The sequence below is a fragment of the Amblyomma maculatum genome, chromosome 4, assembly GCF_055883805.1.
Source record: "Amblyomma maculatum isolate TAMU_Amacu chromosome 4, ASM5588380v1, whole genome shotgun sequence".
Taxonomy (NCBI): domain Eukaryota; kingdom Metazoa; phylum Arthropoda; class Arachnida; order Ixodida; family Ixodidae; genus Amblyomma; species Amblyomma maculatum.
In genome coordinates this window covers 177,767,986-177,840,074 of record NC_139347.1, presented here as the reverse complement: position 1 = coordinate 177,840,074, position 72,089 = coordinate 177,767,986, and the positions used below count along the sequence as shown (strand labels likewise).

Below are 72,089 nucleotides of genomic sequence, written 5' to 3'. Positions count from 1 at the left end.
ATATTTGACTGATGAGTTGGTAGTGTTGGTGTGTATTCTAGTCAATCATAGATGCTGAACCTGCTTACAGCTGCTGCATTGCAGTTGAAAACAGTTTTAGCAACATATTCGTTAAAAGACACCTGGTCTTGTACTGCTATTTTACTGTGACAAGAAATCTAAGAGGTGTTGTTGACCAAACAATTGTCAGTATAAGAAAGTATAGAACATCCCATTGTTTTAGTGTTTCTTACTGGCGTTACAACCAAGCTGCCTCAGTATTAAATTAATCTCGCAGTCTCAGCACTCACATTTACATTATGTTGTTGCTTCACTTCATTATGGGTTTCTTTCTTGGCTATGTCTTGCTGTAATGTGCGGATGTGTAAAAAGTTTTTTCCGTGAAGTTCTATTTGCATTACCTATCTCTTAAATTTATCATTGGTTGACAAATGCCACAAGTGTGAGCCGTGCACCTTCCAAACAACATCAAAGTGAAAAACTTTAGAAAAAAACCTATACAAAACAGATTACCTCTGCTCATCCATTGCCTGTTTGCAAGGAGCTAATGCAGGCATTTGCTGTATGGTCTATCATGGCCATCACGCTTATCGCATATGTGGTTCAACAGGCTGCACTACATGCTGATGATCAGGTCACCATTACCCTGGCCCAGGGCCGCAACATAGACTTGTGATTTTCTGGATCCATGGTTCTATTGCTTCACAGCCCTTTGACCTGCTCACAGCTTTTAACTTAGTAAATGCAGTATATAATAATGTTATTACCATGTATTCGCCCTAATTATTAAAGCAAGCAACTGCATGCATCTTTACTAATGCGCCAAGCATCAAAGTAGTGCTGTATGGGCGATTTGCTGCTCTTGCAGTATGTCCAGATAGCTGGGTGGCAGTTTGTAGATAGATGAAATTAAAACCTCATTACATAATAATATATGTCAGCAAATGTACCTCTTCCCCAATGGCTTGCAACGATGAAACATTTCGTAATTCAATTGTTTGTATTATATAATGATTAATTTGATTCTTTTTATATATAGACATGCAAGCAGCACTTGCCAAGGGCACTCTTGGTGAGGCTGAAATAAATTTCTCCTAATAATATGCAGAAATTGGCGCCTTTTGTTAAAGACTGCACTGAGACTCGTTAGTTGAGGCGAGGCCCCATGCTCGCACTATTGGGCACTGCAGCTGACTTCACACAGTTAATAGGAATTGCAGCTTGCCAATTTTCGTATCGCAGCATTGCCTTACCTCTCCTATTCTTACCTGTTCCCATTGTAGAATACGGTCAGTCTGAATGATAACAACGTTGTACGTGCAGTACTTGGCGCTGTAGCCCGGGGAGTCGCAGCGCCCATCTCCTGCGAGGTCCACTTCCATTCCATCCAGCTGGCTGATGATCTGTACCCGCTGTTCCTGGAAAATCTGGGACAAAAATAAATGTGCATTTGTGAGCCACTTGTAACATTGTGCCGAACTGTGTCACTCGATCGTTGCACTACTGCATGCGCGCGCTGTTTTTTCTTTTTTTATTACGCAAGCTTGCCATAAGACATATTATAAGAACCCGTGGAAATTATTTTCCGTTAGGAACCGGAGAAGGCTCCTGCTCTTATTGCTGTCGGTGAGCCATTTGGAGAAGTCCTCTTCCCTTGTTGCGGTTTATCTCCCCCCCCCCCCCCGCTTTTTCCGCAGAAAAAATCTAGTTGTGTATAACTCCTGTCTATGCTCCTGTCAAAACCAACTCTTACACTTCCGATCGGCAGCTGATCGCTTAGGGATAAAGAGGCACAACTTTGAGCGACTAAGCCAGTTCACGCCCAGTTCATGCGAGTGATAACGTTTATTTTGCGATCCCCCCCCTCCCCCCTTTTTGCTGAAGGGTAAAGCCTCTAGGCACTTTTTTTTTCTGTTTCCATCTCTTCCTTCCTGACAGTGTCCCTCCTTTCTTCTCTTTCTTCTTATCAACGCCTATCTCGGTTTCACGTGTTTCTTTCCTGGCTGCCTCGGTTGGTGAATTTGGACGCGGCTCTATTCGCGCGACATTTCAAAGTGCGCTCTGTACAAACACCACATGGCGTAAAAAAAAAGAAAAAAATGCTACAGGGCGGGAGTCATGCTGCGATAATAATCGGGCACCGAACAGCGTTTGTTTACTTCCTGTCGGCGCGCGCGTTCTCCGTTGCAGTCAGCTGACGCCGAACCGCGGCTGACAAACTACACCACAGCGCACAACTACGCAGTCCCCTTCTCCTCATCCCCTTCCTTTTTTTTTTCTTTACAATCGATCGTTATCTTTCACGAAGGGGCATCGTATAGTTCCGCAACGCCCGGAAGACCGCTCTCTGCGATCTCGATTCTGAATTTCTAGTCTTTCGCTAACATTTCATGCCCTTGCTGCGGTACGGATATTATGGACCCCGAGCTCGAAAAGCGACTTCGGCGAATGAGTACCGAGATGGGACTCGACCCCCATAAGTACACGCCATTGAAGAATCCGCTGCTGAACCCCGACGATGATAGTATACGGCTTATATGGGTGTATTGGTGCGTGGGGTCGACTAGCGTAACATTAAAAAATAAAATCCCATCGTAAGCTCGCCACTGGTTTATTTTGAGCAGTGTAGTTCACAGTGATCATGACAAATCTTGCTATATGCATGCCACAACGCCGAGCAAGATCGCCTGAGTTTTAAAAAAAATCCACACTACTGTGATAACGCGTCTTAAGCTAATATCACAATCTTTTCATTTTACACTTACCGGCAGGGCTGGAAGAAACAGCGTTGGTACCGCTCCTTCACGCAGACTCAGTCTTGTTGGGATCCCCCAATCGCGAACCACATATCCTGGTAAAGTAAACGTAGATAAACGCTTTGTTCACCGATGCTGGCTATCCGATGAGCTGTAGCCACTGTTTCCGGAGGTTGGCGTTTTGAAGCACTTGATGCAGAATTTTTTTCCTCCCGTCACTAGCAATACCTTCGCAGCCAGGGACTGCACACTGTAACAACCTCCCGCTCATGTCCCGTCAACAACAATTCAGCGCTTCGATAACTGCCTTCGCGAATTCAAGAGAGCGACCAGGCTAGCCCAAAACTGTCCTGCACCCGTCGCGCACACGACGTAACACAAAATCAAAGGTGAGGTCAACGCCAGGGATGTATAGCGTGGCAACAAAACTTGCGAGTTCGTGCCGAAGGGCGATCGGGCGATGACGATGAAGCAGACGACAAGAGGCCCCCGGAGGCGCGTCGACAAGCAAGCGCGACAAAACGGAAGTTGCGGCGTGCGGCGCTAAGCAAAAAAAAGTAAAAGCGCAGATGCGTCAATTCTGACGTGTCAGTGGGCGAGGCCTTGGAGGAGGGCCACCCTTTGCGCGCGCTAAAAAGTTGAACAGAGGAGGAAAGCCGCGAAGGCGCAGATTTTCAAAATTTGATTGCAAATAACTCTGCTTCCAAATGCCGCATTTAAAAAATTTTTGCGGGAAGGTTATCTTACATCGACATTCTTTCACATACTAGGCATGGGGAAACTATTGCTATGGCTGTTATGGGCCCCTTTAAAGTTCACATGGGAATCGCCTACAGATGGCCTCATTGAGTTGTTAGATATTGAGCTGGATTTTAACGGCCACACGGTGTGCTGGATGTACCGTCCGCGTACGAAAAAGCGCCTGTTATGTTTTGATATCCAAAGAAAGGTAGTGCCAAAGATTGTTCCAACTACCGCACGATCGCGCTTATTTCGCATGCTAGCAAGGTGATGTTGAAAATCCTGCACGGTAGGCTGCAGCAGTATGTGGAGCGGGAGCTTCCGGACGTGCAAGCTGGGTTTCGCAAGGGCAGAGGAACTAGAGACCAAATTGCCAACCTTCGCTGGATCATGGAAAAAGCAAAAGAGTTCCAGAAACCCATTTACTTCTGCTTTATTAATTATGCGAAAGCGTTTGACTGCTTAGATCACAGCAGATTGTGGCAAGCTCTCCAAGAGATGGGAGTTCCAATTCACCTCATCTGCCTCCTCAGGAACCTGTATGAGGGGCCAGAGGCCACAGTCAGAACTGGGCATGGTTTTACTGATTGGTTTCCGATTGAGAAAGGAGTGAGGCAAGGCTGCATACTGTCGCCCTGCCTATTTAACCTATATGCAGAGTGCGTAATGAGGAAGGCCGGTCTGGACGAGTCTTCAGCTGGAGTGAAGATTGCTGGAAAACGTATCAACAACCTTAGATATGCGGATGATACCACTTTAATGGCAGAAAGTGAAGCGGAACTCAAGAGACTTCTGATGCACGTACAAGAAGAGAGTGAGAAGTTTTGGCTTAAACTGAACATTAAAAAGACAAAGATCATGGCGTCTTGCCCTATCAAGTCCTGGAGCATCAAGGGACAAGAAGTGGAAGCTGTGACAGATTTTCTCTTCTTGGGCTCCAAGATTGCCTCGGAAGAAGACTGCAGCCATGAAATTAGGAGACGCCTGTTTCTGGGAAAGAGAGCAATGGTTAGCCTTGACCGCCTAGTAAAGAGCAGAGACATTAGTCTGCCAACCAAGATCCGTATAACTCGTGCTATGGTCTTTCCAGTTGTGATGTATGGATGCGAGAGTTGGACTGTGAAAAAGGCTGACCGCCGAAGAATTGACGCGTTTGAATTGTGTTGCTGGCGAAGACTCTTGAGAGTTCCTTGGACTGCCAGAAGGTCAAATCAGTCAATATTGTCGACTATAAACCCTGACTGCTCATTGGAGGGTCAAATTCTAAAGTTAAAGCTCAGCTACTTTGGTCATCTGATGAGAAGAGAGGAGTCGCTGGAGAAAGATTTGATGTTGGGAAAGGTTGAGGGTCGCCGGAGAAGGGGTAGGCAGCGAACGCGATGCTTAGATGGCATCCTCGAGGCACTGCAGATGAAGTTATGTGATGTTAGGAAGATAGTGAGAGACCGGAAAGCGTGGCGTGACATGGTCCATAGGGTCACGAAGAGTCGGACACGACTGAACGACTGAACTGAACTGAACTGATGTTTTGATAGTGCACACTCCAAGGTTGTGAAGCGTGGCATCGTGTTTTCCTGCCTTCACGGTGCCACAACAAAATCATGTACCCACCGCATGGCTACTAGCATGAATGAGCAATTCAAACGTCTACAAGACGCAGGTTTCCCCCCTGACGTTATTGCAGCAGTGTGTGAAAGCCTTCTGCAAAACCTAAAAGCCTCAAACAGTCAACATAGTAAGCAGGGAAACGAAGAAAGCAAGAGTAAGATGCCAGTTTTCACATAACTTCAAAAAGCTGGCAGCGCGTTATAATGTCAAAATTATTTTCTCTGCACCATGCAAACTATCGAAAGTATGCACTAGAAAGATGAAAGAGCAAGCAGCACGCACGAAGAAACATCAAACTAAGTTCACCGAATGCAAGGAAAGTGTGTACAGGATTCCAATCAGTTGCGGGCTCCAGTACATCGGACAAACTGGAAGATGTTTTAATGAGAGGACGAGAGCACATAGACTATGCGTACGCAACAAATCGGGTACTAACCTCGCCGAAAATTGTTAAGCTTGTAAAACAGATCCAAATAACGCATGTTATCCGCTCTTAGATAGCACAGATTTTTTGAGATCAGCCAAAGAATGAACTGAGCGCGAAGTCATGGAGACATACTTCATTAGAAAGGCCGGTCAGGATTGCGTCAGCGTACCTTCTATCAACCTTCTTGAAAGCGAATTTGAATTCCTTGATGGCCACATGTAGGTGTTTTAACCCTTTTTGCTTTTTACCACTAGCAACCGGCTGCTCACTGATATCAAACGAGTTATCGTCTATGGAATTTCTTTTATTCCTTCCCGGTTTCTGGTGTGTTTCTCCCTTAATTTTCTCATTCTTCATAATTGTTCTTGCACTCGCCCATCCTGATTATTCTTGTTTAGCACTTGAATGTTTTAGCGGGAAGCCTTCTACACTCCTAAGTCTGATTTTAGTTTTGACTCTGCTTTTGCTTCCCACGGATTGTCTGATTTAGCTTATGACTCCGCTTTTGCTTCGCACGTTTCATACGTCTTTAGTTTTTTTACTCTGCGCTTGCTTCGCGCGTTTGGTCTGTTTGTAGTTCATGACTCTGCTTTCGCTTCGCACAGACAGTCCGCTTTTAGATTTGACTCCGCTTTTGCTTCGCACGTTTCGTCTGTCTTTAGTTTTTGACTCTGCTTTTGCTTCGCACGTTTTATCTGTTTTTAGTTGTGACTGCTTTTGCCTCGCACGTTTTTTCTGATTTTGACCTATACCTCTGCTTTTACTTCCCTTGTTTTGGTCCCTTTAGGCTCGCTTGTTGCTGTGGTTAAGTTCTTTGGCACCGTCCCTTGGCCACGATGTCGTTCGCGCCCCCTCTGTTGTAATAAGTTCACAATGAGTTTTGTATAATTTGTTGATAATGCTTACCGCCCCCCCCCCTTGTTTCTTTTATGGTTTTTCCGGGTCAAGATTGTCGGCCGCCCTTTGTTAAACTGTATTTGGTCGTAGTATAAGGCCCCTTGATTGTCACGTGAGTTTTGGCATACATTGTGCTGCGGTTTTCCTCGAAAATAAAGTTGTCAGTTAGCGCCTGTCCTGTCTACATCTGTGTTAGTTGTCCCCGTCTTTTTTGCGCTATGTCTTCAAATTAGTGTAACATTTATGAATCGCGACCGCCTTTGGCAGCACCATAATTATGGGCATTGCAGTTTTCGCTACGCTTCATTTCGATGCATGGATGACGTTCGCGCACTTGAAACGATTGTTATTGACTGGAGAAACGTTCCTTTATAGACCTGTACTCGACCTTCTGTCTTCAGGAGCGCCGGAGTGGGGTACCTCCTCCCTACAGGGCTCTTGTACATGGCTCCAGTAACGGAGAAATCAGTTAATTATTTACAGTGAGCTTATAGTTAGGTTGCTTTTGCTGTGACCAAATTCACAAAATATTCAAAACAAATGGTAAGCGCCGCGACGAAACTTTCTGTTGCAGGCGACTGCATTTTGTCGCTGATTCCGCAAAATTCAGGCAAACTCTAATGTTAAATTATTTCGGCGTCTGTGCTCAAAGCGTCCAGTAGATTGCATATGATGCGTTTTAAAACTGGGAACAATACATAGCATGTGCCCTGTGTAAGTTCAAAAATTCACGTTCATAGACCGTCGACAATTCGTAGACATGCCACAGAGACTCAAAAGACGTTTTCATCTTTGACAGCTGCTCGAAATCAAAGATTGTCTTTAATTATGCCTTCATATCTTTAAAACGTCCTATATCGAGAGGAATCTTGAATGGCAGCCTAAACTGCACTCTGCAAACTACCTGTTGCAGAGAAGACCTATGTGTACACGAGACAGATGCTTTAGTTGTTTTTGAAACTGCGGCCGCGATAGCTAGGAGCACGCTAAATTTTAGCAAGTAAAACGGTACGCTCAAACATGTGTACTGATATACACTTTGTGGGGCCCCATAGCCCCTTTTTGCGTTTCGAACCGCGCGCGCTTTTTTCTGTTTGTGTTGATGTCCGCCCGGGCAGCGCGAGTACGCATGAGCGAGCTGCCCGGAGCGGGGGCGGCATGTTATCGGCGCGAGACAGGGTAGATAAGCGCGTCGGAAGCAGGGCTCGGGGCTTTTTCGCCGGGAGGCCAGCCACAGAAGGGCGGCGTGGCAGCGTCCCAAGCCGGCGGGATGTACACGGACGACGGAGCGGAGTGCTGCGAGGCAAAGACGGAAGCGGCGCCTACAAGAAAGCCTTAGGAGTGTTAGCGTGAGTGCTGCCACGCGAGTAGCAATGCTTTTGTACCGTAATCAACGCTTTGTACTCGCCCTATCCGCGCCGCAGTGTGTTTTGTGTTGTCGCGGTGAAGCCCTGACCAATGTTCCGTTTTATTCCGCATAGTCCATTGTCGCGCACTTCGATGACATGTTTCCAGCGAAGTTTTGACCAATGCTGTTTCTTTTCTATTTTATGCTTTCCTGTTGATCCGGAATGAACCGGTGTTTTTAAGAAAGACTTGGTTTTTCACTCGTCGGGCGAACCATCGCTCGCGGACCCGTATTCTAGAAGGCGGAGCCTCCATTTGGCGCCCAACATGATTTCTGCTCGAGCTTTGTCTTGCCCCGCGAGTGTAGCAATTTGAGGTTCATGCCGTTTCGTGCGTAGCGATGTCGGACTTACCGGGTGCAAGCGCCCAGTTAACAGAGACAGTTCGGCCTCCCACACAAGCGGGTTCCGGGAATGAGCAATCAAAAGACAGGAAAAGCGAACCGTCGGACATTTGTAGCGGAATTCTCGGCCTCCTGTTCGAGCTACTTGAATCAAAGGCACATTTCAGAGAAATGGTAGGAAGCGAGGCAGTTTCGTTACCGCCCACTCCCTTGTATCGCGATAATCAGCTGCGGCTGAGTTTGGCCGTGCCAAGGTTTGAAGGATACGCCGACAAGAAATCTGTTTGCGATTTTCTTTATGAAATCGACGATTATCAGATGGCAATGGCAATTTCGGACAGCGCTCTGGTCACGCGTGTGCTTCCCGTAGCTTTGGTAGGTTCCGCAGCAACCTGGAGGCGTAGACAGCGGCCGTTCACAACAAAGCAGGATTTCATAGACCATTTTCGAGAAGAGTTTTTGCCGCCTGACTATGACATCTGTATGAAAGACGAGCTTTGCACCAGGACGCAAGGCGAAAACGAGGGTTTGCTGGAGTTTTTGCGCAGTTTTCAAGAGCTGCATGAGCGGGCAGATCCTGCAGTTCCGGAACCAGAGAAGGTGGCTAATGCTATACATCGGTGCCATCCAAGGTACCAGCCATATCTCCGGCGTCGCCAGTTCGCGGACTTCGGTGACATGGCTAGAGAAGCATCCCGCATCGAGGTATCTTTCCTGGCGGAGCTCCAGTACAAACCACCTCCCCCTGCAGAGACTTGCCTTGAGCCGTCCTGTGCGTGGCCTGGATCATCGGCAGCACGCAGCCTGGAGACGCCAGGCTGCCGTACGGGGGCTGGCGACTTGCACGGAGTCACAAGCCCTGATGCGTCTACTCAGGTGACGAGCCGATTTCATGGGGCGACAGGTCAGCCGGGGCCCCGTGACTTCTTGCCATACGCAGGCGCTGGTACCCCTTGTGTGGCAGCAGTTGGGACACCCCACGTCAGAGCGCGCAAATCCCGGAGATCTCCTACAGCGGCTGCCGGCTACCATTCACCTACGGGTGCAGCGTGGGTGTCACCATCGGGTGCAACCTGGACGTCACCTACGGGTGCAGCGTGGGTGTCACCATCGGGTGCAACGTGGACGTCACCTACGGGTGCAGCGTGGGTGTCACCACCGGGTGTAACGTGGACGTCACCTACTGGTGCAGCGTGGGTGTCACCACCGGGTGCAACGCGGACGTCTCCTACAAGTGCAGCGTGGGTGTCACCGCCGTGTGCAACGTGGGTGTCACCACCGGGTGCAACGGTGTCGCCATCAGGCACAACTTGTTCTCCGATTCGCAGATCCAGGACAACACAGGGGAGGGTGTTTTGGTCATCGCATCATCCAGCGGCCAGGCCGCACAGACGTGGCCAACCACCGGGAGAGCTGATCCAGTCGCTACTTTTCCTGCCTGAATCGAACCAGGTGCCACAGACCCAGGTGTCTTCGACACAGGTACCATTGCCACCACCTGCTATGCATGAGGCAGACCCCGAGAAGCCCTACAAACACTCGGTGAGTGCAGTCCCGTCAACTTCTTTTGAGGAAAGCCAACCAGACAAGACCCTGCTGGTCTTGGTCAAAATGGCCGGACTGGAGCTTCCAGCCCTTTTAGACACAGGGTCTACAGTGTCAGTCTTCGGCGATCAGGTGAAAAATTCCTGCGAGACAAAATGTGTCCGGTTGCGGAGTGTAAACACTAACCTTCGTATGGCGTCGACTCACATAGTACCCGTAACCTCAGCAGCCCGCCTAACAGTTGCTATAAATGGTCGAAAGATTAGACAGCGTTTCTTACACCTCCCCGGACTATCCTGGCCAGTCATACTAGGCCGTAACTTCATAGTGAAGGCAGGGATCGTGATAGATCTCAGTAAGGGAACCTACCGGTATGGCACCGGTACAGAAGCATTTCAGTTCAAGACTAAGGCCGCTGAGCCACAGTCACAGTTGCTTGCCACGAACGGCCATTCGGCCAATATCGCAGGCTGTGGTATTCTAACCGTTTAGAATTCCTTCACGGGGTCACCAGCGGAAAAAAAGCAGAATCGAGACAATGCTCAGGCCCTTTGCAGCAATGTTCACGGAGGCTCCGGGGAAGGCCAACGTACTAACCCACAGGATTGACACCGGCGATGCTCGTCCTATCAGATTCAATCCAAGGCCCTTGAGTGTCCACAAGCGAGCGCTGCTGGATGGGGCCCTCGACGAAATGGTGGCTACCGGCGCGGTCAGACCATCAAAAAGCCCCTGGGCGTTTCCTGTTGTTCTCGCGCCTAAGAAGGATGGAACAGCACGGTTGTGTGTCGATTATCGACGTCTGAATGCTGTGACAGTGCGAGACTCTTACCCTTTTCCGTCTGTTGACTCTGTCATGTACTCACTTGGGTCAGCAAAATTTTTTACAACTCTTGACTGCAGTAGGGGATTTCTGCAAATCCCGATTGACCACTGCGAGATTGAGAAAACGGCTTTCACTTGCCATCGGGGACTGTTCGAATTTGTGCGCTTGCCTTTCGGGTTGTGCAATTCACCTGCTACTTTTCAACGGGTAATGGATATTGTGCTCGGAGACGCTAAATTTAACTACGCTATGGCCTACATGGATGACGTAGTAGTGTTCTCAGAAAGCTTAGAAGAGCACCTTCGTCATCTAACGAATGTCCTTCAACGAATGCAGAAGGCGGGCATCACCATTAACCCCGGCAAGGTTCAGTTGGTGACAAGCACAATCAATCTTCTTGGGTTCATTGTTGAACAGGGCAGAGTTCGCCCGGATGAAGAGAAGCTTCAAGCCATTCTGCAGCTCCCCCCACCAAACAACATAAAGAGCCTCCAGCGTTTCTTGGGCATGGTGGGATTCTACCGCTACTTCATCCCGAACTGCGCTGGCCTGGCGTGATCCCTCCATCAGCTCCTCCGGAAGGGTGCCCGCTGGTCATGGACAGAAGCCGAGCAGGGATCATTCGGTTCACTGTCTGCAGCCATCGCGGATATTGCACGCCTGCGGCTTCCAGACCTTAACCGGCCATTTACGGTACAAACGGATGCAAGTGAGTACGGAATTGGGGCGGTATTGCTTCAAGAACATCAAGGAAAGCTTTGCCCATTGGCGTTTGCTGGTCATACACTGACGGCACCCGAAAGGAACTATACTGTGACAGAGAAAGAGTGTCACGCGATTGTGTTTGCCCTCAAGAAATTTGACATGTATTTGGATGGTGCAGAATTCACTATTCAGACCGACCACCAGGCCCTATCGTGGCTTTCGAGGTTGCAAAATCCAGCTGGCCGTCTGGCCCGCTGGTCACTCGCTCTCCAAAAGTATAATTACAGGGTAGAATACAGAAGAGGCACTTTCAACAAAGTGGCCGATGCCCTGTCACGAGCTCCACTTCCGGGCGAGGGAGAGCGAGCACCCGCGGTCCATGCTGTGACAGCTCCTGCCGACACCTGGGGCACACTGGTGTCCCGTCAACAGCTCCTTGACGCTCAGCTTTCAGACGACCAGTGCAACCAGATACGCCAAAGCCTGAACAGCGCCAGCCCTGCAGGGAGCCGGGCGCTTAACGGAAGCTATGACTGCTACGTGGAAGCAGAAGATGGTTTGATCCTGCGGTATATACCTGCTGCGGACACCGACAGTGGTGAGTCCGCATTTCGTGTGGTCGTTCCTAAGGGCCTACGTAAGCATTTTCTAGAGTACTTCCACGATACACGCCTCGCAGATCACAGCGATGGCAAGAAAACATATGACAAATTGTGTCGCGTTGCAACATGGCCCCGCATGAGAAGGGCTGTCCTGACATTCGTCCGCACTTGTCATACCTGCCAGACCGCCAAACCAAGGGGAGGAAAACCACCGGGCCTCATGCAACCTGTAGAGAACCGATACCCATGGGAAATTGTAGCTTGCGACATAATGGGTCCCTATCCCAGATCAGTGAAAGGGAATCGCTACTTGTTAGTAATTACTAATCATTTCTCGAAATTGGTAGAATTGTATCCCCTGAGTAGGCTAGACTCGAAAATAATTTGGGATAAGCTACTAGAAACATTCACTCGCTTTGGTTTCCCAGCTCAGCTTATCACTGATAATGCCACGTATTTCACCGGTAGGATATTCACTGCCACTTGCAAAGTTCTTGGCGTGCAGCACAAAAAGACTACGCCCTACCATCCTCAAGCAAACATTACAGAGCGAGTGAATCGAAATTTCAAGACTATGATGGTGGCATTCACGGAGCGGCACAAGGACTGGGACGCTCGTATCCAGGAGATGGCCTTCGCCACAAGAACCACGGTAAACCGGTCAACAGGTTTTACGCCAGCGGCCATTCTCCTTGGTCGTGAGCTCAGGTTCCCTATTGAGCATGCTCTGAATGGCTCTGATTTACCAGGTCTTAGCCATTCTAAATTTGCTCATGATCTTTCCAGCCGCTTGGCCGAGACTCTGAAGGAGGCAAGGGGAAACCTGGACCTTGCCCGCCTGGAACACTGTAACCAGTACAACAAGGGAAGGCGACCTTTGGAATTCACAGTCGGCGACAAAGTCCTTCGCCGCACGCACCCACTAAGTGATGCAGCAAAAGGGTTTGCTGCTTCTCTCGCTCCACGATGGACTGGCCCTTACACGATAACAAAGCGCGCGTCTCGGCTTTCTTACTTTATTCGCTATGTGCAGGGTGGTCGAGAAGCCGGACCAGTCAACGTGGCCGATCTCCGAGCTTACCACGGCCGTCCACTAGCCACATAGAACCGCTTGACCTACCAGGCACTACGGCTACCCACGCTCGGCGGATACCTGTAAGCATGCGCCCTGCCAGCAGCAGTACCAGTTCCGTCCTTATCCCGCGTTATTGTTGTTTTACACGTCGGGAGGTGTTCCGTCTTGAGAGGGGGGGAGTGTGGGGCCCCACAGCCCCTTTTAGCGTTTCGAACAACGCGCGCTTTTTTCTGTGTTGGTGTCCGCCCGGGCAGCGCGAGTACGCATGAGCGAGCTGCCCGGAGCGGGGGCGGCATGTTATCGGCGCGAGACAGAGGGTAGATAAGCGCGTTGGAAGCAGGGCTCGAGGCTTTTTTCGTCGGGCGGCCGGCCAGAGAAGGGCGGCGTGGCAGCGTCCCAAGCCGGCGGGATGTACACGGACGACAGAGCGGAGTCCTGCGAGGCGAAGACGGAAGCGGCGCCTTCAAGGAAGCCTTAGGAGTGTTAGCGTGAGTGCTGCCACGCGAGTAGCAATGTTTTTGTACCGTGATCAACGTTTTGACCCTATTACTCGCCCTATCCGCGCCGCAGTGTGTTTTGTGTTGTCGCGGTGAAGCCCTGACCCATGTTCCGTTTTATTCTGCATTGTCCATTGTCGCGAACTTCGACGGCATGTTTCCAGCGCAGTTTTGACCAATGCTGTTTCTTTTCTATTTTATACTTTTCTGTTGATCCGGAATAAACCGGTGTTTTTAAGAAAGACTTGGTTTTTACTTGTCGGGCGAGACCATCGTTCGCGGACCCGTATTCTAGAAGGCGGAGCCTTCAATATATATATATATATATATATATATATATATATATATATATATATATATATATATATATAATAGAGAGAGAGAGAGAGAATTAAAAAGAAAACCAGACAGATTTCGCAGCGGGAGCGGGTACAGCATGACAGCTCCCTGACTTCGTCTTCGACTCGAACGGCAGACGCAGTGTGTGTGTGGCAGTCTGATGCATACTCGAGGCCTGAACCTTTCGCAGCGGTCTCTGCTTCGACGTCCTGTGTGCTCTCTACTTGGCCATTGCGCTGTGAGAGTGCATACGTGTTTTACTTGCTGTGGACGCTTCCTGCTGCCTACTATCTTGGTGGAGGTGCCGACTTTGCCACTCTCCGTGTCCCAGAATATTGCATTACGGTGCTTCACAGATGTGCTACACCAGAACTGCCACCATGACGCGACTGGCGCAACCTCACTGCCCCTACATTTATGATCAGGGCTCATCCCCATGACCCCGACACCATTTTCGTCGCCTCAGGTGAAAACGTCGACAAATGGATATCCATGTACTGTGTCAGCAGTATTAAAGGGGGACTTAGCGTGCTGCTGAAAAACGCCATTTGCTATTAGCCCTGCGCAGCGATCCTATGGCACCACACCGAGGAGGAAGAATAATTCAGTTGGGATATCTTCAAAGAAAAGCTTCGCGCTCTCTTTGAACAAACAGTTGTTCTGATGCTCGCGGTCAAAATGCCTTCAGTCGCGTGCGCCGTCCTGACCTGAAATGCACGTGACCTACATTTAAGACGGGCTAGCCTTATGCCACCAAGTTGATACCGCCATTTCGGGGTAAGAAAAGACGAGCAACATCTTGAATACCGTGGACGCCCTTATCAAGGGTAGTCTCTTCTAGGAATTAAAGAGCTGGCGCATACTACAGTGCTTTGACAATTCTGCCATGCGGCGGCAAGATTTCCATTTGTTATACGGCAGCTACCATTGAGTACACGTCTGGCTTGGCCTTTTTCGTCGCCGACACCATCACCAAACTCAATTATATAAATGCTCACAAAGTAATGCAAATATATGTGTCCTTAAACTTTATATATAGAAACAGAACTCGTATGAGGTCTTTTTGTCTTAATAGCGAGATTGTGTGCCTGACGATAGACACAGTTTCTTTTTCAGAGCCCTAGACGTCTTTAAAAGTGACGCGGAAAACAATTCTATTCATTTTTCCACCATGTGGAAGTTTTCAAGCATAAACGCTACTTTTCACTAAGGTTTATTACTATAAAATGCTTGTATTGACTAAAACGCTCACATATTTGCTCTAGAGTTTGACACGCAGGTAGCATACAATCGTCTATCGCCTTCAATACCAGAATTAGAAGATTTACGTGACTGATTTGATCGGAAATAATTCAAAATCCGCAGCGTCTGCACCGTTGGCGACCCTAAAGAAGCCGCTTTTGAGTGATACTGACGGCGATATTGACAATTGCAATATGATAAGCCAAAATTATAGAAATTATATCCATTTATAAGCATTAAAGCTACGAATGTCTCGAAATTGTGTGATGGGACGAAATTGGTTTGTTTAATGGCGTTTATCGTCGCAAAGTAAATCAAGGTACGAGAGCCGCCGTATTGTAGAACTCCGCTAATATCGACCGCCTAGGGTTCTTTAGCGTGCACTGACACCACACAACACACAAGCGTCTTGCTTTTCGCCTGGAATGAAAATCAGGTTTCTATCAAATTTATATTCTTTGTATTATTCACCACGAGAGAAATTGTTTTCTAGAGCTAAAATATAAGCAAGATCTGCATGCATTGTAATTTATAATTTAAGGTGTGTTGGCGCAAGTGTGTTCAAATAATTTATAACTGAATGGGAGAAACGTCTCACGGTACTTGGTGAAAATTGTTCTGTCTTTAATTTTATGTGCAGTCTGGCTGTTAAAAATTCAATGGGATGTTTTTTCAATCCACTCTGTATTTTCTCACATTTTGGATCCGCGGTATTGTGAACTAGATAAACTCTTACCTCCAAGTACCGGGTAACTACGGTATTCTTGAGAAGGTAACCTTGAGGTGAGGTTTAGCAGCGACGTCCTGCAGCGTATTGATTCTCTCGAGCTCGTTTTTCACCAGGAGGCAGGCGCGCATGTGTCCCGTGAAGGCCTTCATGAGAACCACGATGGCTAACCACCAGGAGCCGCTTACCACTCGAAGCACTGTCCTCTTTGGCGTTACCACAGACGCTGCAAAAGCGATTTGTGATATGAAGTGTGACGTCCGCTAGTTTCAATATATTTTACGCCTCGTTCCCTAATAAATATGCAATGGAGAAAGACAATTAGAGCGATAATTCAAACCCTCGTAGTGCTACATGCTGCAAACATGTTAGCCCGATGTGGGTTTTCTATGAAGTCAGTGTTTTTGATCCTGACACTTTCACCTGTGCCTTGGAGCACTTGGAACTGAAGACATACATCCGGGAGTGATCACACTACCTCACATAGCCGATTCAGCCTGCGTAAATGGTGAAGGCATGAAATGGCTGCTCCCGCTGTGATGAGTGTGGACCTGCTTAGCAACGCACTGTGCGTGAGTAATGGTTTTACAGGTTCCATTCAATTTCTGAACCTTCGCTTCAGCACAAATTAATGTAAGATTGTGTTTAAACAAATGTTTGAGAAAAACCTATCACAAACCAAATTGTTTATTAGAATCCGACGTTTCGGGACCAACTCGGTTCCTTCGGTGATAAGAATTTCTCAAAGTTTTGTTTCAAGCACCCAACCAGGCGGAGTTCTGCCGAAGATGTTCTCGTTCAAGATTGTGTTGACTATCTTCATTGCAGAATATCTTTGACTGTGACTACTTGTCCTAGCTAACGTCCTATTGTCTTTCACGCCACGACCTCACCTCTAGTGTACAGCAGAAGAACGAATACAGAGCCCATTGAAAAGCCAACGCAGGTGGTGCCTAGGTCCTCCCTGTTGTTTGTCGCAAAGGAATATAATATTCAAATTTTGATACAAGAGTAACCTATGCTTCTAATACTCGTATTATTCACCTTTGAACAGACAAAATAAAGGCTGTTATCTGGGAAATCTCTGATGTGAAGAAAATTTGCTCGAATAATCGTCTTATTCCTGGCATTTAACTTTGACCGGAGGCCCTTACGTCTGTAAAAAAGATTACTAGACGTTCCATCTCGCAGTATAGGTTCAAGGCTTCCATAAGAATATTTCAAAGGCAGGAAAGCAACAATAAGAGTGTGTTTGAAAGCGGGTAATTTACCACAGAATATGCGTCGTCAATTCGTTCGGCATCAAGTAATCAAGTAGGGCCTATTGTGAGATTGCAGCTATAGAAAATTATGTCACCAGGGGTCTCAACGGACACCAGCACGTGTTGCAGGGGCAGTCAAGGGGGATTGAACGTGAAAGGTTCGTATACCCGAAAGCCAATGTCTGTGTGGAGTGCGCACGACTCCTTTGAATTCATTGAATGAAAATCTTTAGTTTGTGGGGCATAACGTCCCAAAGAGACTAAGAGTATGAAAGACGGCTTAGAGGCTGCCTCCGGAAATTTCAACCACCTGTGCTTCTTTAACGTGCTCTGACACCACTCGGCACATAGGCGTCTTGCTTTGCACTGTAATGAAAAAGCAGCCGCTGAGGGCGGCATTCGATCTCGCACTTGTGGGCACATCAGGCGGGCTTCCTGAGCACTGCACCCCCACGGCGGGATACACTGGGGAGCCTATAAAACCGGCAGAGGATCGGCGAACTGATCTAGATAGTGCATCTGCGTCTTTGGATCTATCATGATGGCTGTACAATAGTTTTCAGACCAGGGCCGGCTTGCACGATAAAGTCCGAGCTAAGTCCAGACTTAAATGGTGTCTTTAGAAAGACCAAGCTTATTTAAGACGGCTGGTGTTCCGAACGTCGAACGCTTCGGGTTCATGTTCACCAGAGTGGCTTCTCAGAACGGCCTCAGCAACCACTTGGGGCATTTTTCCTCGTAACACAATCTTAAGCCGCAAAAAGCAATGGCACGGATTTTACACAACGCAAAATTGACGGAATGTGTACATCTTACAGCAGAGACAGTGCCAGCGCATCCCTGTATTTTCCTAATTTCTCTACTTAGACACCTGGCGTCCTTGTGTCTTAACCAAGACAGCACTAGAGTCGTAATCATACAAGCGACTTATTCAAGTCAGGACTGAAGCCCAGTCTTGACTCCAGTCTTAAGCGGCCATGCTAGTGGCCTATTCTTTAGACTGCAGTTAAGTCTGGACTTAGCTAAGACAGTCTTAAGATTGTTTTGTGCAAGCGGGCCCAGATGAATAAAGCTCAAGCCCCGGTGTCAGGATGCTATTGTTGGCTTTTTAAATTCTTTTTAAGCTCTTTGCAAAGTAGATTTCTTCAAAGGCACCCACCTTCGAAAAACATGTTTTCGAAGAGCATCCAGAAGTGTTGGTTCCAGCATTTAGCGGCTACAGCCGTTTCTCCACGCATCCGGCTGGATGCCACATCGAGAATAGCCAAGACGGCGCTCAGTAGAGCCAGGAACAACAGAAGCAATGCCCATACCTGCGAAATAGCAGCGCAGGAAACAGGAGAGAGTTTAGAAAAGGCGACCGTCTTTTTTCTCAAGAAAGAAGGCAGGTTCCACGAAGATTTAATGAAACTCTACTAAGCCTCACCAAAACAAGAAACTCCGCCGTTAGGCTTAGTGGACCTTCTTTGTAAGGCTAAAAAGATCAAATATTCCCTGCTTCTGAAGCGCTTTTAGGCAACTACAGCGAGATCTTTACTATCACAATTGCAAATACTCCAGATTTAGAGAACTGCAGAGGGCCGTGAAGTGCTTGAGGACCTGAGTATCCACGATTTCTGCGTATAGGTGTCACCTGCCTTCCACGTTCTGCCGTTTCAATACTAGATCCGCAGCGGAAGCCAAGATTCCGGGCACTTGGGATATCTTAGACAACATATCCGTTAATGGACTACTCAAATTCTTAAACGCACAAGGGCTCACTCAATGCTGTGAAATTTTACTGGGCGCCCTGTGTGTCCTAGTATTATAGGTTAACGAAACGGTTCAAACTAATTTCACATTCCTGTACTTCTTTTCTTTTCATTCTTTTATTCGAGATTCCACTCGTGTGGTAACACACTGGTCGCCATCTAGTTATCTCTTCACTTCTCCGCACACCCTATTTGCATTTGTTATATTTGTCCCTCTCCTTCTCCTTTTCTCAGTCGGTAAAGTGCCCTCATAGTTAAAGTGAATTCATAGCCTCATGGTGCAGTCTTCGCCGGCCTGCTTCAGTGATATATAGACTTCGATTACAGAAGTTAGGCAAGCTTCTGAGGCCCGCATTAAAAAAAAAACATCAGATCTCCGCTGGTGAAAATTTCACCTTTGTGAAAAATAGGCTGAGTTTCCTAACGGGTTCCTGGTTGGTCGTCGTATTTGTTTACGGTAAAGGGTATGCATTTCAAAGGGTTATACTTGGAGTTTTACATCATTTCAATGTTTCCAACATAAGTGCCAAAAAAAAAACATGTGTGCTTTCGCTTTCGTTTTTGTGGACATTTTTAAAGGAGTAAGATTGCCGCAATATTTCTGAGAATCAAGGAGTCAAGTTTCAAACAAATAATTTAGCATTAACCTACAAAATGCCTTCATCTTGGTAACTGATGTGCTTTGCTGAACCAATCTGGGTGTCCAAGCCTCGATCACTTATGCTGACACTGTTGGAATAGTCAGAAAACTTGAGTCAGGGTGCTGTATTGAGTCGCACAGTAGTTAATTGAGTTTTCAAGAATTGTTATGAATGAGTTCAAAATAAGTATATAACGAAAGAGTCCGTGACCTTTTGTAGGCCGCTGCAAACCTTGCACAATTGCTTACTTGTATATCAAATGTCAGCAAGTAGCCAGTAACATTGGTGTCCTGAATGTGGGTTCTGCCTGCCAGGATATTGATCGCCGCATTGAAAATCGGCGGCGTAGGGTCTGCCAGAGCGTCCTCATCAACACCTCTCGGGACACTTGGAAACGTCATATCGACGACCTGGAACGGAAGGCAGTTGCGGCGATTCCGTACGTTATACTCTTATATCTGCACAGAGTCAGTTATACAAACAGAATTCGAAGTCAACAAACCACTCGATTAGTTTAGCAGGATTTTATATGGGAAGCGCGGGTGCACGTTGTTGCTCTGGCGTGAAAAAGTAATGATTTATTAAACGTTAGCAAATAATCAGAAGGCACGACAAGACGGCAGAATGCTAAGTTATTGAGCGGCGTTGTGGCAACAAAAGACAACTATTTTAAAACGAGCCCTGCTTTCACGGCCGTCTGTGATAATGCTGAAGCAAAATGTACGAAAATGAATGGTCCTGTATACTCAGCTCTTGAGGCCACAGTTCGTGGAAAGACATGCAAGCTATGTTCTGCATTAATTCACATTGATGACCTGAACAATTGTTATGGTAATCCATGATTCGGAGCTACCAACCTATATCTTTATTCTGTTCCGTTTGCTTCAGCTTACCGTTCAGTCAAGTGTGCGCCACTAGAGAAGTTGAATTGGGTGATATGTTTTCTTAGGGGGCATTAGGTAAACAACCAGTGTCGCCAACTGTCCTAGGCAACGCTGAGAAGGAAATGGGATGAATATTTATCGCACATATTCACCTTGAGTAGAATAGATAATTGGTCAGCCAGCTGTCCAAGATAGATAGGCTAAGGCTGTGCTGAGGAATTAAAATTTTAAAATAAAGCAGTGGCTATATTGCGCCCGTTAGGAGCAACAGAGTGCACTCTATGCCGGGCGCATTATAGAGTGCACCCTGTTGCTCCTAACGGGCGCCTTATAGCCACTGCTATATTTTAAAAAATTATTTCCTCAGCACAGGGTGCACTCTACGAGCCCCGCCGGGGTGGCGCAGTGATTACGGCGCTCGACTACCGTTCCCAAAGACGCGGGATCGAATCCCGGCCTCGGCGGCCGCTTTCCGATGGAGGCGAAAAGCAAGGTGCCCGTGTGCTGTGCGATGTCAGTGCACGTTAAAGAACCCCAGGTGGTGGAAATTTCCGGAGTCCTCCACTACGGCGTCTCTCATAGTCTGAGTCGCATTGGGACGTTAAACCCCACAAACCAACCAACCAAGCACTCTATGAGATAAAGAGTTCAAGGCAATAGTCAGTAGATAAGAGTTCAAGGTAAGGGCCGAGGTCGTTGCTATTGTAATCGCCTCAGAGTACCTTTGAGATGATGAACGATGTCAAGAACGCGAAGCTGGGGTTAGGAACAATTTATCACGAGTACGCACGTAGGATACGCTGAAAATCTGTTTTCATAGTCACGTTGCTCCTCTATATCGTTTTCTGAACGTTCTAGATGCTCATTTTGAATTGCTTCATGTCGGACATCCTCTGCCACGAAATCCAATCAACTTCACCATTTTCTCCCACCTAATTTAGAGCTTTTCGTCCATCTGTGCTTAACTTTATGGATGCAAATGGAATGCCGCAGTAGTTAGTTAACTAAGCGTCGCATCAGACTAATACCAAAAGTGGGCGCTGTACAACAGTGTGGTGGGACGCAAGGCTGCTAGAAACACCTACGTCAGCATGTGCACTGAGGTTTGTTTATTTAGGCTAAAACCACACGAGGCACGAAATCTGAAGATCGACTTTGGTCGCATAATGCGAGCCCTGATAGTGGTCCCAGTCACGTGATACTCTCACCCGAGAAATTAATTAATGAAAAGGTGCTATATATGTAATGAACTGCAAAGTGTTGAAAATAATAAAGTGAAAAGTAAAAGTATGAGACTAAAAATTTAAACATGAAGCAATAAATAATATTAAATACCAAAAAAAAAAGAAAAACGAACGGTGTAGACGTCAGAACCGGAGCAAAACACAGAACGATCTCATATTAAGGGGCTGAACGCGCAATTCGCAATGGTTCTCATTTCCGCATTATTGTTTTGAAACAGACATCATCATTGTCATTTGCCAAATCTAGTAGTTGCCGTAATCGGGTAATTTGTTGCCTTTGCTTTAGCCTTGAGGTATTGTCATGTTATAAAATTGTGTCAACAGGTATGAAGTAATATTTCGGCTTTCAGAGAAATACCAAGGCCAGTCGCGCCATTCATATTGCCATTCGGGCATCAGAAATTAGGAACACGGATGACAAAAAACTGACTCACATTATTGGCGATGTCGGCCATCAGTCCCGCACTCCACGTGCCGTTCGGCGCCACGTTTCCGAAAGTAAGAACTGATGGCAGATGGTAGTTGTAGCTGTGAGAGGACGCGAAAATCAGAACACCTTGTTTCCCACCGACGCCGAAGCGCAAGCTGAACAGTCAGCAATATTTACCGGCTTCAATATTCAAAGACAGATTATTGCGTTTTTTTTTTAAATTTTTTCCTTTAATTATACCAACTCCTGGTTAAAAAGAGTTAAAAGAAATACGTGAGCTCAACTATCGTCTTACACTGACCTTCATAACTGCATGAAAGCGAAAAATACGACTTCTCAAGCTGAGAATTAAGTTGCTACTATATATATATAGCGAAGATCATTAACGCTTCATTTAACTTCATTTATTCTTCGTCGGCGGTTCGACCGGGGTAAAAAGACCGGACCGCAGCCAAGAATGTATTTTCGCAAATATATATATATATATATATATATATATATATATATATATATATATATAGAGAGAGAGAGAGAGAGAGAGAGAGAGAGCGAAGTGTACGCTTCATTTAAAGAAACATTGTATTGGCCTCGACGTTTCGACCAGAAGCTGGCCTTCATCAGGAGTGCGAATGAAGGCCAGCGTCTGGCCCAAATGCCGAGTCCAATAAAATGTTTCTTTAAATGAAGCGTACACTTCGCTCTATAATTTTTTAAGCGGCCAAGTACGTTAAATGTTCTCGCATCCTATATATATATATATATATATATATATATATATATATATATATATACTCCGGCTTTCTTGTCATAATAGTTGTCCTCCAGAAACTGAATTGTACTCATATGCTATCGATGCGCAGTTAAATATGGAAGCAATGCGTGGAGTTGCTGCAAATATCTGCAAGTAGGAAACATAAGTCAGCGTCGCTCACGTGATTTCTTTGCCCTTAAAGGATGTATGACGCCTGATAACGCTAGCGGTTTCAAATTTTCTCCGGCCTTGGCCGCCAGCTGTGTGCCTATAGCGGTGGAATCAAGTACTTACGTGAGGGTCACAATGAAATGAGCATTGTTATGTTACTAGGATGGCTAACGGGTGGCCCATTCGCAAACAGGACGCGGGATCGAATCCAGGCTTCGGCGGCAACTTTTCGATAGAGGCGTAAAGCAAGGCGCCCGTGTGCTGTGCGATGTCAGTGCACGTTAAAGAAACCCAGGTGGTCGAAATTTCTGGAGTCCTCTACTACGGCGTCTCTCATAACCTGAGTCGCTTTGGGACGTTAAACCCCACAAACCAACCAACCAAACAGTCTGTCCACCCGTACAGTAAAACCATGTATGCCTGTTTATTCTTCAACCGCGTGGAAGTAGAATGCAACGCCTCCTAGCGGGTCCTGCCCTCCACAACGTTTAAAACTGAGGGTAATGCAAGGAAAATGAAAAAGCTATATAGGTTACTTGTGAAGCTCAATCGTTTGTATTTTTTAATAAATTGCACTAAAAGCAAAACTAGTCGTTCGGAATACTGATTACGGATTATTGTCATGTATTAGTTTTTTCAGCAGTCATGTAACAAATGCTGCCTTGTTTTACAATAGACATCGCTTCACAACATGAAATATATTTTTTTCGACATTTGCAGTACATTTACCGCCTACCATTTTGAGGCTGCAGCCGAGCCGCAGAACGCGGCCAGTAGCTAGAGTCATTATGACTCACGCAAATTCCTCTACCAAAAAAAACATATATTCTAATCAACAACTAAATTACATGTATATAAAAGGATGCACTGGTAACTTGTTACTCTTTCCTCAGACATTTCATATATGTCTCCTAAGGGACGTCATAGTCATAAACGGCCAATAAACAAATTGATTTTGAGCCATTACGACATTGATTAGTAGCCACTGGAGGAGACCTTTAGACAGCTGAGTGTACGTGATAAAGGTTTTTGGTCGAGAAGCGAAATATATTGCGCTCTATTTCACAATAAATTCCTTGCAGGGTTTGCACGAATTGTTTACGACGATAGGCATCTTGATATGTGGTGTTCTTTGTTGCTCATGAGCCACGGAACCACATGAGCCACACGGAACCAGAAATTGATGCGCATGCTATTATAGTTGTCGTCTCGCGTAAACGTTTACCAGCATGGAGAATAAAAGTGTGCAACCAAATGCCAGGTCATTTCCCGGAGCGAAGTTAACGTGCTCGAGTCACGTCGTCGTTGCGTAGGATTTGTGACATCCAGCTTTCTGAGCTTATTTCTTACAGTTATTAAGCAGAGTATTGAAGGGGACCTTAGGGGGAACTGAGGGGTGCGTTATTATAGAATTTAAAGGAGCGACCAGTCTACGAGTTCAAGGCGAACGTTGGCGATACGTTTTTCTGTATTTCGTTATTGGTATCGACAAGAGTTAGTCTCATTATGATGCTTAGGGATAAAGAATACTAAATGCGAAGCGGCACGTTGTTTTTCCTTCCCCTTTGCATTTAGTATTCTTTATCCCTTAACATCATCGTAAGACTAACTCTTGTCGATACCAACAACACAAAAACAAATATCGCCTACGTTCGCTTTGGACTCGTAGACTGTTCTGTCCGTTAAATTACACAGTTTTTGGTTCTCTTAGCAGGTGTCTAGCTTGTTGTGGCTAAAGGAACTTTCCGGCTGATAGGTACGGTTGATAGGTACTTACGAACAGTTCAAGTTCTTTCTCACAGACGATAGCAAGATGTCCGTAATTCCAGTCACGTGAGTTTGGTTGTTTACGAGCCTGACGTTGCAAACAAGCGGTAACTGAAAAACAAATGTGAGATTGACGCGAGGATATTAATGTTTATTTAGCTATGGCTTCCGGCGTTCCACGGTGACCTCGTCACCAGAACAGGCGGATAACGCGAAACCGAACCGTAGATAGAACGTGAGCGAACTTCAACGAAGTCAACAGCCCATCTCTTGGCTAACACACGCAGCACTACCACCTAACAAGCCTATGCAACAACAACGGGATCCTAGCCCCGTGACACGCGAAAGCAAGACAGCGCCCAGTGCGAAAAGGAATGCGCTTTTTGATGCAACACGAGTGGTGCATTCGCAGGCCTCGTGAGCATGCACCGGTGCGCCGAGTTGCTGAGTCAGCTGTTCAAGCGAGTATTGATTAAAACTAGCCAATAAGCTTCGTGTGGCGTAGAAAAAACTGCGGTACCTGCAATTCTCAGTGACTGATTCATTGAAGTGGTCAACGCCGCCTCCCGAGCGGCGAAGGCAATTTCGTGCCGCCCGAGTCTCCATTGCTGCTAGTTGAGAGGTGTGCGCTTGTGGCGTTTAGGGGTAAAATGACGGTGCGTTGCGCTTGGCAGTGCTCTAAACCCTCGCGACATGTCTGCATATTGCCGTGGTCATAGTAATCTTTATTTATCGCGTGCTACCTACTACAGCTGGTATGCAGCCAGACACGTGTAGACCACGATTTTGTTTTCGAATAATGCCGGAATCAAAGAAGGCATTGGCACTGTTATCAGGAGTAATTAAGTACAATAATGAAATTACGGTAGCTTCACTATTTTTCCCAGTATTTTTGTAATGTAACAAGTTGCGTCTCCAATGTAGTAATTTCCATGTAAATATTTAATTTAGGGCAGGTTTTCCGCCAGCAAAGGTTATTCATTACTTTCTAAACGACTTGTGCTGAAGTGCACCACTTCTCTTTCAGTACACAACATTGTAGAGTGGTGCCAAAGTCGAAACAATGCTCGGCAAGCGCAGGTCAGAACAACTGATGGCAAAACGAGATGCAGTTAGAAGCGCGTAGTGACACACTGTTAAATCGGCGAAGGCACAGTGATGCCTGGTTACACTTGTCGCCACAGGGCGAAGAGCGCTGTTTGGGGCAGCTAGGGGTAGAGACATGCGGAAATGTCAATGACGCGAACATTACTTAGCGGAAACTGCTCAAGTTGATTCCTAAAAACAAGGAAGAAAAAAATAATTTGATTCGCAGGCTATAAATGGTGAAGACAGCTCAGGGTGAGCAAGGCGCTGGGTTTGCCGCTTGATACTTCCTTGAGCGCAATGAAAGTAAGCAGCCTTTGCCTATGTTTCTTTTTTCGAATCCCGGCCTCGGCGGCCGCTTTTCCATGGAGGCGAAAAGCAAGGCGCCCCCGTGCTGTGCAATGTCAGTGCACGTTAAAGAACCCCAGGTGGTCGAAATTTCGAAAACCAACCAACCCTATCTACCGACCGACCGACCGACCGACCGACCGACCGACCGACCGACCGACCGAGACCGACCCAGACCGACCGACCAACCAACCTTTTCTTGTTCTTTCTGCCGATGTGTTATATTGTTAGCAGCGTGTACAGAACGAAACAGGCAGTGAACGGCCATCTGGGATGAAATTCAGCAGGGTGAAGAAAGAATGATACGGGGCGTTACTGAGGTCTGGAGATATTTGTTTGGTTTGTAGACATGTGTGAATAGTCTTTGTAAGGTTGAAAATAGGAAAGTAGTTTCAAAGTAATTGCATTACTCAGCAGAAGGAATTCTGATATAATGCAAATACTTTTACTTTCTGAGAGGAATAATTCAATTATATTTCGCGGCTTTCAGCAAATTAATTTAACATTTTTATCAGTAATTTTGCTTTGTATGCATGCAGCCTTATCAATTTTGCTTGTAGCGCTAAAAAGATCTTGAAGACCTTGTGCTTTTTGTTCACGACATGTGCCTTTATCAGTTCGTTCCTTTGCAGCGCAAGAGGCGCTGATATTTATTTCAAATCATCATAGCCACTCGCATGTGCTGCCACACTCGTCACCTGCGGAGGTTTGTCTTGTTATATATCTATGTTCTGTCACCGAATTCAAACTTACCGCTGACTATCGCGACGAGCATTCATAGTGCGACGACCACCGAGGGGAGCACGCGCATCTCGTAAACAACGATAGAGACAAGTAGCCAGTGGAGGAGAGCAAAGAATTGGTTTGGTTTGCGAGGCTTAACATCCTGGTACTACTCAGGCCATGCGAGACGCTGCATTTTAGGACTCCGAAATTTCGACCATCTGTAATTCTTTAACGTGAATTGACATAGCGCAGCACACGGGTGCCTTGCCTTTCGCTTCTATCGAAAAGCGGCCGCCGCGGCTAGGATTCATACCCACATCCTTGGACACAGGAGCCGAGCGCCCTAACCACTTCCCCACCTTAGTGGGGGGGGGGGGGGGGAGGGGGTTATAGAGTTACTTTGTGTGACGCATTGTTGGGCAGTTGGCGCTGGCTTTCGCTTATAGCTTTGTATACACGTACACGACCGAGCGAGTGTTATCAGAAAGAAAGAGTAAGTTTGGTTCAGTTAGAACGCAGGTGACTACTGATCTTCAGCCTTCCTCGATGTTTTCGAGCTCAACTCAGCGACCTTCAAGGATATGACGCGATATCATTTTTAGCTGCCACCAGTGAAGCGATTTCTGGATCCCCGTTTGCGTATACATTCCTTCGTACTAACTCAGTCACTGGTTCTTTAAAATGTGCCTGCATTAGACCGCACAAATTTCTTAGCGGACTGTTGTAGGCTAAACAGTATATATCTGAAAGGCGACACCACGTAGGCACCTACAAAGCTCTGATTTAAACTAGCTTAGGATTGGCGTGTATAGCTCCTCGTCAAGGATTCCGGAGGGGAAGGTTCACGTCCCGAATTGCAGTCTCAAAAAAGAAGTACGAAATGGCAGCGCTCTTGTCATGTCACATGGTCTGCCGACGTCACGCAACCCGCCAGCCATTCAGCGCACGGGCATGCCACCTGCCAGCTACCACGTGTCAGAGTCAAGCCCGGGTATTTTCGCCCTCATTGCTGATAATGAGAATGCCGCCAGTGCTTGACTTTGTACATAATAGGGCCTAATGCTGTCGCGTTCATTTCAGTTGTGTTTAGTGCTTCGTTTGTAGTTCGCAGGAGTTGTTTTATTACCGCATACCTTCAGTAGTAGCGGCTTTTATTTTTGCCACAAAATGTGCATGTGATATGAAGCAACCTAACAGGTAAAGAAAACAGGTAAACGTGGAATAAATGCTCCCCATTATATTGGAACAACGCTGTGTTAAAAGTAACTGCTTTTTAAAAATTTTTAGCCTGTGTGAAAATCTAAAGTGAAAAAATTCAAGGCCTAGCTATTGTGTGTCCATCGTATCTGCAAGACAGGAAGCGATTAAAAGATGGTTGGTTGGTTTGTGGGGTTTAACGTCCCAAAGCGACTTAGGCTATGAGAGACGCCGTAGTGGAGGACTCCGGAAATTTCGACCACCTGGGGTTCTTTAACGTGCACTGACATCGCACAGCACACGGGCACCTTGCTTTTCGCCTCCATCGAAAAGCGGCCGCCGAGGCCGGGATTCGATCCCGCGTCCTTGGGAACAGTAGTCGAGCGCCGTAACCACTGCGCCACCCCGGCGGGGTCGATTAAAAGAGTTCAATTCACTCGTGTGATAATTATTACAGATTACTCTGACAACAAAGCAACCTTATCATCAGGTATGCAATTGCCAGAATAATTTCCTACTCCACAACAATGCTCGCCATTACCTTCACTTGATTAGTGACGCCACTATTGATCCGGCGTGCCGCATGCTTCGTTCTCATATGTTAAAGGTGAAGCTATTGAAGCAATAAACTCTCATATATCGCGAAATTCGGAGTAGCAATAATACGCATTCTCAAAAGTACACGCTAAGCCCCCACGGCCCGTGCAGGATGTTACTGGAACCGTGACTCCGGGTTACTTGCACTCGATTGGGTTGACAATGCTAATGCGTTTATCGCATCTGCTGTATGTGTGGAAAGAGCCTTATTGGTCTTCAGGTTTACGCAAAGCAAGTCAAAAGCACAGTTTTGTATGTGCGATCATCTCACAGCATATAGTGTTAACCCTTTAACAATATGTTAACAATATATGGTGTTTTTAAAAAATGCTGGTTCTCATTGAAACCTAAGTAGTGCCCTTCCAGATCTTAACATTGCTGTGGAAATAAAATGTCATGAGTACGTTTTAGACATTGCGAACTATCGCTGAAAGACTATTTTAAATAATAGACAAGGATGCTGGTTAGTTCGTATGCCTGAGCATCCTTATGCAAGATAGTTGGTTCCCGATTGCTTCAATAAACAATCGAAAAGAACTGGGTCATATCGTCGTGCCCACTGTTGTTTTGTTGAAGCAGCATAATTAGACAGCTTCAGCCTGATGTAAAGCTTGCCGCCACACGTGTAATTCTTTTTCCTAATGCTCGAAAATCGAGGCGTATATTCTCTGAAACAATAACTACGGGTAGTCACGAAGCGAATGTTCTAGCTATGATTTTAGCTAAGCACAAAAGTGTAAAGTATGTGAGAACCCTCTTTTCGCACAGACGCTCGCGACATGCTTTGAAAATATCTAGATCATACTTTAAAATATGAAGTTTAGATATCAGAGATAGGTCATGTTTACCTATTTAATCATCATCATCATCAGCTGTATTATACCCACTTCAAGACGAAGGCCTTTCTCATATTCCTCCAATTATCCTGTCTTGTGATAGCTGCCTCCACTTCCCCCCGCGAACTTCTTAACCACATCCGCCCACATGACTTTCGGCCGCTCCCTGCTAGGCTTTCCTTCCCTTGGAATCCATTTTATTACCCTCAGCGACCATCATCGGTTACTCTCTCTTTGTGCTACATATTTTTTTTTATTATTGAGTAAATCGGTTCAAATTATTTCACGTTCTCTTTGCTTACCGGAAGGACGCCGACACGCAGATGGCAACGCATTGTGGTCCGTCTCTCCTGCTTGAGGCTTGTCAGCGAAGAGCGAGCTTATCAAGCATGGAGCTCCACATGGAATCCCACTGCTTATATAGCAGATGTCTCAGTGTGCAGGAAGACATTACTCACTCCGGTCCTTCAACTAAGTGGGGGAAGCACCGATTCACTGGAAATAGTGAAAGTAAATGTTGTTTCTAATAAGGTCCTGCTAGGTCGATTTTGGAGGCTTTCGAACTAGGATTATGAATGGACCACGAGCCACCCCATTTCGACGAATATGATTAATTCTGGCTTGAAGTCTCTAGGTCTATTTTATAACGCTGATGTCAAAGGCGTAATTGATGTCCCGGTTGATTTGTTTGATTTCATTTAAGTCGCTCGCTTTCAAAATGGACATGCACTTTCATAGAGATGCGTATCTGCGTAAACATCATAGTTTTGGAAATCAAATGCAACGAGCGAAGCATAGACAGCGTGAGGTCGGTGTACATTGCTCTGAATATTTATGCAGTGGTCACTACTACTTCTCCAAGCGCACAATAGAGTTGGTTGTTTTCAGTTATTTATACACATATGTCAACGTTAGATGAAAAGGCAAATAAGATAGCTTAATCTAGTTTGGCTGGACAGGAGCAAGTTACAGCTGGCTGCACTCTTAATCTGGTTCCACATAGATTCCAGTAATAGGTGGAAATTTTAAAAATGTTTCGCTTATAAGTGGGACGAATCTAAAAGTTCCACGTACAACTGGAACCTATGTGGAACCAGATTAAAAGTGCAGCAACTCTTACGAGCATATATCACGCCGTTGCAAAGTACCAGGCATAGCAGATGATTCGTGATGAATAAAATTACATACTGAAAATTCGGCGATGTTCACAAGGTTAACAAGAGGGATATGCTATTCGCGATACCCTTGGGTTAAGATAATATACAAGAGTGAAAACGTCAGAGCGGTATTACACAGATCCCACCTTGGCGGTAGACGAGGTATCAAATGAGGTTCTACGTCTGCCACTGCGAACGAAGGAGGCGCTGCAAATGCTCAAGCATTTGCAATACGCAAATGATCTACACTGGTAGCACCGAAACCAAACGTCGCGACCAACCGCGAAAGAAACCTGTAAAGCAGGGAGTTGCGCGCTCATCCTCGATAAATCGGCTTGAGACAAGCAACAAAAGCAAAACAGTATTGCTAATGCGTACGCATTCACTGCCCGTAAATCCCACACTCTGTTGGCTTTACCGCAGAAAGGCGTTGGTTAATTAATAATTATATATACGTTTGCTAATTTATTGAAAGGCAGCTACGTACCAAGTACCAACATGTTGAAAATTTTCAATTCCTGAATACATATATTTTGTCTGGCATTCGGTACTTCATGGCTGCCTCTAGAGACATACAAAGATTGTGGCATAAAGCAATCAAATCTTATTTTTCAATGTGCTGTAGTCATGCTTTTTGAGAAAGTGTCTTTTTTAATTTCCAGCAGATTAGTAGTTTTGCGAATTTCTTTCTAGAGCTCATTACCCACCTCAGTAACGTTATAGTGGTAGTACCGGAATATAGCAGTTTGCAATGATTTTGATGTCGCATTTTTCTACCAAGGAGGAATTCGTGAGAAATATTAAACGACCCAAGCTTGGAATTTCTATGACATAAGACGGTAGCGTAAAGCTGGATGATGGACAGAGAACGAGGTAGAAAACACAGACGCTATTGTCTGACACAAAGAACCTTGCACAACCCTAACGAAAGTTGCACGCGAGCATCCACCGCGGCCTAGGCCCTGAAAACCATGAAATAGAAGAAACAAGCAGCGTTTGAACAAAGAAAGATGAACACAGACGAAATATAGATATACACTCTTTTTTACTGTCAACTCATTTTCAAGCAGTGAAACACACTTCTAAAACATTTATCCTGCAAAGCACCGATGTACGCAGCCTCGGCTATTTCGCGGGTGTGATTAATCTGTTGGTCTGCTCAAGGTGCATCACTCATTGATAAATGGCACACAAGCGCACACCTTAGAATACAAAGCCTCTTTGCCGCCACTGTACAACTTCTTAATATATTTATATGCGCGAATTTCTTCACTTTAGCACTGCAGACCGACCGATTGACCGCTTACCGCAAGAAGGTAGGATGATATATGCAATCAGGCCCTCTCCATTTACTTGCACGATTTGAGAAAATGTCTCTCGACAGTCACAGAGTATGATTTTTTTAGTAATCTTGACGTGTCTGGTCAGCTCAATGTTTTGTTTTTACATTTATTAAGCCCTTTGATACAGTGCATCATGGTAAACTCTTTATTAAGTTGCGGAGCAGTGGTCTTCCGCACGACATAAAATGCTGGATTGCTGCGTATTTTAAAAACACAATAATTTGTTCAAGCGCAAAATTCTTTATTCACTATGCTATTAGTTACTTGTGGAGCTCGCCAGGGAACTGTACTGGGATTACTGTTGTTCCTAATTTGTAATAATGATTTAATAGACGTTCTACCGAATGGCATTTCAATCAGGCTATTTTGCAGGCGACTCTGTTGTTTTTAGGGAGATCTCGTGATCTACGCAATTCATGGCTGGTGTAAAAAAGGGAACATGGAGTTTAACTGGGCAAAACCTGTTCTACGCATGACCAGAAAAAGACATCCCAGTACATTCACTTATAGGCTTTGCAGCAGTACGATTTGCGAACTTCATGAGTACAAGTACCCAGGAGTGACTCTTACAAATAATCTGGCAGGGTCTACATATATCTCAGACATTCGTGCTTGTTTTTCAAAAGTTGTGCTTTTTTTAAAGTGAACCTGTGGTTACATTACGTCTAGCATATAATACATTCATAAGGTCCAAACTGCAATATGCGTCGGTACTCTAGGAACTCCGCACTAAGAAGGACATAAAAAAAAACGGATGCGTATTCAAAGAAAAGCGGTAAGGGTTATATACGGAAATATACGGAAACACTAGATTCTACTTCTCCACTCAAGCAACACCAAATTTCAACGTTGCAAATATGTCTGAAAATAAGTACACTTCTGCTCCTACATACATTTTATTTTCGGAAAAAATTGCCAAACATTCCAAATTATATTCGGCAAGCTACCACAACGCTATTAAGGTATACTAATCTACATACACTTCCTGCGATTTTTTTTTCAGAAACAAACTCCTGTAAGAACAGTTTTTGTCACTAAAACAGTGAAAGAATGGAAGGAATTGCCACCGATCGTATTTGAATCAAACAGTTTTGTAACAGAACTGGACCTTTTTTTTTGCATGCACAGGCGCATTGATTTGCATTGTATTCTAGATTTTTGCATATTTTTGTTTTATTTTTGTTATAATCATAACCGGACATAAATTCCCAGTCTAGCTATTTGTTGTATATATAGCCTAATTTTACTTTTGTACTTTTGTTTTTTACTCATCCCGTTGGTGTTCGGGATTTGTGCCCCTTTACTCGCTGAGATGGCGGAAGTGAATTTGTGGTCTCCAGATTTGTTGCTTTTGTTTTAGAGCCTCATTTTACCGTCTTATTGTTATAATGCCCCTCCTGCTCGGGGTCTGAGTATTGACCTGAAGTATGGTTAAGTAAATAAATAAGTAAAAGAACAAACACGGTAAACTTGGGCTGATACTTTTTTTGAGCGAATGTCTTCACGAGCGGTGGCACATTTTATAAACATATAACAAAGGTGTATGCTCTCACTTCAGGCCGGCGCGATCGTCCTCGTGATGAATGACAGCTGCTCGTGCAGCGGGCTGTTTTCTTACGAGTATCATTCCATTCATGTACGAAAGGAGCGCGTAAGTGGATTCCTTAGCGCATTCCTTGGTAGGGATAGAATATTATGAGAGAATTGTGTTATGTTTTCGTAGATAAGCATGCCATTCTCTCACATTTGCAGTGCCTATATTTTGCCAGCCAACAATCGCGAACACCAAGTTTTTAGAAGCGCACAATTACACCCCGTGCTTTACCCTGCTTAGCGGGAAACCTGTGTATGGCTGTTATCTCAATTGAGCGTAATTTTTCAGGATACTGCTCGAGCTTAGGTCGTTAACTTTTGCAAATCCTCATTATCGTGGTCTGGAATCCCGCGAATTTCAACGTTCAGGCGACAGCTGTGCCACTTCAGGTCGGGTACATTTCAACTGAATCGTGAAATTTCTCTAGGCCATAGAGCCTTATCAAATTGTTCGACTCGTTTCGTCACTTTTGTTTTTAGACCCCACCGGGGTGGCGCAGTGGTTACGGCGCTCGACTACTGTTGCCACGGACGGGGGTCGAATCCCGGCCTCAGCGGCCGCTTTTCGTTGCAGGCTGAAAGCAAGGCGCCCGTGTGCTGTGCGATGTCAGTGTACGTTAAAGAACCCCAGGTGGTCGAAATTTCCGGAGTCCTCCACTATACGGCGTCTCTAATAGAATTAGTCGCTTTGGGACGTTAAACCCCAAGAACCACCACCAACGTCTGCTGACTTTTCTTGGTCTAGAAATTCATCAGAGAGCAGTTGAACATTGCCTCTAGCTACTCATGCTTATCAGACAAGGCCATAAGGGTCAAACTGGCTTTTCAATGCAGTCTATTTATAACTGTCTGTTGAAGGTCAGCCCTATGAGCTCGAATAAAGGTCTAAAAAGGATACATTACGAGACACTTTAGCGACTGAAGCGCTGAAAGGCGAAAGCCTGAGTGCAGCGTTCTGCTACGCATGTTGCGAATGTGGCGGTGAATATGGCTTCGAGTAACCTGATTGATTTATAGGAAGAGAAAGGCGCGGTAACTGCCTCACTTGTTTTCTGTGGACGCCTCAACCGCGCCGTAAGGAAAGGGAGGAAGGTGGGAGGGAAAGTGGAAAGATAGAAAGAGGAGCCGTAGTGGAGGGCTACGGAGTATTTTCGACCACCTGCGGATCTTTACCGTGCGCTGACATCGCACAGCACACGGACCCCTCTTCGTATGGCTTCGAGTAAAGGGGCTACTGTTTTACATTACTCCCTTTCTTTACGGAGTGGTACATATGTCCGCGGAGAGCTGTGACAGGTACTGCGCCTTTTCTATCCTGTAAGTCAAATTCAAACGCCGCTTATGCCTGCTGCGCTAACGCCTCCTAGACATCTGGGTCAGATTTTGTTTGCTGTGTGGTGCGGCGTTCGAGGAAGCGGCAAATGAAAGGCGGCACGGACGCCTGGACTGGACGCCTGGTTAGGTCGGCTTCGTATATGCATTATTCGCATTGTGCGGTAAAACTTGCCGTTATGGTACATCGCGCGCCCCTTGTCGAAAATAACCAGCATTTCATAAGAACGCATTAAAGTTCACTTGCGTTCTATAAGTCGTCTACACGAAAGGAAAGGCGCAGTATTTGCCCCTCGCGGAACCTTGGTATCATCCTCATTGTAGTCAATGGGAATTATGAAGAGCGTTTCACGATCCTGGGCGTGGCACCGCAAAAAAAAATATCGCAGCGCCAGCTGCCTGAGTTTGTTGTCTTCACCAAAGAAGTAGCGTGAGGAATATGTGAGTATTGCAGGGAGGCCATCGAGAGTGTTTAGGTTTCTTTCAGCGCGTTTCTCAATGAAATATTTGGTGTAACGAGAGGGAGGTGGTGAAGGGTGGCCGCTCCTGCCCCAACGGAGCTGGGACGGTATGTCAACGCCGATTGCGGCAGGGGCTAGCCAGCCACCGAATTTTATCTGTTGTAGGCCGTCATTGCACCCGCCACTGCTTCGGTGGTGGGCGATGGCTGTTGCTGCGGCGCGCGTCTTTCTCTCCCTCTTCTTTTTCCTTTCTTTATTTCCTCTTCTGTCCGCACGAGGCCGCCGACATCGGGTTCGAAACCGGAGTACCCCGGTTCGAACCCGATCTCGGCGGCTGCGTTTCGATGGAGGCGAAACGAAGAGGGGTCCATGTGCTGTGCGATGTCAGCACACGTTAAAGATCCCCAGGTGGGCGAAATTACTCCGTAGCCCTCCACTACGGCTCCTCTTTCTCTCTTTCCACTTTCACTCCCATCTTCCTCCCTTCTCTTGCGGCGTGGTTGAGGTATACTGTGCCGGAATACCCAGGTTCGAACCCGACCTCGGCGGCTGCGTTTCGATGGAGGCGAAACGAAGAGGCGTCCGTGTGCTGTGCGATGTCAGTGCACGTTAAAGACCCCCAGGTGGTCGAAATTACTCCGTAGCCCTCCACTACGGCTCCTCGTTCTCTCTTTCCACTTTCACTCCCATCTTCCTCCCTTCTCTTACGGCGTGGTTGAGGTATACTGTGCCGGAATACCCGGGTTCGAACCCGACCTCGGCGGCTGCGTTTCGATGGAGGCGAAACGAAGAGGCGTCCGTGTGCTGTGCGATGTCAGCGCACGTTAAAGATCCCCAGGTGGTCGAAATTACTCCGTAGCCCTCCAGTACGGCTCCTCTTTCTCTCTTTCCACTTTCACTCCCATCTTCCTCCCTTCTCTTACGGCGTGGTTGAGGTATACTGTGCCGGAATACCCGGGTTCGCACGCGACCTCTGCGGCTGCGTTTCGATGAAGGCGAAACGAAGAGGCGTCTGTGTGCTGTGCGATGTCAGCGCACGTTAAAGATCCCCAGGTGGTCGAAATTACTCCGTAGCCCTCCACTACGGCTCCTCTTTCTCTCTCTCCACTTTTCCTCCCACCTTCCTCCCTTCCCTTACGGCGCGGTTTCGGTGTCCACAAAAATAAGGGAGACAGTTAACGCGCCTTTTCCCTTCCTATAAATTAATCACGCAGCAGAGCCAGTAGCAGGCCCGTGCATTTTCTTTTCCTTCTTCTTACAGCCCCAACAAAAAAAAAGTTTGATAATGTCTGTGATGTCTGTGTGATAATGTCTTTCCATAACTCTGTACAGGGCCACATACAGTCACGACCCTGGCACAGATGCGTTAAAGAGAGTAAAGAAAATGCAAGTTCCGCCAGGAGCTAAGACCGCTTTATAAATCACACACCGGAGGATTACTAGTAAAGTCCTTTTTCGAGCAAAGGGGCTTTTTTTTTTCTGTGGGGGTCCCATTGTTTAATCTGTAAGCAGTCGGAAGCAATAGATCATGGTTTTTACATTGTTGGGAAGGGATATATTTCTGGGATGTATTACACCGGGATATAAAGAAGGAGTTTTCACTAGACTCGCACCGCATTCGATATTTAAACATAGAGAATGAGGATGGGGTTCCATTTGACGTAATTATGCCTATGGGCCTCCACTGTATACGGCGCTCCAAAATGGCGGCCTATCACTGTGACATGGATGCCAGACCTTCTCGAATTTACTTTCGAGAGAGTATGGAGTGGTTTTTGGCTATCCGAAAAGTGGCAGCGGAACCTCCCGAATGGCTCTCAAGGGTATAGCCTTTGTTGTTGCTGCGAGAGTTTTAAAGCGACGAGCCCACTCCAACACTGGCTGATCATGACGTTCATTCAGGTGTATTGCCTTGTGTGTCTTTTAGTTTTTGATCGGAGTTTCGTGTTATCGCGTGTGCCAAAGCCACGCAAAAAAGAAAAAAGAACGAATGCTAGGCGTGGTGCTGTGGTAAAGCGCTAGGCGGGGATCCAAGGGATGGAGGTTGGATTCCGCGGGGGGAGACAAGGTTTATTAGTTTATTTTTTATGTATCGATTCAATGGTGATTGGGCATAGGACTTCTGGTTGGTCGCTTCGAATTTGGCGACTGATGACGTCATCCCGTCTAGACCAATCAGAGCCGCCTCAAAAGCAGGACACATTTTGTCCACGACAACGATGAGGCAATTAAGGGTTTCGCCTTAAAATTGTTGGTGATTTCCTGGGAAGCGGAGGTCACCGGTGCTCGTGAGTCTCCAGTTTAGTGTTTACATCCTGACTTGTAAACAGCGTCGTCATATTCATCAGTAAGAACTGAGCCAGCAGACAGGACGGGTATTTACAGTTTGCCATCCAACATAACGAATACTGTTTGCTAAGAATATAGAATAGCGTAAGATTTCAGATGACCCACACATTAGTAGGACACCCCTTCTCTGTCGTTGAACTGTCCGCCACGGATCGCGACCGTCTTCGGCTCCTGTAAACGACAAATCGCTATAACCTGTTCTCCAACTCGATAAGCACCATCCTAAGACCAATGCTCCTGGCTTAGTGCGTCCGTCGGGTGCAGCGTTACCATGAAATGAACGTGTTTCTCGGCGGCCTCAGGGCTTCTGGAAGGCTTCTTCTTAGTTCTTTCCAAACAGAAATGGCATCATTTACCAGTAGTGCTATCAACGGTTCGACTATCCTGAATTGATTGTGTATGAAGCGTCGGACGTACCAGCCAAGGCCCAGAAATTGGCCAGGTGCCCTTTAGAGGATTAGACGTGAAAACCTCGACGCGGCGGCAGTCTTGTTGGAATGTTTATTCATATGTGGAGCACTCCCTTTTCATGTCTTGTTTTTTTTTTGTTATTGTTCTAGTGGAAGAATTTATTTTTTTTTGGAAACACGGCTACAACCTGTATCCTTCACAAGAATTTCCAATGCGTTCTGCATTGTGATACCTTCGATTGTATTACAGCCGGGGTAGCGCAGTGGTTACGGCGCTCGACTACTGTTCCCAAGGACGCCGGATCGAATCCCGTGCTCGGCGGCCGCTTTTCGATGGAGGGAAAAAACAAGGTGGTCGTGAGTTGTGCAATGTTAGCGCACATTAAAGAACCCCAGGTGGTCAAAATGTCCGGCGTCCTCCACTACGGCTTCTCTCATAGCCTAAGTCGCTTTGGGACGTTAAACCCCACAAACCAAACCAAACCTTGTTAAAACTGCCCCAAGAAGCAGGTTCTTGGAGCAGCTTTTAACCAACTGTATAAACAAATAAATAAATTCATAAATCGAAACGGAGGCCTTGCGCACTGAAAACGTGGCATAGAAAGTGAAGTTCTCTGAAACCAAAATACAATTTCTGATTCTTGATTGCGGGTTGTGCACATTTGACTTTTTTAGCCAAAATTCCAAGTTGCACGGGTGCTAGGGTAGGCGACAAAAGCATAAGATTGTCAAGGTAAACCAGGCAAATCTTCCACTTTAGTACTGATAAAAGTGTCCATTATACGTTGAAACCTGGCCGACGCAGAGCAAAGACCAAAATGGAGCCTCCTAAACTGGTCCAGATAACCAGGCGTCCCAACCGCTTTCTTCTCTCGGTCTCTTGTATCCGCATCTATCTGCCAATGCCCACCTTTGAGACCTAGTTTAAAGGACTTGGTGTCACATAGCCAGTTGAGGGAATCATCAGTCCTGGCGATTATATCAACATAATTTTGGTCAATTATTCAGTTTTCGGTAATCGACACAGAATCGCATGTTGCCATTTTTATTGCGAAGCAATACTACTTTAGCTACCACCTCAGCCCGTGCCATGCCGCGGTCGCATAGCCACGCTTGACCTTCCGCGTGACCTCGCTGCGTGACGTCATACCATCTGTGTAAAAACGGGGCCCCATCTTACGCCGTCCCCTTGCGCGGCGCATAGCCACGACCGCGGCCTGACTCCCGCTCCTCTCACCAGGGGCGCTGTGCGCTATGTGACGTCATACCATCTGTGTAAAAACGGGGCCCCATCACACGCCGTTGCCTTGCGCGGCGCATAGCCACGGCCGCTGCATGACTCCCGCTCTTCTCGTCAAGCCCATGAGATGCCACCTCCAGCCTATACGCTTCGGCAGGTTGCAAAGAGGAAGCATCAGCGAGCTACGGAGACAGAAGAAGAACGAGAAGAACGGCTTTCCAAGCGACAAGCTCAAGATGCAGCTAGGCGAAAAAAAACACTCAGCGTCTTCGGCAGCAGAATCAATGGCAGAATCAAGTGAGGAAGTTATAAGTTTGGCCGACAGTGTGGAATATGCATCTTGTTCCAGCACTACTAGTTCGGAATGCCGGAACGCAGCCAAACGGGGGCGACGTGCCCAAGAAACTCCGGAACAGCGGCAGCAGCGACTCTAGAAGGAAATTGTGTATCGAGAGAGGCAGAATGAAAAGCGAAAAAATGGCATGCTGAAGAAACATCCGAGCAACGAGAGGAACGTTTGAAGAAAACACGAGAGAAATCTCTCACCCAAGCTACCCGGAATCAAACCGATGGTAGCCATACTAGCATAAGCATAACCAGAGCATCGCCACACGCGGTACAATAGCAGAACCACGTATTGCTTCGCATTTACCAGGCTTAACCAAGCTAAGCCACAGCCAAATTTTATTTTTCACAAGTACCACTGGCGACGGTCATGAGCTGGAAGCAGGCTGGATCACATCGACCGCAAACATTCCGTCCACTTGGGCGTAAATGGCTTTCCTGTTTCTTAGGAGACAGCAAAGAATTTGGCATACAGATAATGTGGCCTCCCAGGGTTTGGTGAGGTGCTTGGCAACAGCAGTGCGATCGACCATGGAAACGGCGGTGAAGCACTCTGCGAATTCTACGAGAAGAGCTAAGAGGAGGTACTTCTGAATGGTTGTCAATGCTGGGTTATGACTGCTTCCACCGCTACTGCTTACAAAACGTAGAGCGGGGGTCAAGCTCAACCGCTACCTTAGAGCCAGGTTCAGATGTCCGCGGAGGAAGTGTGAAAGATGCCACGCCTTTCCTTTCATGTATTTCAATTTATTTTAAGTTGGTGTTACATGAGCGCTGTGAATGGGAAAACCAATTTCAAAAATATAACACAAAAAAGAACTTGCAATTATGCTGAATAGAATGTATTTTGAATATTCCAGATAGCTTTAAGAATTAGACAATTGCTTACGCAAAGATTTGCGTTAACTTGCCCATTTGGAATGTTGAGGTCGGACAGACCCATACTTGAAAGAAGGATATATTAACAGTTGTGTATATTCACGATGAGCAATATTTGCTTCCCGAAGTGTGAAGAAATGCAGCCCGCTGAACGGCATCTACCGTGCAGTATTCTAAAGCATTTACGGTGTTGTTTAAACCGAAGCAATAATTAATGCCACCTGTGTAGGCCTTGGTCTTGTCGGTCACTCTTTTGGTGATTCAGTTTTTAATTTATAACCTACTGTTCGCACCTGAAACTATATGCTGCTACTGGAGATTGTGAAGCACTTCAGTTCAGTTCAGTCGTTCAGTCGTGTCCGACTCTTCGTGACCCTATGGACCATGTCACGCCACGCTTTCCGGTCTCTCACTATCTTCCTAACATCACATAACTTCATCTGCAGTGCCTCGAGGATGCCATCTAACCATCGCGTTCGCTGCCTACCCCTTATCCGGCGACCGTCAACCTTTCTCAACATCAAATCTTTCTCCAGCGACTCCTCTCGTCTCATCAGATGACCAAAGTAGCTGAGTAGCACTACCAAGATATTAATAGCATGTCGCACTTAGACGAATGTATATGCATAGCTTCGACCTCACTGAATGTACGCAACGACAGATTCCGGGATATTGTTAAGTGATATGAATTTTAATCAGATTTTTACTATTTTGACTCTTGGGCAGCGTATCTCACCGTCCAGATTTCGATAGAGCCAGTCGACGTATTGCAGTGTGGCAGTCGAGAAAAGCGCTTTTTTAGTATCATTTAATTTCTCAATGACATTTAAATGCGCAATCTCACCACGCAATTTCTTTCAACCTTCGCTAGAGTCTTTCAGGCTGTTCATGAGACTAGGAAGTAAACATGACACCGCTAAAGTGGGTGTTTTATAATTACGTTCCAGGCGGTTGATCAGACACGTTATAATGATGGATTCGCACACATCCAATGGCGGGATATGGGTTTCATTTAATGTTTGCGCTGCATTGAAATGTCGATTGCGGCATTAAACGTAATCTGAACGGAGAACAGAAAGCATATAAGGTGACCATCCTTGCCACACAGTCGCTATAGATCAGAGTTCTTTTAGGGGTTATATTTTCAAGTAGAGATTTCGATTGGCAGCTACGCTCGGTTTCAGAGGAGAGTTTAGCAAAATCTTTTTAACTGGTGTCAGCGCTGGTTTTGGCTAAGTGGTTTTTTCGTAACATAGTGCTAGCGAATGGAAAATCGTAGCGGTCCTCCCGGAATCTCAGACCTGAGCTGCTCATTCATTTTAACCTAGAATTTACACAGTCGTCTGTATAGCGGTACCATCGAAGCAGTTCGATCCAGAAGTAAGCAGCAAGCATACCAAGTATTATATACATATGTGGACATTTATGGTACGTCGCACCGCTTCCAATGAGTGATTTCTAGAAGAATAATTCTCAATAGTATTATTTCCTGTGAACATGAATTAGGATATGCTTATCGCTCTTAGATGTATTACAATTTCCAATCAGGCCTGTGCTGCCATTTTTCATCCCCTATTTTGATATGAGTGCAAATGCATCGGTTGCTTCGTAAAACGCAGCCTATCAAAACTTTCCTCAATCTATGCCTAGACAATGCACATTACCAGATCAAGACACAAAATATATCCTCGCGTAGTTACTTTCTATTAAAGCTACCAATTCTTTACCACCTTCATTTTTCCCCATACTGGATTGCATGGTCTGCACAGTCTGCCCAATTGTTGTTAGGTTTTATTTCAGGGAGGGTTTATTGCTTCTAGTTTTCCCATCGCGGAGCTACGTCCAAACATCTCATAGGAGAGCTATTTTCAAAGAACATTATTTAGGAAGGTGCACAGTGGGATGCATAATTTACACTACTAATCTTGCAGTCAAATTAATTGAGCTGGAAGTTAGAACTGTCAGGGCTTATTCGTGGGTCTTAGGTTCAGTTTTATGAGTACTAGTTTATTTTATGAATAATATACTTGAACCTATTGTGAACACAGGGCTAAGGTGGAGTTGCACTAAGTAAATAAACCTTAACAATATATTTTAAACGAAAATAAATACTTGCTTGTAGATGAAACCTTGAGTTCACTACTGACAAATCCTGTATAAAATCTATACAGGAAATTGTATGCAGGTTTATTGCACACGATCTTGGATAACGATTGGAGGCTATTTCAGTAAATTCCTGTAGTGGCCAAGGAAGTCCAGAGTGAAACCGCGCGGAGATCTGATACGGGAATGTCCTGTATAGGAAGGCCCTCGTTTCAGGAAAAAAAAAACGCGCCCCCAGGCTAGAAAAACCATGCAACAATATAAAATAACATGACTACTTTTAAAAATAAATAAAAATAATATAAACAAGAACTCCCAGAAACGCCATGTAGTGCTAACACAGTTAACCCAGTAACCGGGTTTTCATAAAGGTGGTCTTGCGCCTCACACTTTTACCTGTATGTTCCCTTTGTGCGCATTTCAAAAGGTTATTAGTAAATTAACATTGAATGAAAGAGTTGGCTAATATGCTGTGATTAAATGTAAAGACAACACATGTAAATGCGTTTCAAGCCTTGAAGTCCTTCATAGAAAGCTGAGAAACCTGTAAACATCTGCTAACTATTGAACATGATTTTGCAAGCTCCGGCTTCATTACAAATGATGGCAGAACTTATAGCAGAAACGAATATTTTTTTCACATTTATTCTACCTAGAAAATTTATGCAATATTATACCGCTACTCTGGCATCTCAGGGAAGTAGGCTATGATGATACGTGCACCGTGAGACAAAACAGGGTTCCAAAAGACTGCCGTGTACCCGACCTCAATTCGTCAATAGCCAACTTCAAGGGAACCAATATCTAATTACGCAGGTAAAATGTACACATTAATCTGAAGCATTGTGACAATAAACCAAGTAGTCTTGGTTGACGAACGACATACACGATTGGTACATTCCATAATCGTGCCATGTGACCCAGTTTATTGAAGCGATACCTATTGGAAAGAAGCCCAAGAGTGCCAGGGAGAATTTCACTGGCAATGTGAGCACATGTTGAACAAAGTATCACCTCTTCGCATACATTTCATGCTTTACTTTGTACAGCACCATATGATTGCCTGAAAATTCAAAACATGTATATTTCAGCTTGTTTCATGGCTTGAAGTGGAAGTAGATCACTTCCTGCACATTCCAGTAGCCTAAGTGTTCAGCGTCACCATATTTTCTCGGGCTATATAGCACTTCCAAACCAAGCAGCGTCAATGCGATAATATTTTGCATGACGAAAACGTGTATAGAACAAAGCTAATATATGCACTTTACTGCAAGAGAGCAAGCCAAAAGGGAAAATGGCTTTATTCGTTATTAAAAAGTGCAAGAAACGCGGGAACTGCGAGGTGTTGACAAACATCAATTTAACGGGATTTCATATTATATATCAGATAGAAGGCTCTGCTTATATGCGTGGCCATCGATTTTTGAGTGCTACTCTGGGCAGGGAATGTTCAATACTGGGCACTGAAGACTGTGCTCTGCCGCCGAAAATGTGTCATGGTGAGTGCTATAGGAAGGCAGTAAACAGCTACGGTCCCAAAGGATATATAAGGAATTTGCCTGTCCCTTTCTTTACTCAAACAATGTTTTACATCTATATTGATTTGTCTTTTCAGCAGCTTCATTACCTATTGCCTTTTGTTCTTTTTTAGATCATAAGAGCTGCTGCAATTTACAATCACCCAGCAAAAACATAAATCCCCGTTTATTTCAAAACCATACACACCTACGCTCAGGCGATGGAATTGGGTGCAGAAGGTCTGGCTTGAATCCTATTAACATTTATTTTTTTGTGTTTTCATTCACATTTCGAATTTAACTAAATTGCGTAGGCCTCTATGTCGCTTTACCGTGTCGCTTTTTTATTGCTATGTGGTGTAATTGATGGAACACTGGGACACAGCAGGGAACGAGTTACGCCATAACATGATCATGATATATGCTTTACTGCATGCTGCACTGCATGTGGTTGCAACTTCGGGACGGCCTCCTATCGTCGAGACTTTCCCACTGTGCTCGTCTCGATAACAGAGGTGCATTATGAGATGACAGTCGCATGCGGCGCGGAACAGTTCACAATCTGGATGGTGCCTGCGTTCAGTCATGATTTATGAGGGAGTATCCATGAAGCCATCTTTCCAGTTACCTCCACTGAGACGCAGTTGAGGCATACCCCCACGAAGAGTGCTTGAGCCTAAGCCTGTCTAAGAGGCATGATTTGTGGAGGCTGACAAAATGCCAAAATGTAGCTGCAAATATTATCATCAAACGACGCATTAATGGTGTCTATTAACGAGTAGTGTCTCTAAACCACAAGGTACCTTACAAAGTTTTCTGCTTTGAGGTTATTTGAAATTACCCAAATGCCAGCAAAAATTAATTTGTTTTATATTATAGAGAACACGCAAACGTTTTGCCGGACATCATGAGAGAGTTCAAAACTTTCAGATCAATTGTCGCGAACCGCGATATCAATACCAAGTGTCGCACACAGAACAAAATTATTGCCTGCAAATGAATGGCTATGTAAATGCAGCAGTGCAGCAATGAGTGTCCTTCCACTCCTGAGACACACGAGTTTGTAAGCTACATTTTTCCGATACTTTACTAAGTGCGTGCTCTCTTATTTTTTTTTCATTGCTGAAATTCCTGCTATGCTGTTGCTGCGACATATGTGCATATATAAACGTAATATAGAATGTAGAAGTTCCTGAAAGTTAACAGCAAATTTACTTCTTTAGTTTTAAGCTGCAAGCAAATGTGCATGTGCTCTCTAGAGTTCCCAATCCACTGCACTCATTTTGTAAGTCATTCAGCACCAAAACGGGGTTCTTCATATAGAATTAATAGAACCAGTACATGCCAACGACAGCAACCTTAATTGAACATAAGCTCAGATTATTCTCAAGATAATTAGTGTGATTGTTCCAGTGATGAACTCCCCCTGATCAACACAGGTATTTAGATTATAAATAGAATACAGTTATGAGCCGCTTGGTTGGTTTGCACCAGGAAGGTATTTATTCGCGGGAGGATCCATTCAGCTAAAAAAAGCGGGTGTTCATGTAGAATTATAAAATCAGTAAATTTCCAGCGACGGCAAACGTGGCTTTTACAATAGCTGACATTAAATTAAGATAATTAGCATGACTCTTCAAGGGGTAAACTCCCTCTAACCGACGTTAGTCTTTAGGTCAATAGTAAAATACTGTTATGTGCTGCTTGGTTAGGTTTGTATAAGGAAGATAATTAATCGCGGGATGAGCCTCGAAAACCTAAACGACTGTTGCTGCTAAGACGTTCTTATATCCTGCACATCGTAGCGTTAGCACAATGCTGTATTGTAACAAAATAAATTCTTTCCGGTTTTAAATGCGTTCTATGTTGGTGTTTGTTGGCACAAAAATTTGATTGTTTGATAACCTTTTAATAAAACAGGCTAAACAAATTACTTTTAAAATAGCTTTTTTGGAAATCGGTTTATCGGTTTCCATCCAGCCCAAACGTGCTTAAGAGGCCTAGAGTGCTTTTATTCAATGCAAGACAGAAATACTAGATGCATAAGCGACTTTTTTTTTTGGTATCTCTCCGATGTTGTGCTTAACTTATCCTTTCATCACAATGCGCAATTGCTACACAAACCTGTATTCCGGTGGCTGTGATTCTGAGATTGGTACAGTGCATAACTGTGGTGAGAAAACTCCACACAAGCATCCAAAGAAAAGGTCTGATTTCATTTTTTGGAGAAGGTAGAGGGATGACAAGCTGTTGATTACAAGAGATATTCTCTGCTACTTCTGCACCAGTGCTACTTCATTTCAGGAAAGAAATAAGGCGAAAACAGAAATCGATAATATATTGACACGGTGAAGTCTTTGTTTTCCTTCTGAGCTGATCGCAAGCGCGTGCCTCCTCGAGGCGAAGAAACCGAAGTTCTCCTGTTGAAGCTGGTCTGCTAATTTTATGTGTCCCGCAGTGACTTCTGACCAAACTTCACACCTTGACATCTGGAGGCAAGTGCTGGGTAACGCAACCCATGCTCCGAACACCTCCAACCAGCCGAGACTCCAGCCCTCAGAGATCGCCTACCATCGAGATTACGCCTACCCACCCGACGGTTTCGAGGTCTTTATCCCGAATTCGAGCCTCTGCAATTTTCTCGTAGTGCGGGGCCTTCCACCCATTTATATTTAGATATTAACCCTGCGCTTTCTCAACTGCAGCGTCGCCAAGTGAACGAGCTCCTCCAGTGCTGTCGGGCGACCTTCTCCAATTCACGTGTTGGCAGAAACGATCTCGCCAAGCATCGCAATATTACGGATAATACCGTGCCACCTCTCAGACAGTAACCTTGCCGAGTGCCTCCGACTGAACGCTCCGCTATCACCCGCCAAGTGAAACAGATGCTTCGAGACGATGTCATCCAGCCCTCGCGGAGTCCGTAGGCAGCAGCAGTCGTTCTTGTGAGGAAAAGGGATGGTACGCTGATGTTTTGTGTGGATTACCGCCGGCTAAACAAGCTTGCAAACAAAGACGTCTATCCCCTACCACGTATCGACGATGCGCTGGATCGACTCCTCCGCAAAATGTTTCTCTTCAATGGACCTGAAATTGGGACACTGGCAAATAAAAGTAGATGAGAAGGACCGAGAGAAAACGGCTTTTATTACTCCGGACGGGCTCTAGGCGTTTGGTCTCTGCTCTGCACCGGCTGCTTTCCAACGGCTTATGAACATCGTACTTGCAAATCTCAAGTGGCAGACATGTCTTCTTTACCTTCATGACGTTGTGGTCTTCGCTCCAAAGTTCGAGGGGCCCCTCCGGCGCCTTGAAACTGTTTTGCAAGCCAACATCCACTTGCCTTACTTTAAAGAACGAGAAGTGTCATTTTGCATACACCGAGTTTAAGTTCTTGGGGCACGTCGTAAGCCACGCTGGTTGTCCTGCCTGATCCCGAGAAAACGGCAACTATTGCCAACTTCCCTCCGCCCCAAGACCAGAAAGCTGTTCGACGATTTCTTGGCTTATGTGCTTACTACCGGTGCTATATCAAAACTGTCGCTCGACTCGCCGAGCCACAAACACGTCTGACGAAGACAGATACGCCTTTCACTTGGGACACACCACAGGTACAAGCATTCCACGAGCTTCAACGCCACCTACAAGTACGTCCCATATTGGCTCATTTTGAAGAAAACGCCGACACAGCGCTTTACACCGATGCAAGCAAAGTAGGCCTGGGTGCCGTTCTAGTTTGCATCCAGGGCCGCCAAGAACGTGTGATCGCTTACGCCAGTGGCTGTCTGTCTAAAGCGGAATCGAAATATTCTGCAACAGAGAAAGAATATCTAGTCACTGTGTGGGTGACCTCGAAATTCCGGCCATGCCTTTATAGGAAACCGTTCAAAGTAGTTACTGACCATTATGCTCTATGTTGGCTTGCGACCCTAAAGGACCCTTCAACCCGTCTTGTAAGATGGAGTCTCCGACTGCAGGAATGCGACATAACTGTCACGTACTAGTCTGGCCGCCAGCATTCGGACGCCGACTGCCTCTCGCGTGCCTCTGTAGATCTCCCTAAAGATGAAATACCTGATGATGCCGTATACTGTTAAATGCCATCAGCGCAGAGTGCCTCGCTGAAAGGCAATCTGCAGATCCCGAACTTCTTCACATCATGGACTATCTAAAGGTGCATGTACAAGCGCTCCGAGAGCTTTGAAGCGTGTTCTGTCATCCTTATGTGTGCGTGATGGTGTTCTCATAAAACAAATGTTCCCGGCAGTCAAACGCCGTATCTGGTTATTGTACCTATGTGTCTACGTGATGAAATTTTACAATCTTGCCACGATGAACCAATTTCTGGACATTTGGGAGTCACCCGCACACTTGCAAGTACTACTGGCCTCGTCCTAACTCAGACGTTTCACACTATGTAAAAACTTGTCGCAGCTGTCAGCATCGTAAGGTGCCACCGACCAAACCAACCTGATTCTTGAAGCCAGTAGACCCACCATCGGGGCCTTTCCAGCAGGTTAGCTTGGACATGCTGGGACCATTTCCCCTTTCACACTCCGGTAACCCGTGGGTCATTATTGCTACGGATTACCTTACACGATACGCGGAAACCTCCGCTCTACCCAACGGTACTGCCCTACGGTACTATGGAAAGTGATTTCGAAGCAGTTGATACTTTGCGTACTGCTGCTAGAGCCTCATAGTTGGCCAACTCGTTCCCTTCAATGACTTCGTTTTCAGGCACCCAATAAATAGTCTTTCTAATGTTAAGCTTGAGATTAAGGTCGTGAAATGTTGCTAATAAATCACCAGTTATTTTAAGGCGCGTTGACGGACTCAAGGTTACTTGTCTGCACACTTCATACGCGCGAGACGAGTTCGTGAAGAGATAGATTCTGTGTTTGCAGTCATATTTAGGAAATGTTTGTTGGACCCACTGAGCGGCTTTTAAAAGGGCTGCAAGTTCTACTTCCACAGTGTACACGTCATCGACGATGGTTAGTGTGGATATATTCACACTGCGTGACATTGACACACGACACCGTTCGGTTGCACTTGGGAACATCACTGTTACTGTTACTGGTATCGGTTTTGGGAAGTACCGTTCAAGCCATAACAGTATATATTTTTGTGGTAGTAGTTGTTGGTTTGCTACCCTGCGGCTATGCGCCCTAGCGAAACGCTTCCGTCTTTACTATAGTTGCCACAGTGTGGAGTATTTCGTGGCAATGGCAAGGGCTCAAAAGAGGGCCAACTGCAAGGGCTACAATGAACACCCAGCCAAACGATGATTTCCGTGCAATCGGGTACGTTAGCCCTTAGTTAAAAATTACCTTATGGTACTCCTTATAACAGAGCCTATGCCCCAAGCAAAATATCACAATATTTGCATGCAAGGCAAATCTGAATTAGAGCTACATGGTGAGTTTCTTCACATACTGTCTCCACTAGACTAGACAACGTGCCACGTTTTTATAGGTTTTTATAGTGCGGCCGGTAATGACACTAAGCTGGCACATTTCTGTTAAGTTGCTGACTACTAGCTGAATACGGCCACAACGAACCTTAGCGAAAATTTTGCAATCTACATTGCACAGGATACCTTTCAGCACAGTTCAAGCAATTCCTGCATTTTCTCTTTGTGATGAGCATACATTGTATGCATAGAATATAAAGTGCTAGGCATAAAAGCAGCATCATAAGATGTTAGAAAAATTTAGAACAGAACAGGCGCAAGGCAAGGCGAAAAATACTTGTAAACCTGGCTAGTAATGCCATTCGGCCCAGGGGATTTCTCATCCTGCGAGGATAAATCTGCAATAGCAGATTTAACATCCCCTCTACTACAGCATGCTGCTCATTGTCAAGTTTAGGAAAGGCTTCAAGCAAGTGATTGATATCTTATTTTGGCCCCCACAACTCCCAAAGAGCTCCTGATAATAGACAAAGACAGACTTCAGATTTGAAAGGGCCCTGCCGCGATGGTGCAATGGTGAGACGCCCGGCTACTGTGCTAGTTTTTGTTGTTGTGGCTGTAGCAGGAAAACAAATGCAAAATTCTAGTACACTCTAGCATGGGCCTGCTATGGCTCTGTAGGTGAGCCACCGCCGCTGCCTCGTGCGGACGGGAGAGAAAATAAAGAAAAAAGAGGGAGAGAAAGATGCGTGCCGCAACAGCCGTCATCCACCACCCAAGCGGTGGCGGGTGCAATGACGGCCTACAACAGATAAAAATTCGGTGGAAGGCTAGTTAGTCCCCACCACAAGCGGCGTTGACGTACCAGTCCCAGCGCCATAGGGCCAGGAACAGCCACCCTTCACCAACTTTCACGTGAGTGCACGATAAAAATTCCTGGGTAGTCGAAATTATTCTGGAGTCGCCCACAATTGCATCCCTTTCCCTTTTCCTGCTCTCATTCCCTCCTTTCTTCTGTTACGGCGCAGTTCAGGTGTCCACAGAACACGTCTGATATGTACTGCGCCTTTCTTTTCCTGTGAACAAATTATTATTATTAACGCGAAAGCGTTACTTCGCTATGTTCCCAGATTTCTGTCCGCAGACCGTGTCTGCAGGCCGCGTCCGCAAAATCGTGTCCGCAGCAGTTGCGATTGAGAAGGGGTAGAGGTTAATATCTGATGTCAATCGTTAGAGGCTGACGTAATGTTGCTGTAGAAAGAATAATTAGGTCCATTAGGTTATTAGGTTATAATTACAGGCTAAAATTGTAAACGTTGTCTGCAGCAGTTGCTATTGAGAAGTGGTAGAGTTTAATCAGTGGTGTCAATTGATAGAGGGTGATGTAATGTTATACCCTAAATAATGTTTAAGTCAATAGGTTAATTACGTATATAATTAGAGGCAAACGATGAAAAAGTAAAGACGAAAATAGTCTCATTAGCGATTGGCTTGGCGCCACATTTGAACGCATCAAACTCTAAAGTAGTTAAATAAAAAAATTATTGTGACTTCAAGGATGTGACGTCACGCAACCGGAAGTAAAGCCGAAGAAGGACATATGAAGGGATTGGAGCGCAATTTGAAAGTAACAAAGGCTAAAATGAATAAACAAGAAGTGAATTAATGTGACGTAGCTGATGTGGTGTCACGCCACCGGAAGTAGAGCCGGAAAAGGGCATAGGAAGGAATTGGCGCGTAATATGAAAGTACCGAAGACTAAAATGGGTAAACTAGCAGTGAATTAAGCAACCAGAAGCAACCAACAGCATCCGTGCTTTCGTGTTACTCCACTGCAGATTGTGCAGTGCTCTTTAGTTTTGAAGGTGCGCCACTGTAGGTGAAATCGCCATATTGAATTCTAATCTTTTTTTGACAAGGGGACACTACTTTTTATCTCTCAGGGTACTTCGAGATGGCTGCTCATGTACAAATATACCGTATCTAGACCTTATTAAAGCTTCTGCGTACCGCCCAGTTGAAAATTGGCGGAGGTGTGATTTAAAACTACTGATTATTCTGCAAGGTAACAGGATGAGTGCTCTCTAGCTCATGTAACTCACATAACGCACGCCCTAGCACACGAAGGTGATGCATCATTCGGAATGCGATGCTTTATGAAGTCTCAGTGGCCAAATTTTCTGTCTCCAGTATAAACAGTCCAACTTTTTAAAAACGAAGAGATCAATGTACGACCACGCGTTTTGCAAGCAAGCAGATACAAGCTTATAGACTCTATCTGACAGGAGACAGCTATTCATTTTCTACAGCTCTTGACAACGAAGAGTTACGCACCGACCGTACTTTCTTATCTGGACAGGCATCATTTAGTGACCGCTGAAAAATATGGGCCGCACCAGGTAACCGATAATAATGCATAATACCCCTAAGAAACCTAAATCATGCCAAGCTGAGCGCTGGCGTAAAATGAAAATGAATAAATAGAGAGATTTAGCTGAGCGTTTTTACGGCCAGCGGAGAGGAGCGGACGAGCGGAGATGCCAGAGATGCCACTACGCATGCGCACGTCGCTGGGCTGGCTACCGTTTTTACGACACGCAGCTTACGCCCCGCTGGGGAGCCCTCTCTAGCGGAGCGATCGGCAGCGCGCGAGCGTGCGTAAGAGCGCGCGGGCGTGTATGGGTAATGAAGATGGCAGCCGTCAACACAGCCACCGGCGCTGCTCCGTTGTCGACGGCGAGCCCAGCTCGGGCCCCTTCACAAGTTAAGAAAGCCCGGAGGTGTTTCACAGCTGAGGAAGACTGGTGTCTATTGCGTGAGGTGTCAACGACGAGGCCGTTTGGAGTTGGTTCAGTTCAGTCGTTCTGTCGTGTCCGACTCTTCGTGACCCTATGGACCATGTCAGACCATGTCGTGACCCTATGGACCATGTCAAGAAGTTCTCAGGGGTCAAGTGGATGCAGCTAGCACAGAACCGGGTTAAGTGGAGAAATATGGGAGAGGCCTTCGCCCTGCAGTGGGCATAATCAGGCTGATGATGATGATGATGATGGACCATGTCAAGCCACGCCTTCCGGTCCCTCACTATCTTCCAAACATCACATAACTTCATCTGCACTGCCTCGAGGATGCCATCTAACCATCGCGTTCGCTGCCTACCCCGTCTCCGGCAACCCTCAACCTTTCCCAACATCAAATCTTTCTCCAGCGACTCCTGTCTTCTCATCAGATGACCAAAGTAGCTGAGCTTTAACTTTAGAATTTGACCCTCCAATGAGCAGTCAGGGTTTATGGTCGACAATATCGACGGATTTGATCTTCTGGCAGTCCAAGGAACTCTTAAGTCTTCGCCAGCATCACAATTCAAACGCGTCAATTCTTCCGCGGTCAGCCTTTTTCACAGTCCAACTCTCACATCCATACATCACAACTGGAAAGACCATAGCACGAGTTATACGGATCTTCGTTGGCAGATTACTGTCTCTGCTCTTTACTAGACGGTCAAGGCTAACCATTGCTCTCTTTCCCAGAAGCAGGCGTCTCCTAATTTCATGGCTGCAGTCTCCTTTCGAGGTAATCTTGGAGCCCAAGAAGAGAAAATCTGCCACAGCTTCCACTTCTTGTCCATTGATGCTCCAGGACTTGATAGGGCAAGACGCCATGATCTTTGTCTTTTAATGTTCAGTTTAAGCCCAAACTTCTCACTCTCTTCTTGCACGCGCATCAGAAGTCTCTTGAGTTCCACTTCACTTTCTGCTATTAAAGTCGTATCATCCGCATATCTAAGGTTGTTGATACGTTTCCCAGCAATCTTCACTCCAGCTGAAGACTCGTCCAGACCGGCCTTCCTGATGATGCACTATGCATATAGGTTAAATAGGCAGGGCGACAGTATGCAGCCTTGCCTCACTCCTTTCTCAATCGGAAACGAATCAGTAAGACCATGCCCAGTTCTGACTGTGGCCTCTTGTCCTTCATACAGATTCCTGAGGAGCCAGATGAGGTGAATTGGAACTCCCATCTCTTGGAGAGCTTGCCACAATCTGCTGTGATCTACGCAGTCAAACGCTTTCGCATAATCAATAAAGCAAAAGTAGATGGGTTTCTGGAACTCTCTTGCTTTTTTCATGATCCAGCGAAGGTTGGCAATTTGGTCTCTAGTTCCTCTGCCCTTGCGAAACCCAGCTTGCATGTCCGGAAGCCCCCGACCCACATACTGCTGCAGCCTACCTTGGAGGATTTTCAACATCACCTTCCTAGCATGCGAAATAAGCGCGATCGTGCGGTAGTTGGAACAACCTCTGGCACTGCCTTTCTTTGGAATGGGGATGTAAACTGACCTCCTCCAATCCTGTGGCCACTGCAGGGTTGTCCAAATCTTCTGACATAATATATGCAGAATGTAGCAGCGTCATGGTTGAGGTTTTGAAGCAACTCAGCTGGAATGCCATCAATTCCGCTAGCTTTGTTCTTAGCAAGGCTGGCTAAGGCCCATTCAACTTCACTCTTCAGGATTCCCGGCTCGAGATCAGCAATCATAACCGTCTTATGTTGGGTTTGCACATTCGGGTCCTTCTTGTACAGTTCTGCTGTGTATTCCTGCCACCTCGTCGTTATCTCTGAGGCTTCAGTGAGGTCCTTGCCTCGTTTGTCCTTTATCACGGCACGCTTAGAACAGAAGCTTCCTTTGGTATCTTTGATTGTCTTATACAGAGCTCTTGTGTTCCTTAATTGGCTGTTGTCCTCAACTGCTTGGCACTTTATATTAAGGAAGGCATTCTTATCTCTCCTTGCTATTTTCTGAAAATCCGCATTGAGAACCTTGTATCTTTCTCTTCCCCCCATAACTTGTGCCATCCTCCTTTCCTCAGCTATTTTCAAAGCCTCTTCAGATAACCAGTTTGCTTTCTTGCATTTCTTTTGCTTTGGAACTACCTTAGTAGCAACTGCTTGTATTATATCACGAACATCAGTCCACATCTCTTCGGGCTCTCTGTCTTCTAGATCTAATTCTTGAAATCGATTCCTCACTTCCACAGCATATTCTAATGGAATTTGATCCAGATCATACCTGAAAGGCCTTTTAGTTTTCTCCGTTTTCCTCAATCGAAGCTTAATTTTGGCAACAAGAAGCTGATGATCGGTGCCACAATCGGCCCCAGGCCTTGTTTTTACTGCTTGTATAGCGCTTCTCCATCTCTGCCGGCAAAGAATATAATCGATCTGATTCCTGTACAGACCGTCCCGTGAAGTCCATGTGTACAGGCGCCTCTTGTGCTGTTGAAAATGAGTATTCGCTATGGTCAGGTTGTTTTCTTGACAAACCTCTACTAGCCTCTGCCCAGCTTCATTTGGCTCTCCAAGACCGAACTTGCCTATAATTCCGGATATTTCTTCTCTCCCGACCTTAGCATTCCAGTCTCCTATGAGAAAAACGACGTCTGATGATGGAATGCGGTCTAAAAGGCATTGTAGGCCCGCATAAAATCTCTTAACGTCAGCTTCTTCAGCAGTAGTGGTCGGTGCATAGACTTGGATAATTGTTATCTTGAAAGGGTGACCTTGGATCCGAAGTGAAATCATTCGGTCGTTTTTGGGGTTGTACCCTAGCACTGCTTTGCCCATTCTTCTGTTTACTATGAGAGCGACCCCATTCCTTCTCTTGGATTGGTGCCCACAATAAAAGACATAATGGTCGCCGGAGTTAAATTCTCCCATTCCGATCCACTTGAGCTCGCTGATACCCAAGATATCAACGTTAAATCTGTCCATTTCCCTGATGACGACATCCAGTTTACCTTGCGTCATAGATCTTACATTCCATGTTGCTATGTGATATATCTCCTTTCAACATCGGACTGTCCGGTCGCTTCCCGACACATCCACAACTGAGCGTCCTTTTGGCTTTAGCCCAGCCGCTTCATTCGTCCTGGAGCTACTAGGAATCGCCCTTTGTTCATCCCCAGTAACATGTGGGACGCCTTACAACCTGGGGGATCATCTTCCGGCGCCATATCAGTAATGGTATTGTGACTGGCCATAGGGTTTTCTTGGCAAGAAATACTGGAGTGTGTTGCCATCACCTTCTCCAGTGAATCACATTTTGTTAGAACTCTCTGCCGTGACCTGTCTATCTTGGGTGGCCCTACACAGCAGAGCTCACGACTTCATCGAGTTTCGCAAGCCCCTCCGCCACGACAAGGCAGTGATCCATGAAGGGAGTTGATCCATGAAGGAGTTGAAGTTGGAGATGTGATGGGCCGCGAACTTACCATGTGATGGGCCGCGAACTTACGCTGCGCGGAGCAAAGGACCGCGTGGATTTACTAATATACTGGTGATAGCAGGACGTCAAGGACCATATAAGGTGAGTTTTACATTTCCAGAACTAAAACGTGTAATGCCAGTGCTTAAAATAGAATTGATGCGAAATGAGAGAACGATTATGCAGTCTTTAAACCTAGTCTATCACCGTCAGTGCTGCTGCGCGGCCGGCCTCGATGACTGATAAAAATAATATACAGTACTTCTCGATGATACAGCAGCCGGAAAAAAAAGCAGCACTTACGCGTTATAGAGCGTGAAACGCGAATGCGGGCTGCCGTTTACTGTGGTGTGGAAAGTGCCTTCGCTTACTTAAGAACAAACCAACTGTCGTTTGAACTGTTTTACCGGCAAGCCCATCGCCTAACATTAGGCGCTGCGCATCTGTTTGGGTTTCGGTCACCGCTCGGAAGAGACATTCGAAACCTCACAGCAACCACTGAATGGGGCGAGAGCTTTGTTTGCGCGCTCGTCGGGCCGCCGTGTCTGTTCCAAGATGGTTTTTCACACACGTTAGCGCCTTCACCGCAAGGACCATGTACGCGGCTTGTATACCCACAGATGTTTCAAGGCGCCTTGCTGATGCAGCCGAGGTCTATTTTCCCTTTTTTTTTAGTCTCTATTGAAAGGCGCTGCGCCCAGCTGCGCACTCGATCAGTTAAATTGTGTTCATTAAAAAAAAAGCTATTCCACTGGCTTCACGGGAATATTACCGATTCTAGTTTATCTGTGACATTACTCTAACATAACACTCATCACCAAACATGCGTTTCTTTGTCTTTTTCCTGCCTCATTGTGGGCTTGACATGCTTGGTGGATAAAACAAAAACAATCGTTATTGTCTCTAACACGGCCAAGAAACTTCTCTTTCCACCTGTACTTTGCACTCTGGCTTGTATAGGATCCTAAAAGCCCACCGAAAGAAATGACGTCTTCATTATTATTCTGCCAATTAGTACACAGGCTACATAACAAGAGGAACTCTGTTAGACATAACAAAAATGGCATACAAGCAGAAACACAAGGGTGATAAACTGTTTACTGTCCTCATAACTGTCTATTTTATTTTTGTACAACGTGTACATATTGTGGTACTCGTTCTGTATACAAAGTTCCGGTTATCCGCGAATGTCACATGTCAACTGACTGCGTCTGGTAGAAACATGTATTTGTGACTATTTTGCTCCAGTGGAGAAGCTCAACTGAATTTAAGGTTGATATAAAGCTGTTTGTCTTTTTTTGCAGGCACCCGAGGGTCACAGAGCATCGAGCTTCAGCTGATCACCATGCGAGAAAGAAACGACTATGCGCTACGCAGAAAAGCGCAAGAAATTAAAAAATAAAAAGTTGAAAATGAAGCGCGGCGTCTCGCTCTAGACGAGGGCAGGTGAGACGTTATAACAGAGAACATGAGAAGCTGCTAGAGAACGTTGAGAGGATGTTCAAAGAACAGGCTCAAACATTTTTTATTTCTTCGGCGCAAACCGCGCATGACATGAATACCCAGAAAACTGTCCTGGTAAAATGTTGTACATCTTGTGAGTAAATAAAACACATTTCAGAAATATTTGTGAGTGGTAAAAGTACCGAGGAGTAAGGTAAGTTTCAAGATCTGGTGGATCAAGACCGAAGTAATGCGATACCTGGGCACCACACAAACATGTACGACAGTTCGCCAAAAGCGCACTAGCTTAATAGATATGCGGCACGTTCTGTCGATACAGCTTCAAGACATGAAACCGCTTGTGGCCACTAAAGTAAAGTTTCTGATTCCTTGATGGTCGGCATATTGCCCTTGCTGTACCATCGGCGAAACCACAGTAGTTTGTCAGCGCGGCACCTTTGGCTGAACAGCTTCAAAATGTAAGATAAATTTTAGGTTAAGAAATTTTTTTTTCACAACCTTGACATTGATTCTGCTGTAATTGCAACTTACCTGCGAGACTTCCTCCGGCGTTTCGAGACTGAGCCAAGAATGGCTATTTACATCGTCGAGCAAGTGAAAAATCGCTCGTTGATATGGCGCATAACTTCGTCACTGATTATATCGTTGAACTATGCCGCCCGAAAAGATCTTCAAGACCACATAGCCGGTTCGGATGTGCCAGCCGTCGAAGGGTAATGCAGAGGGCTTCATCTCCGGGAACCGCAACCCTTCGCGCAGTTACGACCTTATCGGTTATGCACATAGCCCGCTGAAGTCTGCGTATATGCTCCTTCTCGAAACGAAAATACGTCCTAAAGATACCATCGTCTATCGTATCAATGTTCAAATGTCCGCGCACTGAAAGTGGCTCACGTCGTGTCCGCCAAATACCTCCAAGCACTGCCCATCTCCAACTTCGATCCAGGTCAGTTGCGGAAGCAGCAGCGGGTCCTGTAGTGTGCTCTTCGGCATAATTCAAACAACAGTAGCAGCCGCCAATTCGCGAATTCGCGAGAAAACAGCTGACTTTTGTTTCGGCTTGACTAGACTAGAAATGACAAACATATTCTGTTTAACAGACTGCTCTTTTGTACATCTAAAACACAAAATATACCAAATAATTAACTAAAAACACAGAATATATCTTTACTAGACAGTTTTGGCGCATAATTAGCAGGAATAATTGGTATTCTGTTCATTCTAACTCGAATTGTTGCCGAGAGTTGCAGCAGAGCAAGCGACTCTACTCCGCTCGAGAAGATGGGCGATCCGCCCTGCTAAAACTCTTTTCTCGCGCGCCTCTCCGCTGATGTATCCGCTCGCCCGCTCCGCTCCGCTGACCGTAAAAACGCTCAGCTAAAACTCTCTAATGGAGCAATGTCCTTTTCCTCGTCCAGAATCCATGAGGATGTAATAAGCGCTAAATCAACATGTACAACAAAGCTTACTCAACACTCCCCGGTCTTCATTCATGCTGACACAGTTGAAATCTCGCAAGGGTATAATTTTACAATCTGCGTAAAAATGGTCGACCAATGACATGAAATAGCCTTCTACAACTCTGCTTTACAGGGTCATAAGCGCAAGTAACACTTTAAATTGCGAGATCAGAGCATATAAGCCACAATAAAACAATGCGCTAATATCCATCGTCTTGTCCAGGAGCGGCATGCGCCCTCCACATAAGCCTATAGAATGGCTGACCAAAACTATTGTATTCTCGGAAAAAAAGCTCGAGAGCTACTTCCCTATCCTCGCCAGAGGACAGCGTGGCTTCCTGGGTGGTTGTCACTTTCACATTCCATTTCTTGAGGAGATAATGTAACTGATTTTGCTTTCAACCATTGCGTAAATTCTTACATTTATTGGTACTGACTTGACATCCTCCAACGCTAGCTTCTTTTCGGCGCCTGTCTAATTGTGCGCCATCGCCAGAAATGGGGTGACCCTCCTGCAAATCGGTTAGCTGTAAACAAATAGCCCCTCATTTCAAATTTCCCCTCTCCGTGACCACCACAATAGGTACCCCTTGCTCATCATAATCTACCCATACATCTTCTCATCTGCAGGACATTAGAAATAACTAGTGAACCATGTTGTAGTTGGGGCGCATTAGGTAACTAAACACAGGGCGATTACCAGCTCACCAGTACTCCTCAAGAGAAAAGCACAACACATTGTTACGACCGTGCATCATCCGCACTTGCGCGCTCTATTGTTCGCCTGTGGGCATGGATAAGTGCTGTGGATATGTGCTGTTGGTACAAGGGCGCTAAGTGAGCCTGATTCCATGAATCCTTTTGTGTAAGCCTGTTTTGTTTTGTTGAGACCCTGCAAATGCCAAATTGGCCCTGTCAAGTGAACGACTAGAAAAATACTAAGAAATGTCCCCCTGCGGGAAATAGCCGGAAGTGCTTTCGTTCAATTGTTCACCCTTCCCGTCGAGAAGCGCTATGGTCAAGTAAGGAATGCTTATTGTCCAAAGGAGGCGACAGAGTGACACGTCCGCTGACATACAGGACAAGAAAGGAGCAAGGTGATTACGTCCATTAGAGGATTTCCCGGGAATGCAGGAAAGATTTGCAATTGCCGGAAAGGGACAATGCTGGGAGCAGTAAGCGGCGCGCACGTGCACTTGGGTTTCTGAGAAGGAAACCCACTTGCCGGAACCAGCCTATCGATTCTTTGCTGAAGAATAGAAATGTACCTCCTCGCCGTTCCCAAACTTTTCCCGCCAAGAAGTGACCAGGCCCAACGAAACAATACCAGGCCAGTCAGTGCTTCAAACCATCAGTGCAGTGATGTGTTCGATTGGATGCCGATATCTGAGGGGCGTCCCCTGGATTTGGTTGGTCAGCATCTTCAGAGAGGGGCTGGACATAGGGGGTTTTAAGGACGTTGCAGAGCACGAAATGTCGTTCTGAGCCCTGGGTAAACGGCTCATCCAGTCGCTTCTCGCTATGAACTCTTAACGCTTGCCGTTTTGCTGATGTACCCTTCTTTTTCTTGTAAATAATCTTGTAAATAAGTTTTCTCAAAGTGCCATTAAACCTGCTTGTACATATTTCACCAACTTCGAAGATTCAATCCTTCATGAACCCGGAGTCTCTGCACGCTACCAAGTGAAGGCCAGGTCGACTTAGCCCCAGCGTCACGACAACTGGTGACCAGCATTGGGATCTGGATCTACAAGCTACAACATCTGGTGATTCGAGGTGGATCAGAATCTACAAGCCACAACATCTGGTGATCGGAGGTGGCATCTCAAGCAACAAGCAGGAGCAACAATCGGCCAACAAGAGGGCAGCTCGGAACATCGATCGCATGTGTGGTTGAGTGCTTGGCTTTTCTTCTGATGTGGACCAGGTTCTAGAACAGGGTTAGATTTTAGAACTGGTAAAGAGAGTGTGGAAACGCCTTTAGGTTTGGTAGTTTGCACAGTTGTTTTGGAAGTAGCCGACACTCGGAGCGATCATGGACCTACAAAAGCTGCAGAAACCGGACCTGTTGCTATTGTGTGAGGAATTGGGAATTGATACAAGTGGTTTGGCACGAAAACCCTTGATTATAAAGGCAATCACTGATCTGGGAACCGATGATGAGGAGCTCAGTGAAGCATGGAACCTCATCGGTCAAAAAAAGGAACCGCTCAGACAGCAGAAAGAGCGTGAAATTGAAAGAGAAGCAAAAAGGCTGGAGCTAGAAATTGAGCTCCGGAAATTACAACTAGAGTTGAGCAAGAGGTCGGGCAATTGTCCCCAGCTAGCGCTACCTCTTCTCAACAAGGAGGCAGATTTCAAGATGTCAAAGTACATGCAGCCATATGTGACATCAGGGGATATCGGTCTGTATCTGGCTAACTTTGAGCGAGCCTGCGAAAAACTGTCCTTCCAGCGAGACACTTGGTCTCAGAGATTATTGACGGTTCTGCCCTGCGAGGCAGCGGAGGTTGTCGCGCGGCTAAGCAAGGAGGATGCGGACAACTACGAGAAGGTCAAAGCTTGCCTTCTGAGAAAGTATAGGCTTAGCGCCGAGGCGTTCAGTCAACGTTTTCGGAACGCTACTAAGTCCAGGGACGAGAGTTACCCTGATTTCCTATACAATTTAAGAGTCAATTTGGGCGAGTGGCTAAAGAGCACTGATTCCTACAGTGATAGGGACGCTGTAGTCGAGCGAATTCTTTTGGAGCAGTTTTATAACTGCCTCCCAGAAAAAGAAAGAAATTGGTTACAGGACCGAGGCGACATTAAGTCGGCAACTGAAGCTGCCGAACTCATTGAGGAGTATGCTTCGCGCCGACAATTCAGCAACCCAGCAGTGGATAGGCCCCGCAATCCCAAGTTGAGCGTGAATAACCGTCAGGAAAGGCACTTTGCTAGAGTTGGAAACGAAGAAATGAAGGTTTCTTCAGGCAAACTCCCTAGAAAGGACGGCAGTGAGAAAAGTGGGGAAGTGACCAACGCGCAGAACACTAAGAATAAGCTTGAGGCTAGGAAGCCGCTCACATGCTTTAGGTGTAATGAGCAGGGTCACATTGCCGTCAACTGCCGGAAAGAAAAGATTGTTTTCTCGTATGTCAGTGACTGCGATGAAAATATGCAGCTTTTAGAACCCTACCTGCATGACCTAGTAGTCAACGGGAAGCCTTGCAAGGTACTGCGCGATTCGGCCGCAACGATGGATGTTGTCCTTCCGGCGTATGTGTCGCCTTCCGACTATACAGGACAGTGTGCGTGGATCCCCCAGGTAGTGGAGGAACAGAGTGTGCTTGCCAATCGCGAACGTGGTCATCGAGGGCCCTTTCGGCAAGTTGACAACCGAGGCTGCCGTTTCAGGAAAGCTTCCTAAGTGCTATCCGTGGTTGTTTTCGAACAAATCTGACATGCTACTGCGAAAGAGGGGCATCCTTTTCGGAGACAGAGTTGTGCAAGCCTTAACATGTTCAAAAGCGCGAGAACTAGCTACACTGCTCATTCCAGAAAAATCCACAGCGGAGGGAACGGCAGTTAAAACAGTGGTCGATGCGGAAGATAGGGGGTCAGAAAACTTTGAGAGTGAGGCATCTCAGATAAGTCAACTTGAAAGTGAGCTTGATGAGACGCGGAATGAGGACGTTCTTGAGAGTAACCTCTTGCGGCCAGTGTCTAGTAATCTCACCAGACTTTTAAGTGGAACCCGAGAGGACTTAGCTATGGAGCAAGCCAATGATCCTAAGATACAGGAGCTTCTCAAAAGGACGGAGCAGATAGGAGAACTAAAGAAATCCCAGCTGTCCGATCTGGGCGAGATAATAACAGAGTTTGAGGCCTGCTTCGTGGACAGGCCAGGCAGGACTGATTTGACTGAGCACGATATTGAGCTGACTTCAGACGTGGCAGTGCGATCAAGGTGCTACCGATTCTCTCCAAGGCAAAGAGAAATTTTGGATAGGGAAGTAACTCGCATGCTGGAATTGGGAGTAATAAAACCCTCGGAAAGCGATTATGATTCGCCTATGATCTTAGTAGAAGCTCCAGGTAAAGACCCTAGGCCTGTGGTAGACTACCGAAAGCTAAATTCTCTCACCAGGGATCAAGTGTATCCTATTCCGAATATTGAGGAGAGAGTAGAACAGGTCAGTAGAGCGGCATATGTGACTACGCTGGACCTTACTCGAGGATACTGGCAAGTACCGCTCACTGAACGCGCCAGCAGATACGCGGCTTTCGTCACTCCGACGGGCAGCTACCAGCCAACAATGATGAGTTTCGGGCTCAAAAGTGCTCCATTTTGTTTTTCCCGACTCATGGATAGGGTTTTAAAGGGGTGTAAAACATTCGCGGTGCCTTATTTAGATGACATGGCGGGTTTTTCCGACTCATGGGCGGACCATATGGTACATCTAAGAGCTGTACTGAGCCTTTTGCGTCAAGCTGGGCTAACCGTAAAGGCCGAGAAATGTTGTCTGGCAAGGGCGACCGTGGACTACTTGGGTCACAATGTAGGTCAAGGTTTCAGGAAACCCAGCGAGATTAAGATTTCTGCGGTAGCAGACTACCCGCGGCCGAGCACGAAGACGGAAATTCGAGCATTCCTGGCTCCGACTGGGTACTACAATCACTACATCCCTAACTATTCAGCTTTGGCCAGCCCTCTGACCGACGCTCTCCGCAAGACAGAACCGACAAATGTAGTCTGGGACGAACAAAAGGAAGCCTCCTTCGTAAACCTGAAGGCTGTGCTGATTAGCCGTCCGGTATTGCGAGCTCCAGACTATGACCGAGAATTCACGGTCCAGTGTGATGCAAGTGATCGAGGGCTAGGTGCTGTTCTCTGCCAGAGAGATGACGACGGTAATGAGCACCCTGTGCTCTACCTGAGCAGAAAACTGAGTTCTAGAGAGAGGGCTTATTGCGCGTCAGACAAAGTGTGCGCTTGCATTGTATGGGCCATTCAAAAATTGCAGTGCTATCTTGGAGGGGCCAAATTCACCGTAGAGACGGACCATTGTCCCCTGGCTTGGCTGCAAACTGCAACATCGCAGAACAGTCGCCTTCTTAGGTGGAGCTTGATTTTACAGCAGTACAATTTTGAAATAAGATACAAAAAGGAGAAGTTAAATGGGAATGCGGACGGGCTTAGCCGCTGTTTCTAAGCGGTCCGAGGTGTTCCTCGCCATGTATCCAAATTGATACTCAGGTTCTTTTTTTTTTTTTTTCGTGCGCTTGAATATATGTGACTATGTAAAGCAGCACGTTTGGTTTTCGAGGCATACGTGGGTCCTGAACGTCTTGAGAGTGGGCTTTTCTCGAACAACAATGGCAGTTTTCTTTTAACCTGGTCTCTTCAGACGGGAGCCGAGTGCTTGCTTGTACATGTGGTTGAGTTTCAGACAGCTCGAGCAAATTGGCCTACGACAATCAAGATAACGCGACAAGCAACAGCGAGCTTCAAGCGTTCATGTGCAGGCCATTAAGTCGTCTCTTCATGCAGCAGCTGCGACTGCTGCCCTCCGAGACTCTTCTGGCGGGGGAGGAGGCTGTTACGACCGTGCATCATCCGCACTTGCGCGCTCTATTGTTCGCCTGTGGGCATGGATAAGTGCTGTGGATATGTGCTGTTGGTACAAGGGCGCTAAGTGAGCCTGATTCCATGAATCCTTTTGTGTAAGCCTGTTTTGCTTTGTTGAGACCCTGCAAATGCCAAATTGGCCCTGTCAAGGGAACGACTAGAAAAATACTAAGAAAGGTCCCCCTGCGGGAAATAGCCGGAAGTGCTTTCGTTCAATTGTTCACCCTTCCCGTCGAGAAGCGCTATGGTCAAGTAAGGAATGCCTATTGTCCAAAGGAGGCGACAGAGTGACACGTCCGCTGACATACAGGACAAGAAAGGAGCAAGGTGATTACAGCCATTAGAGGATTTCCCGGGAATGCAGGAAAGATTTGCAATTGCCGGAAAGGGACAATGCTGGGAGCAGTAAGCGGCGCGCACGTGCACTTGGGTTTCTGAGAAGGAAATCCACTTGCCGGAACCAGCCTATCGATTCTTTGCTGAAGAATAGAAATGTACCTCCTCGCCGTTCCCAAGCTTTTCCCGCCAAGAAGTGACCAGGCCCAACGAAACAATGCCGGGCCAGTCAGTGCTTCAGACCATCAGTGCAGTGATGTGTTCGATTGGATGCCGATATCTGAGGGGCGTCCCCTGGATTTGGTTGGTCAGCATCTTCAGAGAGGGGCTGGACATAGGGGGTTCTAAGGACGTTGCAGAGCACGAAATGTCGCTCTGAGCCCTGGGTAAACGGCTCATCCAGTCGCTTCTCGCTATGAACTCTTAACGCTTGCCGTTTTGCTGATGTACCCTTCTTTTTCTTGTAAATAATCTTGTAAATAAGTTTTCTCAAAGTGCCATTAAACCTGCTTGTACATATTTCACCAAATTCGAAGATTCAATCCTTCATGAACCCGGAGTCTCTGCACGCTACCAAGTGAAGGCCGGGTCGACTTAGCCCCAGCGTCACGACAACATCGCTATTACTAGTGCTAAATCACGGCCGCTCAATGGATTTAGCGGCCGTAGCAAAACTATAGGGCTGAAACGTGGAAGCTAAGGAAATGGGTTTTGTAGTAAATTGAGGAAAATGGAGAGAGCTACGAAAAGGGAAATATTTGGGATAGCGTTATTATGTGTATCCACTTCCACGCACTGACGATGCACTTGAAATCTGGGAACTGTCAGATACCGATTAGTCTGAGCGAAAAAGAAAATACTATTTCCGACACCCGATGGTCTTTATGAGTTCAACCTAATTTCCCTTGCATTCTGCAAAGCGCCTGTCACATTTGAAAGATTCATGGACACAATTCTGCGAGGACTCAAGTGGGAAATTTGGTTGTGCTATTTGGGCGACGTTTTGATCTTCTGCAAGACCTTTTAGGAGCAGAAAAGCCGGCTCGCAATCATCCTTGACTGCACTGAGAGAGCAAGCCTCGTTCTCAACTCTACGTAAGAAATGCCACTTTGGCGAATACCAGAATATTGTCTTTGGTTACTTGGTTAAAACGGAATGTGTACGATTGGATCCTCAGAGGATTTAGGCTGTAATTTCAAATTTGCAGCACCGAACTCGGTGAAGGATCTTAGGAGATTTTTAAGATTATATTCCTTCTTTCACTGTTTGTGCTCAGCTCGCTGACATCGCCTACCCTCTCATGTATATTTTGCACAAAAAGGCATGTTCATTTACACTGCTGACTGTGTAAAAGATTTTCCGGAATCGAGAAAAAACTGCTCTCGGCGGCGTGCACAATTATCGCAGAAGATAGTCGAAAAGCTATTTTGACATGGTGCGTCATCTGTCGGGCAGCGGGGCAAGCGCAACCAACGGCCGGGATGGAGCTTGTCTCACCGCTCGAAAGATGACGTATCATGTCAAAATAGCTTTTCGACTCTATTTTGCGAAAATTGTGCACGCCACCGAGAGCAGTTTTTTCTCGATTGCGGGAAATCTAGGCAAGTACCGATGTTAAATCACTTATCAGATAACGTAGACTATATTTTGCTACTTTGTGAACTTTATTTCAGCCCGAATGGGGCAGTAGATTTTGCATATGATTTTCTTAAATCCCAGCCCCCAAATATTCATTACCCTGTACAATCTTTTCAGAAATATTACAAGTGCCCGGATAATGTGGTCCTTGTATATATGTATATTATCTATCGTGAGTGGTACGAAAGCAATGCAGCCAGCCCAACCTCGCTGATCGAGGAACCTATTGTTCTCGAAAGATAGAAGGAAGATACTGCCCAATGTGTTTCATTTGTTCACAGATTCCTTCAATAAAGAAGGCTTTTACCTCTATCGCCTTTGTGAGACACCCCGCCCGCGAGTTTGCGTAGCAGGCGGGTAATTGTGTACTATACGAGTGACTGGCGTTATGTCATTAAGAAGAAATGTCTTGATGTCTTCAAAATAAAATAGGTGTTTTAATCGCCACAACAGTGAATAATCGTTGACTATATACAAGAATGTGTTTAACACATTAATGATTTATTTAATGCGACAACTGATGCAGCTTCTTGGAGTTCATCTCATACGTTTTACACACACTTTTCCGCTGTTACTGAGAAGGGTGGAGCCTGCATTCGCTCACATTCCTAATGAAGGTATCAAGATTGTTTCACTCCTAAATTTGTGAGAAACGTTGATGTTAATGCAAACAATATTTCAGCCACTCTTTCCGCTGTGCTGGAAAATACTAAGTTAAAATGTACTTCGAAGTAAATTAAACGTCAGGTACAGTACGTTAGCCATAGACAAGGGGGCGTGATCAGGCGCATATATATCTGCGCACACATTATTTCTGATAATTTAGGCAAGCAGCACATCAATAAAACAAATAACCGCAGAAAACAATAAATTCCTTTGAAAATCAGGAATAAATACTAATACTATTACTGTGTTATCTTCAACCAATAAGATCTCTTTGACTAAGACTATTAGTCGTAATTTAGGGATGAACGACATGAATTCTTCCATGGCCGCGAGAACATACTACAGGAGGCTAACAGTGTGGAACTGAATGTCAGAAATAGCTCGGTTGAAATAGGGCACAATGCTGGTTTTGATGTTTATTTTATTCACACATTTCTCGCTAAAATGCCACCATTTCATTTGACAAATCGGTTGATTGAGTTATGGGAAAGGGAAGGCGCAGTACCTGGTACACGTCTGAGCGGACATGTGACCAGCGCCGCAAGGCAAGGGAAGAGGGCGGGACTGCAACAAGTAAAATTTGGAGCCGCAGTAGCGGACGACTCTGCAATACTTTCCACCATCTGGGGATCTCTAAACTGCACTCAGTCATGGGCAGTATCGAGGATACATGTTTCTTTGATATTTTCTTTAGATACATTTTGTGTATCTGTTTTAGGTGTCGTGTACTGCAAACAAAAGTATCGGTAGCGAAAATACTTATTTAGTGTATCATGTATTTCAGCGATACTCGATACTAAACAAAACTGCAAATATTGAAAGTGCTGTGAGACGCTGGGTTGAGGGCGTGAGCTCAGGCGGTAGTACAAACACAGAGACAGCTCGGCTTCTACTACTGCCTAACGTACCTGCAAATACCCCGTGCCCTCAGAATCAACCACATTTCAAGATTCCCTTTATTTAAGAATAAAGGAGCCAAAGTTAGCTAGGTATCCACGCGGATCTTTACTAGTGAGCATTGAGTGCGTATCACAAAACCGCTCAGCCGTCAACGGACCCACAGAAAGAAATGAACAAAGCGCAAACGGCAAGGAAGGCAAACACGCACTAAGGAATATGCGCACTCCTGTACCCCTAGCCACTCTCCCACCCTTTGCCATCCCCCCTCCCCTACCAAAAAAAATCAAACTGTCCGGCTCTGCGGCATCTGATTCTCGTCAAGCAGTGTGCTCGGTGTACTGTTGAACGCAGTAAATTATACCAAACCCTTCTCCAAGCCCTGCGCTCCACGTGTCGGCTCTGCGTGGCGGCAAGAACACGAGCTTCCATGACCTCAGTCGGCCACAACGCAGTCGGCCGTTCTTGTAGTTTACAGTGTTTGAAAATCAAACATTGTAACAGCGCACTAGACTTGAACTGGACTTTCTTTCTTGAAAGCATATTACGTCTAAAATTTTACGCAATAGACGACACGAAAGTTATGAATGTAATTTTCAGCACATAACTTTGAATAACAAATTATGCTCTGTCAAGCATCTTTATTTTGTCGAACCTTTTAGCAAACTTTGCATGACAAACTTTTAAAGATGTGTTTGTATCTAAAAGGCGGGAACCGCTACTTTTGTAATGCAAATACGCGGTTGATTGACAGCATATTAGCCACTTGGTTAAAAAGTACTTCTATTTTTTTTGTACAACCAGCCGTAGTTCTCAAGCGACAATATTGAAACTTGAGTTACCTGACTACATTCAGTGTCCTTGAGTAGATGCGTCTATGGCTCAGCCTTAGGCGCTGGTAAAAGGCATTTTCATTCATTATAACACTGTGGTGTGCGTATATAGAGAGGCTTTCTCATTTACCTCATGTTAGCGCGCCCACATCGGGCTCTTTCCGGACAAATAAAAACGTCCAGCCTTTTAATTTTGTCGTTTTCGTCTAGCTTTGAACAATATGCACAGCTTCTAAAGTCCGCTATCGTACTAATGGCAGACTAACTGCTCAGTTCTCTAAAACGGACAAATTTGTGCCTTTTAGCACAAAGCAAAACGCTGGGGCCAGCGGGTAAGTAACGTGTCGTATGAAATGTAAAGGAACAGAAAAAGGGTCCGATATATTTGTATATACAGCCAAGTGTCCGCAGTTCGGTTTTTATAAAGATCGGTAGCCTAAATAAAATTTTCGCTGGGCCGCTTGTGTAAGCGATCACTTCACTGAAACCATGGCTTCAGTCCAGTGTGAAGATCCTACAAGACCAGATGCTCTGACAGAGGAGCTTGAATAACTCCGCGCTGTAGGTTTCGTTTCTGCCTTTTCTGGAAAACTACGCTTTAGGAATGCACTAAACATTACAGAAATCACGGTAAATTGCCTAACGCCGTTAATCATTTCGCCACCAGTACAGTACCGAGTATCTGTATCGAAAATCGATTTCGATTATGCATCTTGTATGGGTATCTAAAATGCAAATGTTCAGGGTATTCAGTATTGGTATCGAAGAAACTTTTCTAAAGTATCTTGCCCAGCCCTGTCTGCACTAACATCACAACACGTTCATTCGCCTTCAATCCCGATTGCGGCGGCCTCAGTTCGATGAAGAAACGCAAAAGCGTCGCTGTGGTGCGTGATTTCAGTGCACGCTAAATATCCCCAGGTAGTCAAAGTTAATCCGGTGCCCACCTCTATGGAAGATCTTGCTTCTGACACTCCCGCCTTCCTCCTTTGCCTTGATACGTGGTTTATTAGTCCACCCTGAAATATATTCAGACACGATACTGCGAATTATTTTCTGAAACAAGATCTAGACGGCCCGCTATGTTTAGTCGCATGGTGCAAGAATTCTTAACGTTATTTAGAATAGCAGCTTGGGCATATTTGTCATGCATCTTGAGGTAACAGCGCGGAACGTGGACGGGAGCACAAGATTAGAAGACGACACAACGAGCGCTGTCTTTCAACAACCTTATTGTGCTGGCGTTCACGGTAGTTGAGACAATTAATAGCTTCTTGATCCAAAATACTGTTTGCAGCACAATAAAGGGATACAATATACAGCGCAATCTACACAGTTCAAGTACGCGTTTTCGTATTTAATGCCACATGCTCGTTCGGATGAAGGGTTGGGTTTCATCAGCTTGCAAATCTTGTTTAGCTTATGAGGGGCCGGGAACACAACGGTCACATCTGTTTTCGTCGCTAACTTTTTAAGATGTTAGAAACAATTCACACGTAAGGAAGCACAGGCGCCTTTTTCCTTTCGCTAGATTTCTGTGCGTTTTCTTCACGGGCGGGAAGGTTCCCTAAGAGTGCGATCTTCTACCGAGACTTGAAGTGTAACGGGGTAGCCCGCGACGGATAACCGGTTCACTTGTTTGTGGAAACTACTGGGCATAATACCCAGAAGTGCGGCGCAACAAACACAATTACAATCAACAACTGGGCATGCAGTGGTGGCAAGATTTTGTCAATGCGTTTCTAAAGCAAACTGCAATGACTCCCCGCTTTACCAGCTTAGAATGGGCAGAGCGAAAAGCTAAGAGGGGCTTATTTCCACGATGTTCGTAGCTTCAGCAACTGTGGTTTTCGGTGACTGAAACGGTAATGTCAAGAAAGCGTATTTCCTCGTTAGATGGTATTTCATGGGTTCGTTTTAGTGCCCTGCGATTTTTCTGGAAGGCTGCACAAATCTGCCTAGCGTCGTGCTTAAGGGAGTTTCGGTCGCAGTCAATAAATAATAAAAAAGTCATCAACAAATCTAAAAACCTTAAACACCTTAAACACCTTTGGACCCTCAAGGTAGCGATGGAGGCCTCTAGCATGGTAGCCTAAAAACAGATCACTAAATACTGTTGCTATACAGGATCCAATGCACACACCTTCCTTCTGTAGACAAAACGGGATTCTAAGACAAAAAGGGATTTTTTAGATAAAACTGCAAAAGTTCCAGAAAGCGACCGCATGAAACCCCGGAATCAGTCTGGAAGAAAACAACACCGAAGTGGCCGATGCTGTCCTGAACATATTAAACAGAGAGGCATGCGACAGTGAGTATTACAAGTCGTTGACATCGATTTAGAAAGTCTGGAGGCTCTTTTTGGGATGGGATGATAGAAAGTGTAATACTTCTGAGTTTTCAGCTACAAAAGAGTCGACAATGCTCAGCAGGTTCAGCTTTTCTTGCAGAAACTAGGCCATGCTCTTCTGCCACGCCCCATTTTTTGAAATAATCATTCTTAAGGGGACGTTACTCTTGCGTTTTCGCACGGAAAAATACTTCCAGGTGGTTCCGTAAACTATTTTGAATGCCCTTGGTCAATTTGTCGAGCCTAAACCTAGTACACAAGGTTTTAGCTTCGTTTTGCGTCTAGAGAGCGAGATCTCACCATGGGAATTGAAGGTTGCGGAGATAGCCTCCAGCGCTTTGTCGTTGAAACTGTCGTGGGAGAATTAAGCGATCACGGAAAACAATAATACGGGTATTATATTGGCGTGATGCCTGGGATTGTTGCACACAAATTAAAATGGAGATAAATCCTGTGAATTTTCATATCATTAAACACTGTTCACGAAACCATTGTTATCCGGCGAATTCAGACGTGTCTATTGTACATTTCGTAGAGATAAAGATATTCCAAAATAATGCATCAATCTTTATGGCAGCTTTGAGGTATAATACAATTATTTTACAAGAATGCATAACCACTCAGAGAACATGCGAAACACCCCTCCTAAGTGTTTACTTTATAGCTGTAGTAGAGTTTGTAAACTACATTAATAAAAAAGCTAAGCTGCGTTTCTCCACCGGCTGAGAAGAGTTTATGTATTTGATTCAAATATTTGAGCATAACAAAACATTTTATTTTTATACAAATGGCAAAGGTACCAAGTTATTTAGTCCCCTGGCACAAGTGACACTATTCTGGTGAAACTTAGTATGATTCAGCATGGTCGCGTTTTGATTAGCCAACCTCATTTTGGTTTTTTGTGCAAAAGAACATCATTGCTCTATCAATAGAAATTATATCGCACAAGGTAATTATAGGCGATTAATAGTTAATAAGACTAAGTGTCTTCTTTG

At 45.8% G+C, this 72,089-nt stretch overlaps 2 protein-coding genes, 1 long non-coding RNA gene and 2 pseudogenes across 3 annotated transcripts in view; 3 read left to right on the top strand and 2 right to left on the bottom strand.

Moving 5' to 3' along the window:
- Positions 1-1,512, top strand: part of LOC146193558 (uncharacterized) — a 5,881-nt gene extending 4,369 nt beyond the window's left edge. Inside the window, exon 3 of the long non-coding RNA XR_014706470.1 lies at positions 1,324-1,512. This is a non-coding gene — a long non-coding RNA (uncharacterized LOC146193558). The remainder of the gene's footprint in view (positions 1-1,323) is intronic.
- A 6,130-nt stretch (positions 1,513-7,642) lies between these two features.
- Positions 7,643-10,925, top strand: LOC146193557 (uncharacterized). Its single transcript, XM_084602801.1, has 3 exons — positions 7,643-7,778; positions 8,931-9,055; positions 9,120-10,925. The coding sequence occupies exons 2-3, from the start codon at positions 9,042-9,044 to the stop codon at positions 9,619-9,621; spliced, it is 516 nt and encodes a 171-aa protein (XP_084458927.1). The 5' UTR covers positions 7,643-7,778; positions 8,931-9,041; the 3' UTR covers positions 9,622-10,925.
- Positions 10,926-11,172: 247 nt separating this feature from the next.
- Positions 11,173-13,745, top strand: LOC146193556 (uncharacterized). The gene is made up of 2 exons (XM_084602800.1): positions 11,173-11,853; positions 12,363-13,745. Exons 1-2 carry the CDS (start codon positions 11,415-11,417, stop codon positions 12,557-12,559), a joined length of 636 nt encoding a protein of 211 aa, XP_084458926.1. The 5' UTR covers positions 11,173-11,414; the 3' UTR covers positions 12,560-13,745.
- Positions 13,746-14,196: 451 nt separating this feature from the next.
- LOC146193555 (ionotropic receptor coreceptor Ir8a-like) lies at positions 14,197-21,999 on the bottom strand (annotated as a pseudogene).
- Positions 22,000-52,274: 30,275 nt separating this feature from the next.
- Positions 52,275-58,295, bottom strand: LOC146193554 (uncharacterized; annotated as a pseudogene).
- Positions 58,296-72,089: the final 13,794 nt, after the last annotated feature.

What these genes read in the sequence shown, in the direction of transcription:
- LOC146193556 (XM_084602800.1), top strand. Translation starts at nt 11,415, where the DNA reads ATGTATTTGGATGGTGCAGAATTCACTATTCAGACCGACCACCAGGCC. An exon ending in TGCTGCGGACACCGACAGTG is followed by an intron (nt 11,854 to 12,362) that starts GTGAGTCCGCAT and finishes CTTGGCGTGCAG; the next exon opens with CACAAAAAGACTACGCCCTA.